Genomic DNA, 72,089 nt, shown 5'->3' with positions numbered 1-72,089 from the left:
GTGTCAGTGACATCGATGGACTACTTGAGACATAAGATTAATTCACTGTCATCCTTGGAAGTCTTGCTCATCGGTTGATAGTTCTGTTCTCTTTCAGAGAGAATGTATCGGGCGAGGCTATCGCGGAGTTGGACATCAACCAATTTATATCTGCTGAGTGCAATCTCAAGACTTGAGGTAGCTGTAAGAATGAACATTTTGTCCTGTAACTTGGAGAGGTATTCCAGCTTGTTCTCATGCAGAATCTGAGAATATGAAGCGTTGAGGCGATAGTTCACCCATTCATCAAATTCCTGAAGTCTGAACCGTACAGCCCTGAGAATGTTGAAAATAATGATGAGGACCTCCATTTTGCCTACTAATTGGGCTTTTGGAGGTGGTATGAAGATGCCTTTGCCTTTTCCTTGAAGGTCGGTCGAAGTTGTGTTGAGAGCTGAGGACGATGGTTCGTTGAAAGTGATTCCGTTTAGTGGAGAAACTTGAGTGCTGACAACCGGAGCTTGAGTCCTTAGAATTTGCTGACTGATGATGGAGACTTCATCGACTGATGAATTAGGTATTTCCACGAGATAGGTACAACTGTAACTATGGTGCTTTCAGCTGGCTCAAATGTCGGATGATGGATAGGGACTGTTTGTTTAGGAAGATTCATTGATGCGGAGACTTCAACCGTTGCTGCTGTCAGCTGAGAAGTTGGAGTGTGAACGGTGGATAATAGCTTGATCCTCTTGGGTTTCGATTGAGATGGCTTGAGAGCCATTTTCTTCCTTGGAAAAGGAGAAGAGTTGGCAAAAACCTGGACCAGAGGAGCATTTTCACTAACATCATCATCGAGATCAGAGTCCACGATTGTAGTGCGTCTGGTAGGTCGAGGACTCTTGAGTTGAAGAGTTGTAGTTCTCATAGCAGCTTGTTGTTCTGCCCCGATCTCTCATTTGATAGTCCTTAATTGATCAGTAGTCACTTGATTCTTTTGCAAGAATAGGGGGACAGTGACTGCATTGAGCCATTTTGAGACATATAAGGCTTCAAAAGCTGAGGAATCCACACCTAATGCTGCAAGAAGATGGCAAATCTGTAATGAAAAGCCTTCGGATTGTCCTTTGCCTTGAATCATCTCACAGAGAGTAGAGTAGAGAATGGATGACCATTTAAAGTTCAACTGGGAGGCAATGGAAGCCATGTACTGAAGTTTCTCGAGAGTGATCTTGTCATAAGATCCAGCCTTGGCTAAGAGCATTTTTTCTACTATTTTGGCTAGCAGTCGATATGCTGGCTTCAAGCTGTGTTTGAGATCGTTGACTTTGATAGGTGCTTCATCCAATGTGAACTGAGCTACCCAGTGATCGACATTACCATAAGGTAGGTCTACGCATTTCATCAAACCACTGGTAGGAAACCCAAAAGTTTCACCGAAGAAGTGTTGATTGAATTCTATTTTTTGTCGCTTGATGATTCAAACAATGCTTCCATGATGCAATTCGGTGGATTCGAATAATTCCTTGACTAGATCGTAGTTGACCGTAGAGCCAGAACTGAGAAATTTGCGAAGTCCTAAAGCTTCAATCATGTTGAACATTGCTGAAATTTTGGAATTCTTGATGAAGTGCACTTCATCGAAGTTGATTGCCAGACAAGTTTTATGGATGGACATCTTGTAGAGTTTTGTAATAAAAAATTATGATCAATATTTTTGGAAGAAAAGCGTAGAGGATTGATACGAGATTAGTTGCAAAAACATATAATTTTGCCTTATGTGTGTGAGTGGCCACGGGTGTTGTACACGTCACTGAAGATTTTGAATTTTGAATTTTGAAATATGAAAAACACGCGGTAAGATAAAGATAAGACAAACAATATACATATAAATATAATAAAAGGCAGTTGGTTCCAAAGTCCAATGTCTGTATGCATTTCTGATTGTCTGACATCAGGATTTGTGGCGTTTCGGATACGCCGTCAAGTCTAGAAATATGATTTGACATGTAAGCTTATCAGTGGATAGATGCAATTGATATCGGCCGACCATTCACCTTCCTTGGATTCCTATAAATAAGAGAGTAACTGTGAGACCTCGGTTCTAAACATCTAGCCAAGAATAAATCGTTCAAGAAATAACAAAAGGCCATGGCATAAATCCAAATTGTTATTTTTTTAAAAAAGAGACGACTTCACACCCGCGCTGAACAAGGCGCGCCCGCGCCCGCTCCCGAGCCTTGCTAAAAACAAGCATGCCCGCGCGCTCCGAGCGCGCGCCCGTGCCGGCCCTTCTCTTTGAAATGCCAAACCACCAAAACGAAAACAAACCAAACTTAAACACATGCATTCCAATTATCCGACAAGCCAAGAACAGTACATGAAGAGTCTAGTGATGAAATACATTTGATTCGATAGTACCTATATCGATTCTCGCTTACAATACAAAATACAAGAAGTTCGAATTCTAAACATGCTCGCAAAACATAAACTAGATTGACATGCTGATTCGACTTCTAAACCGAGTCTCACTTCTATTCCTTGCTCGATGCTAACCAAGTCTTCTATGACTCGATACTGCCCCACCTATTGCCAAGTACATATACAAAACAAAGCAACAGCCGGATAACTCCGATGAGAATGGTATTCCCAGTAAAAGCAATATAACAAGTAATAAAAGTAATATATAAACAGCATGCTTTCAAGACAACATAATCAATTTAAGACGAATGAATGCATGTCTTCAAAATTGTGATATCAACTTTGATAAACAAGGGATTTCTGCTATGCTTTTGGGATCCCGAGGATGAGATCACGTAAAGACTCACCGAATCTCCCAATCGAGGTGGTTCCACATATCCCACTCCCGAGTTTGGTGCGACTATAAGGAGTATGCTGACACTAGGTGAACTTCTACACTCAGGCCACTCGCAGTATAGCCCCCAAAACGTCTAAATAAAAAGGGCCATTATGCCCGCTGAAATCAAAGGTTTGGCTCAAGATGAATGCATAAGAAAACATAAAACATTAAGTCATATAACAAAATCTCAATCAATGTTGTGAAAATTTCCTCGCAAGCGTACGAGTGTCAAGTTTTAATATAGTGATAAAATCAAGTATCGATCCCTCAGGGAGTAAAATGAAAATAATAGTGCTTGTAATTAGAATAGTCCAAACTTTATCTAGAAAATCAATAATCAAGAATTTTGCAATTAAAATAAATAATCAGTTGATTTAAAAGCACGCACACAACTTTCAGATTAAAAATCAATCAGAGAAAATGGTCTAGAAGTATAGATTTCACCTGGTTTCAACAACAATCAATCCTAATTAATTAATCTTCATGAATTTCAAAAAATTAATAGCCAAGAACACTTACGTGTATTATTCCCTCTCCCGAGTGCCGAATAAAATATATCAACTACAATTGAATTTCAATATCCCTATTAAGAATCTACTTGCAGTGATCAATTCAAAACTATGTTCTCTTCAAAAGCTCTGTTAAAATTATAAGCTCTCCCGAGTCAGATAAACAATTAACAGTGTATTTTCCAATGGTCCTATTCAAAATCTCCTCTCCCGAGTGCCAGATTTCAAATAAATATTACAAATCAATTATTGATCAGATAATTTAAAAGACAATCAATTTTAGAAAAAACAATTAATCTAGAAGAAATTCAATCCAATAAAATCAAAAATTCATGAAAGTGTCTACACCAGGTTCCATCCGACCTCTAGACTCTAAAAATTAGTTCATACTAAAATTCTGAAAACAATAATAATCCATAAATTCAAACATGTTCAGAATTAAATAAAAGATAAAATAAACAAATCCGTCGTCGATGCCGTGTCCGGTCGATCAAACTCCATCTTCGTTCTTCACGATAAAACTCCAGAAAATCCTTCCCAAAAGTTCTCGATCAAATCTCTGATTTCTCTTCTGTACATGTGTGGCGGCTCACCCTTAATCAGATGAAAAATTGCCTTTTATATCGTCTCCCAAAGCCCACTCAAAAACCCACAAAATATAGAAGTTTCCTTCCGATAAAATATTTCCAAGTTCAGAAATTAGCGACAAGCGCCCACTCCAAAAAACGCGCCCGCGCATAGGTCTCTGATCTCCAATCTTCTCGCTTTCATTGACAAGCGCGATAGCGCTTCTCCTTCAAATCTTTAGCGCTAAGTTAGCGCTATCCTTAAGCCCAATAAAGGAAAGCCCATCACTATTCATTATTCTCTCTTGTCTGATCGTTTTTTTCTTTCTTTCTTCTTCTTTTCTTTCTCAATTCTTTTAATTCTTTTCTCTCCAATCTCATTTTTCTCATTTTTTCTCCTTTTTCACATAAATTACATAATTTCCTACAAACACAAAAACAACAACATACCCAGATAAATCTGCTCGAAACACGCAATTAACAATTAAAAGCATATATAAATTAAGTGTATAAAATACACTTATCAAATACCCCCAAACTTAGAATTTTTCTAGTCCCGAGCAAAACTATTAAATTTCAACAACTCATTCTATCAAACCCACAAGAATAGTCAAGAAATATTATGGAACAATGGCCTCAACAATGATTTCAAAAATATCAAATCCAATTTCATCCAACCTACTAACACTCGAAAGTTTCAATCATAACAAAATAACCGCATAAACTCACAATCTCCGCAACTCAAGTTCAAAACACCATTCTCCAAATTCAATTCAAACATTCATAGATCATGATGACTTTTCAAGGATAGCATAGGATCAAATATAGGATATTAATCAAAAACACTCACAATTAGGTAAATGCAAAGAATAAACGTGTAAGTGTTTAGATCAAAATTCATAATCATTAAAAGCATCAATCAACAGTCCATATGCTAGATTCTCGCAACTCTTCTCCACTAGTATATTGGGCAACTGAGACTCGATCAATAGGACTTATTCAGCTTATAATGTAAGGCCTGGCTCATGGCTACAAATGAAGGATAAGAATTCAAAATAAGGAGTAATTCATATTATCAAACTCAACTACGACTCCTTTTTCATTCACAATTTCACATTCTTTCAATTCACTTCATTTCTCAACTTTTTCACAACTCTTCTTTTCAAAACTTTTCAACTCTCTACCACATTTTTCAACTCTTTTTTTCTACTACCTTTTTTTTTTTTTTCATCTTTTCAATTCATCCACCACACCAATCCTTTTTTCACAAATAAAGCTAGGAGTATACAACATTTTAGCATTCAAATTACTTCCTTAAAGGTAGGAAATAGTGTTTAGGCTAATTAGGTAGTCAATGTAGGACCTTGAAATAATGACGAATGGGGATATAATCACACGTTTACACGCATGCCATTCGATTTTCAATAAAGCTCAAACAAGGTACTAGGGATAAAATAGATAATTAGGTAGCTTGAAAGGCTCAAACGAATTCAGAAAAATCGCCTAAATCAGTCCTAATCTCAGTTTTGCCCGTATTTCGCCTCGAAGATTGTCCGAACTAGGTCTAGACAAGTCTCAATCCACAATTAAAACATACAAATTTAATCAGTGCAGAAAAAGAATAATCATCAGCAGTTAAAGATGATTTTCAACAAATTTCAGATTTCTCGTACCTCAATGTACTAATATACAAGTGTAGCTCAAATGGGCAACTAAGGATAAATTCAATGAAAATTAGGCCCAAAAATATTTGTCAGGTAGGTAGACAATCATGGATTTCAGTTATAGCACAAAATTTTTTTATCATCCATGCATCCATATATTTCTCGACTTCTTTTCAACTCAACTCTCAACTAAAACAACAAAACTCAAGAAAAATTAATCTATGAAGCACACATAATAAAATTCAACTATCCACCAAACCAGTAAATCAAATATTGATTCACCCCCCAAACTTAATATAATCATTGTCCCTAATGATTTTAAACTATAAAAAGAACAAGGGACTCATACCTTCGACACCGAGCATCAGGACTCGACGTCATCATCATCATCTCCATGGAACGAAGGTGCAGCAGCAGCAGTATCATCAGAAGACCACTGCGGAGGAGCTGGATAAGGCACAACAGTGGGCGGATAATTCTGGGCAAGAGCGGCAGTGAAATCATGCATATATGTCATATGTGCTCGCATCATCCTCCACTGCTTATTCATCTGAGAAAGCACGGCCGTAGAATCATCACGAGTAGAATACGCAAGGGCCGGATGTGTCGGTAGTGACATAAGTCCTTCCAAATGGGAAGGAGCTGGCTCAAAGTGTGGTAGTGGCTCCGAGGGTTGCGGTGGTTCAGCTGCCTGTTCAGAAGTACTGGCTGCTTTCTTCTTCTTGTCCCGTCTCAATGCACCAGTAATTCTTATAGGACCTCAAATTGGAAGAATCTGCTCTGTATCATCCCACACAACACCAGCTAACCGGCAAAGTTGAGTAATCAAGGACGAGTGGGGTAAACTGATAGTTGAGAAACCCCTAACTGCAGCAATAATAGACTCCTGAATTACTCTCCCAGCATCAACGGATTTCCCTATCACAATGCAGTACACCAGTCCAGCTCTAACCTTAGTCACATCGGATGTATGCCCAGATGGCAACATACTGGCAGCCACAAACTCATGCCAATTATTCGCTTCTCGTCGAAGAAATATGGATGGAAATGTAACAATTTCATCTTTCGCATTCTTCTTCCATTCCGCCCCATCCTCACACAAGGTCTGAAGTACAATGTTATCTGGATAAGACTGATTTTTAAATACCTCATACTCATCATCTGCAATGTCCAAATCCGGCATTTCATAGAGACGGTTAATTGTACTCTTATCAAAAGGCACCAATTTCCCTCGAACTCGAACTTTCAGATTCACGTCTTTGACCATCAAATTTGCATAAAACTCATGAATCAATGATATAACAGCATCTGGTGGACTCCTAACAAATGTCTCCCAACCTTTTCTCTTAGCTTCAATTAACGCCGGTGCACTATACTCTCTCAAACTCATTCCTCTTTCTTTGTGCATCCCTCGCTCCATTACATCAAAACAATACTCTTCCGCTGTGGCATTACAAAATCTATGTCTATCGTATGAAGCAGCAGAGGACGACGAAGAAATTGCTCCTTTCCCTTTGGTTTTCGGTGGCATTGTAACTCAATAATTCAACTCACTTCAAATCAAATGCCTCAAACAATGCAATAAACTCCCAACAATTCCAGCAACCAACGTTCAAATATAACCCAAGCAATTCAACAAACACTTGGTAGGCACTAATACAATGATATAGAATTTCACTACCGCAAACGTACTCCAATCCACAACTCAGACAAAACTTAGACAACCCAATAGCCTCAAATCACAACATTTATCAAGAATCAAATATAAGAGATAAAATTTCAGCTTTTGTACCGTTCACGAATACATTTTCCAAATTCTTCAATTTCCCCTTTCTCGACAAGCTGAGATGGAGCAAGATCAATTTTGAGAATCTCTGCCTTGTAATTAAGATCACAATCCTTGAGCTGATGATATTTTGTTGAGTAGAAGATTTACGATGATCATGCCCTTGCGTGAGATTTAAATATGGACTGGGGATTGTGATTTAAGTCTGGGAGGAAGACTCTGGAATGGGCTTTTAAACTCCTGAACTAATTCGTGCACGATAGCGCTGTTCAGTCGCGCGTTAGCGCTTTATGTTGCGCTAGTGAAGTAGCGCGATAGCGCTTGATGATGGCGTATAGGAGCGCATTAGCGCTTGATTTGAGGGTGAAAGAGGCGCTATTAAGATAGCGCTGTTGGTGAGCGCGACTATTGATGCGCGATAGCGCTTAGGAAGCGCGGTTGAACAGCGCGATAGCGCTTAGGGATGCGCTATTGGCTTGGCTTCGGTGTGTGGAGTGCGGGCGGGCGCGCATGAGCCTCTGATTTCAACTCCCAAATCGTGAGCGGACGCCTCCAATCTTGGGCGAGCGCCCATAATGCGCTGCAAGAAGACCAAAATCCTAAAAAATAATTCAACAATTTTAAAATTAGGCCTCCAAAATTATCAACAATAATTCAAAAATCATAAAATTAACTAATGAGAAAAAAATAAAAATAAAAAAATTTAAGCAGAAATTTAAATAAATAAAAAAAAATTAAAATAAATAAAAAATAAAACAACAATTTTGGGTTGCCTCCCAAAAAGCGCTTGGTTTAGAGTCGCCAGCCCGACTCTCAAAGTATTAAGTCTTCCCTTTCTCTTTCACGCGCCAAATAAATTTTACGATCCGCCTTTTAAATTTTGCTTCTTTCGTGGCCTTCTTTGGTGGTTTTGGCGCTCTCTCATTCGATGAATCAACCGCAATGTCGGCTTTTGAATGACCCTCCAACTTCATAACCGGTTCAATTAAGCATAATTGTTCGATGGATGGATTAGGTGCTTTCGTAAATAAGTTGAAGATTACTCGTTCGCACTCCACACCCATTGACAACTCCCCTTTCATCACTTCAATTTTTGCATCCGCCGTGGCCAAGAATGGTCTCCCAAAAATGAGCGGAGCACCATGATCTGCTTCTATATCCAATACCACAAAATCTGCTGGGAAGATGAATTTATCCACCTTCACTAGAACATCTTCAACAATTCCTAGTGGATATTTAATGCTCCGATCCGCCAATTGCAATGAAATCTTAGTCGATTTCATGTCTCCCAACTCCAAGGCCCTGTAAATAGATAATGGCATTAAATTAATACTGGCTCCTAAATCACAAAGTGCATTATTAAAATGAAAACCACCAATAGAACAAGGAATAGTAAAACTCCCTGGATCCTTAAGTTTCTGTGGCATCTTCTTTTGGAGCACCGCACTGCACTCTTCCGTCAGATTGACCACCTCGTTCTCTAGCAGTCTCCTTTTCTTGGACATCATCTCCTTGATGAATTTTGCGTAGTTCGGCATTTGCTCCAAAGCATCAGCAAAGGGGATGTTGATGTGAATTTTCTTGAAAATCTCCAAGAATTTGGAGAACTGCTCGTCCAATGCTTTCTTTTTGAACCTCTGCGGGTAGGGAAGTGGAGGCTTATACATCGGTTTTGGCTCCGGTTTTGGCTCCTTCTCCTCAAATTTTTCCTCAAATCTCTTCTCTTCAACAACAGGTTCTTGAATTCCAACTTCTTTTCCACTTCTCAACTCTATGGAATTGCACTGCTCCTTGGGATTTACCTCAGTATTGCTAGGGAACTGGCCGCGGTTGTTGTCCTTCAGTGCGTTCGCCAACTGCCCTATGCTGGTTTCCATGGATTGCAACACAGCACCCATGTTGGTCATGTGCGTCTCCAAAATGTCAAGTCGAGATTCAGTTCTTGCCATCCTCTTACCTGATTCCTGAACAAAGGTACTAACCACATCCTCCAAAGACAACTTACCATCACCCTTATTAGTATTGTTAGCATACGAAAAATTTTCATGATTACGCAAGCTAGGATGATAAGTATTTGGGACAGGGTTACCTCTATAGCCTCCATATCCTCTGTAGCCATTTGGATTTATATAATTGACTTGCTCTATGGTCGGTTATCCTTCAACTCCATTTGAATCTGCAACATTAATTTTATTCAAAGAAGCTACCTGTGTAGTCAGTGCAGATAATTGAGCAGTGATGGACATGAGAGGATCCACTGCATACACTCCAGCCGGCTTCTTTACTCCTATACGCTCAGATGGCCATTGGAAACTATTGACCGTCATATCCTCCAACATATCATAAGCCTGAACATGATCCTTTGCAAATATAGTACCTCCAGCCGCTGAGTCCACATTCATTCTCGTAGGTGCATTCAGTCCGTTGTAAAACCACTCAATCTATTCCCAATCTGCAAAATTGTGGTTAGGACAACGTCTTAATAATTCTTTATACCTTTCCCACGCCTCGTATAACTGTTTAGTGTCCATCTGCCGGAAGGTGCTGATCTCAATCTTCAGTTGGGTGGTTTTGGCAGGTGGAAAATATTTCGCAAGAAATTTTTCTGCCATCCCCTCCCAAGTAGTGATGCTTCCAAGCGGCAATGATTGCAACCAACTTCTGGCTTGATCCCTGAGAGAAAACGAAAACAAGCGTAAACGTATAGTATCCTCAGACACACCATTAATTTTTACCGTATCGGTTATCTCCAAAAAAGTGCGTAGGTGTAGATAAGGATCGGCAGTGGCGCTTCCATTAAATTGGTTCTGTTGAACCATGTTGATCAATGTAGGCTTCAGCTCAAAATTGTTTGCATTGATAGTTCCTCGAGCGATTCCAGAATAGTGAGCCTGGATCGTCGGTCTGAAGTGATCTTTAATAGGCACTAGGGGAGCTTGGTTTTCTTCTTGTTCAGCCATTCTTTCAAGTTCTTCTCTTCTAGCTCGTCTTAAAGCACGCGCAGTACGCTCGATCTCCGGATCAAACAGTAGAGAATTAGAACTTTGAGATCGTCGCATAGACTGCAATTAAAAATAAGAAGAAATTAATTAGCAACTTAAAAAATAAAAGAAAAAAAACTCTAAATTAAAATCTAGACTAATTGGTAACAAGACTAAAAATTAATCAAATTTACTCCCCGGCAACGGCGCCAAAAACTTGTTGTGAAAATTTCCTCGCAAGCGTACGAGTGTCAAGTTTTAATATAGTGATAAAATCAAGTATCGATCCCTCAGGGAGTAAAATGAAAATAATAGTGCTTGTAATTAGAATAGTCCAAACTTTATCTAGAAAATCAATAATCAAGAATTTTGCAATTAAAATAAATAATCAGTTGATTTAAAAGAACGCACACAACTTTCAGATTAAAAATCAATCAGAGAAAATGGTCTAGAAGTATAAATTTCACCTGGTTTCAACAACAATCAATCCTAATTAATTAATCTTCATGAATTTCAAAGAATTAATAGCCAAGAACACTTACGTGTATTATTCCATCTCCCGAGTGCCGAATAAAATATATCAACTACAATTGAATTCCAATATCCCTATTAAGAATCTACTTGCAGTGATCAATTCAAAACTATGTTCTCTTCAAAAGCTCTGTTAAAATTATAAGCTCTCCCGAGTCAGATAAACAATTAACAGTGTATTTTCCAATGGTCCTATTCAAAATCTCCTCTTCCGAGTGCCAAATTTCAAATAAATATTACAAATCAATTATTGATCAGATAATTGAAAAGACAATCAATTCTAGAAAAAACAATTAATCTAGAAGAAATTCAATCCAATAAAATCAAAAATTCATGAAAGTGTCTACACCAGGTTCCATCCGACCTCTAGACTCTAAAAATTAGTTCATACTAAAATTCTGAAAACAATAATAATCCATAAATTCAAACATGTTCAGAATTAAATAAAAGATAAAATAAACAAATCCGTCGTCGACGCCGTGTCCGGTCGATCAAACTCCGTCTTCGTTCTTCACGATAAAACTCCAGAAAATCCTTCCCAAAAGTTCTCGATCAAATCTCTGATTTCTCTTCTGTACGTGTGTGGCGGCTCACCCTTAATCAGATGAAAAATTGCCTTTTATATCGTCTCCCAAAGCCCACTCAAAAACCCACAAAATATAGAAGTTTCCTTCCGATAAAATATTTCCAAGTTCAGAAATTGGCGACAAGCGCCCACTCCAGAAATCACGCGCCCGCGCATAGGTCTCTGATCTCCAATCTTCTCGCTTTCATTGACAAGCGCGATAGCGCTTCTCCTTCAAATATTTAGCGCTAAGTTAGCGCTATCCTTAAGCCCAATAAAGGAAAGCCCATCACTATTCTTCTCTCTTGTCTGATCGTTTTTTCTTTCTTTCTTCTTCTTTTCTTTCTCAATTCTTTAATTCTTTTCTCTCCAATCTCATTTTTCTCATTTTTTCTCCTTTTCCACATAAATTACATAATTTCCTACAAACACAAAAACAACAACATACCCAGATAAATCTGCTCGAAACACGCAATTAACAATTAAAAGCATATATAAATTAAGTGTATAAAATACACTTATCAATCAACAAAATACAAGTCCCACATTCTAGAACAAGTATTGATGCAAGTATGTGATTTAATGGAAAACTCAAGAACCAACTGTCTCGAGTGTGCTATCCCGCTAAAACGATGACTGCTTGTACCTTTCGATTCAATAGCTCCAACTCTGGATAAGCTAAAAAGAAGGTTATATCAAAATCTATACAACCTAAACATCAACATCGCTCAAGGTAAACTCTTTACCGCTCTTCGTCCAACTCTTCGACGATCGACTGCTACTAACTCTGGGCTGACAAACTTCAAACAAATCTGTACAGAGGCAAAAGATGATCAACAATGACGTACAACCCAATTTCCCAAGTCCTACAATTCAACGGTTCAAAAATCTCAAATCTCAAACCGGCTATAAACTGAACAAACCAAAAATGCAGACAACAGTACAGCATTGCAAACAACTCAAATCAATGCTAAAAAAACAACAACAAAACAAATCCAACACATCTAAAAAATCCTCATTTTCGAATTTGGCTTCCAAAAATCATAACAATTCCGAACGATGCTCTATTTCAAAATCGACTTAGAATAAATGATAAGAACTCGTTTAAGAACAACATAACCGAAACTCAATCGATTCTAACAACATCCGAAAACAAAAGTGCAAATGATCGGAGAAATACTTACCATAGAATGAAGCTCTCACTGCCGTGATCGCTAATTTGCCTTCAAAAATAAATTCCAACGGACGGATCGACCGGAAACTGAAATCTGAAAGCTCGAAGGAGCTTTGGGGCGTTAACAATGGAGGGAGGCATGCTTGGGGACGAGAAGGAGTGAATGAATATTAGTCAACAAGTCAAGATAATATATAAAACTCCATATTCGCATTTTAGTCCCTGAAATTTCCAAAATTTGCAAAATAGATCCTGATCAAAATCAAGTCGGCTCTTGAACTCTGTAATCTCCGATTATCTCAAATAGACTCAATTAAGATAATTTCGGGGCGTTACAATTCTCCCCCTCTAAGAAAAGATTTCGTTCTCAAAATCAATATGAATCAATCACATAAGATAGAATAAAGAACAAAAGATAGTAAGAAAAACTCACGTCATCCGAATTAATCAGGAAAACGCTGTCTCATGTCAGATTCTGTCTCCCAAGTTGCTTCCTCGACTCCGTGATGGCTCCATTGCACTTTCACCAAAGGAATAAACTTGGTTCTTAGCTGTTTCTCCTTTTGATCAAGGATCGGAATCGGTCGCTCAAATTAGCTTAGAGTCTCGTCAAGCTCGGCCTCGTCAGGCTGAAGAATATGAGAAGGATCTGGATGATACTTCCGCAACATAGAGACGTGAAAAATGTCGTGAATACCAGATAAAGATGTGTAAGTTCAAGTTTGTAGGCAAGATTGCCTAACTTCTTGATAATCTCATACGGTCCGATGAATCTCGGAGATAACTTCCCTCTCTTTCCAAATCTAACAGTGCCTCTGAAAGGAGAAATCTTCAATAATACTCGGTCTCCCTTATTGAAACTCAGAGGTCTGCGTCTGATATTCGCATACTTCGCCTGTCTATCCTGAGCTGACTTCATTCTCAACTGAATGATCTTTACTTATTTTGCAATATCTCGAAGCATATCCGGTCCCAAATCAGGTGACTCGGACACATCAACCCAAAACAAAGGAGATCGACACTTCTTGGCGTACAAAGCCTCAAAAGGTGTCATACCGATACTCGTTTGAAAACTGTTGTTGTAAGAAAACTCGACAATAGGCAAAGAATCTTGCCAACTAGTGCCAAAATCTAGCACTACTGTTCGAAGAATATCCTCTAACGTTTGGATAGTCGGCTCTAACTGTTTGCCGGTCTGAGGATGATACGTTGCACTCAGATGCAATCGAGTACCAAGTGCCACTTGAAGACTATGCCAAAAGTGCGAAGTGAATCTAGGATCTCGGTCTGAAACGATCAACTTCAGCACACCATGCAATCTCACAACGTTACATCATTCTGTACGGAATAAAGCAAGCAGACTTCGTCAATCTGTCGATCACTACCTAAATAGCATCGCATCCTCGAACAGATCGCGGTAGCTTTGTGACGAAATCCATCGAAATGTGATCCCACTTCCATTCAAGAACATATAGACTGTGCAAGAGACCGCCCGGTCGCTTCCTCTCTGCTTTCACTTGCTGATAGTTCAAACATCGAGATACAAACCTCGCAACATCGCTCTTCATCTTCTTCCACCAAAACTGATTCTTCAGATCATTGTACATCATACGGCCTCCAGGATGAACACTGAACCGACTGCAATGAGCCTCTTGGATAATACACTGCCTCAACTCTGGAATATCAGGCACAACAATATGTTTATTCACAAACAAAACTTCATCTCTAACCTGGAATTCAGAATGATGCCCACGGATTAGAATTCTTTGCTTCTTTGATCAAAATATACAATTCTGGCTCGGCTTGAATAACAAATACTCTTATAGTCTTCCTATCAGTTTCAAACTCCAAACCAGAAGTGCAATAATCATCGATCAACTGAGAAACACCAATAGTAGAAAGAGATAAATAACAAAGCTTTCGGCTCAAGGCATCTGCAACTGCATTCGACTTTCTCGGGTAATACTTGATTTCACAATCGAAATCCTTCAACAGATCTAACCATCTTCTATAGCTCATATTCAGCTCTGCCTGTAAAAACAAATACTTAAGGCTCTTATTGTCAGAAAAAATTTTGAAAGACTCATCATAAAGATAGTGACGCCAGATCTTCAAAGCAAAAATGATTGCAGCGAGTTCAAGATCATGAACCGGATAACGAGTCTCGTGCGGCTTTAGCTACCTCTATGCATAAACTATCACATGCTTATGCTGCATAAGAACACATACCAAGCCTCGGTTAGAGGCATCACAATAAATGGTAAAACCTCCAGTACCTGATGGAATAGAAAGAATCGTAGCACTGGTCAGTCTCCTCTTCAGATCAACGAAACTAGCCTCACAATCTGCAGTCCACATAAAAGACGCATTTTTCTGAGTCAGCTGGGTAATCGGCTTGGCAATAGACAAGAATCCCTCGATGAATCGGCGATAATAACAAGATAAACCCATAAAGCTTTGGATCTCAGGCACTGATGTCGATCTAGGCCAATTCATAACCGCTTCAATCTTGCTGGGATCGACAGAAATCCCATCTCCTGAAATGATATGACCAAGGAAGACAACTCGGTCCAACCAAAATTCACACTTAGCTTGGCAAACAACTGCTCAACCCGCAAAATATGCAATACGATCCTCAAATGCTCTGCATGGTCAGTACGGTTCTTCGAATAGATAAGAATATCTTCGATGAAGATAATAACAAACTCATCCAAATAGCGCTGAAAGATACGGTTCATCAAACCCATAAAAACCGCTGGAGCATTAGTCAAACCGAACGACATGACTATAAACTTGAAATGACCATAACTCGTTCTGAATGCAGTCTTAGGAACATCTTTCTCTCTCACTCTTAGCTGATGATAACCCAACGTTAGATCAATCTTCAAATAGACAGAAGAACCCTGCAGTTGATCAAAAAGGTCATCTTTTCGGGGTAAAGGATACGGGTTCTTTACCGTCACTTGATTCAATTGACGGTAATCATTACAGAGCCGCATAGAACCATCCTTCTTCCAATCAAACAAAACAGAAGCACCCCAAGGCCACACACTAGGTCGGATGTATCCCTTGGCAATAAAATCCTCAAGCTGTTCTTTCAATTCTCTCAATTCGACCAATGCCATGCGATAAGGAGCTTTGGAAATAGTTTGAGTACCTGCCAATAAATCAATGCTGAATTCGATCTCTCGAATAGGGGGAAATCTAGGAATCTCTACCGAAAACACATTAGGAAATTTTCTAACCACTGGTAATTCAACCAATTCAGGGCTAGATTTCAGTACGTCAACTTCATAAACCAAAAATCCATCTGCACCTCTCTGTAACAAATGAGTCATCGATTCAAAGGAATTCTAGATCGAAAACCCTTACCAAAGAATTTCCACTCATCTGCCATTTCAGGAATGAATAGGACACCCTTCTGAAAACAATCGACGGTTGCCTTGTACTTGGTTAAAGCATCTATACCAAAAATACAGTCAAAATCTTACAGCCCAAGTACAATACAGTCGAATAATAACAAATTCTCCTCAAAAATAAGTTCACAGTTCCTGAGGAAGCTGACAAAAACAATTCCTCCACCCAGAGGTGAAGTAACAGCTACTACAGTAGGCAAAAGCTCAGTAGGCAAAGCATGCATCAACACAAAATTTTCAGAGGTAAAGGAATGAGAAGCACCTGTATCCATCAATACTTGATCAGAATAACCTAAAATCGAACAGTTATCTGCTATAACATCGTCAGGTACTGCTTGAGCCTGATCCTTTGTCAGAGCAAAGACTCGTGCCTGCGGCCTCGGAGGCTGGTTCGCATTCGGGTTACCTCCTTGTCTGTTCTGCTGCTGAGGCTGGATGGAGTGAACCGCAGAAATCTGCCTCTCAGGCTGAGCTGCAGGTCTAGAAGAACTCCCACTCTGAGCTCAATCTTTACCTTGCATAGGGCACACCTTAGCAAAGTGTCCCGGTTGCTGACAGATATTGCAGTTCCCATAGACTCCTACACACTGATCCGGGGAGTGTCTACCTCCACACTTGTTGCAGAACAAAGATGAAATCACGTAACAACTCAACGACTCTCCCAATCGAGGTGGTGCCACGTATCCCAATCCCCTAGACTTTGGTGCGACTACAAGGAGTATGCTGACACTAGGTGAACTTCTACAACCCAGGCCACTCGTAGTATAGCCCCCAAAATGTCTAAATAAAAAGGGCTGTTCTACCCGTTGAAATAAAAGGTTTGGCACAAGATGAATGCATAAGAAAAACATAAAATATTAAGCCATATAACAAAAGCTCAATCAACAACAAAATACAAGTTCCACATGCTAGAACAAGTATTGATGCAAGTATGTGATTTTAAGGGAAAACTCAAGAACCAACTATCTTGATTATGCTATCCCGCTGAACGATGACTTCTTGTACCTTTCGATACGAATAGCTCCAACTCTGGATAAGCTACAATAAAAGGTTATATCAGAAACTATACAACCTAACAACAACACTGCTCAAGGTAATCTCTTTACCGCTCTTCGTCCAACTCTTCGACGATCGACTGCTGCTAACACTGGGCTCGACAAACTCCAAATGAATCTGTACGGAGGCAAGGAAGAACAACAACGACGATCAAAACTCAATAGCCAAGTTCAACAACTCAAACAGTTCAAAATCCCTAAAACTCAAACCGGCGGCATAACGGCTATAAACTGATCAAACCGAAAACACTGACAACATTATAATATCGATATCAACTCTTATCAATGCTAATACAACAATAAAGGCTCAAACCCAACAAATCTCAAAACTCAATTTTCGAAATAGGCTTCCAAAAATCATAACAAATCCGAACGACGCTCTAATTCAAAACCGACTGAGAATAAACGATCAAAACCCTGTCAAGAACAACATAACCGAAACTCAATCGATTCTAACAACATCCAAAAATAGAAGTGTATCTGATCGAAAAAAAACTTACGATAGAATGAAGCTCTCGCTGCGTTGATCGCTAACCTGCCTTCAGAAATAAATTCCAACGGACGGATCAAGCTTGGACTGAAATCTGAAAGCTTGAAAACTCAAAAGGGTCGCTACAATGGTGCAACACGGCTAGGGGGAGGAGATGAAGTGATTATAAAGTCAATCCAAGTGCAAATAATATATAAAATCCATTATTTGTGTTTTAGTCCCTGAAAATTCAAAAAATTGCAAAATAGATCCTGATCAAAATCAAGTCGGCTCTTGACTTCTGCAAACTCTGATTATCTCAAATAAGCTCAATTAAGATAATTTTGGGGCGTTACAATTCTCCCCCCTCTAAGAAGAGATTTCGTCCTCAAAATCAATAACAATCACAACTCATAAGATAGAATAAAGAACTAAAGAAAGTAAAAAGAACTCACGTCATCCGAATAACTTTGGAAATAGCTGTCTCATGTCAGATTCTGTCTCCCAAGTCGCTTCCTCAATTCCGTGACGGCTCCACTGCACTTTCACCAAAGGAATCAACTTGGTTTTGAGCTGCTTCTCTTTCCGATCAAGGATCTGAATCGGTCGCTCAAAATAGCTTAGAGTCTCGTCCAACTCGGACTCGTCAGGTTGAAAAATATGAAAAGGATCTGGATGATACTTCCGCAACATTGAGACGTGAAAAACGTCGTGAATACCAGATAAGGATGGAGGAAGTGCAAGTCTGTAGGCAATATCGCCTAACTTCTCGAGAATCTCTTACGGTCCGATGAATCTCGGAGATAACTTCCCTCTCTTTCCAAATCTTACAGTGCCTCTGAAAGGAGAAATCTTAAGGAAAACTCGGTATCCCTGCTCGAAACTCAGAGGTCTACGCATGATATTCGCATACTTTGCTTGTCTATCCTGAGCTGACTTCATTCTCGTCTGAATGATCTTTACTTGCTCTGCCATATCTTGAAGAATATCCGGTCCCAAATCAGGTGACTCAAACAAATCATCCCAAAACAACGGAGATCGGCACTTCTTACCGTATAAAGCCTCAAAAGGCGCCATACCGATACTCGCTTGGAAATTGTTGTTGTAAGAAAACTCGACAAGAGGCAAATAATCCTGCCAACTAGTGCCAAAGTCTAGCACTACTGCTCGAAACATATCCTCTAATGACTGGATAGTTCCCTCTGACTGTCCATTGGTCTGAGGATGATAAGCTGTACTCAGATGCAATCGAGTAACAAGTGCCTCCTAAAGACCGTGCCAAAAGTGCGAAGTGAATCTAGGGTCTCGGTCTGAAACGATCGACTTCGGCACACCATACAATCTCACAACGTTGCTAACATACAACTCAGCCATCTGATCGTGATGATACGTCATCCTGTACGGAATAAAGCAAGCAGACTTCGTCAATCTGTCGATCACTACCCAAATAGCATTGCATCCTCGAACAGATCGTGGTAGCTTCGTGACAAAATCCATAGAAATGTGATCCCACTTCCATTCAAGAACAGATAGACTGTGCAACAGACCACCCGGTCGCTTTCTTTCTTCTTTCACCTGCTGACAGTTCAAACATCGCGATACAAACCTCGCAACATCGCTCTTCATTCTCTTCCACCAAAACTGATTCTTCAGATCGTTGTACATCTTACGACCTCCAGGATGAATACTGAACCGACTGCAATGTGCCTCTCGAAGAATACACTGCCTCAACTCCGAAATATCAGGCACAACAATACGGTTATTAACAAACAAAACATCATCTCTAACCTGGAATTCAGACTGATGCCCAGATCTGACTTTCTCTACTGAAATCTGAATGCTCGGATCAAACTTCTGTTCTTCTTTGATCGCAATAAACAACTCCGACTCGGCTTGAATAGCAAACACTCTGATAGTCCTCCTATCTGTTTCAAACTCCAAACCAGAAGTGCAACAATCATCAGTCAACTGAGAAACACCGATAGTAGAAAGAGATAAAAAACAAAGTTTTTGGCTCAAGGCATCTGCAACTACATTCGACTTTCCTGGATAATACTTGATTTCACAGTCGAAATCCTTCAACAGATCTAACCATCTTCTCTGTCTCATATTCAGCTTTGCCTGTGAGAACAAATACTTAAGGCTTTTATGATCAGAAAATATCTCGAAAGACTCACCATACAGATAGTGACGCCAGATCTTCAAAGAAAAAACGATCGCAGCGAGTACAAGATCATGAACCGGATAACGAGTCTCGTGCGGCTTCAGCTGCCTCGATGCGTACGCTATCACATGCTTATGCTGCATAAGAACGACAAGAAAAACGGCTAAAGACAACGATTTTTCCGCGTTGTTAATGTCCCCAAAAAAGCATTGTCATAGCCAATGTTGTAAAAGACCATTCTCAAAGACAACGCTTAAAAAGCGTTGTCGTATCTGAAAAAGACAACGCTTTTTAAGCGTAGTCTTTTGTAAAAAGCGTTGTCTTTTCTGAAAAAAACAACGTTTTTTAAGCGTCGTTGTATCTGAAAAAGACAACTCTTTAAAAAGCATTGTCTTTTCTGGCAAAGACAACGCTTTTTTTAAAGCGTTGTCTTTGTTCAAATAAAAAACAAAAAAAAATTAATTCACAAATTTTCAATATTATAAATCACTCAAAATTCAAAAATTTGTAAAATAAAATTTAACATAGAGTGTTCCAATATTATAAATCATTCAAATATAAAAATAATCGAATTCTAAATTAAAGAACACTAGGAAAAAAATATGCATTAATCTCGTAAAACTTTGATTCCTTCCTTCAGCACATGTTAGCGTCCCAAGCTTTCATAAAAGCCGCAACAACCTCTTTTCCTTTAATTTGTATCTCCGTACTGTAAAATATTAAAAATAAAAAAAAACATAAAACAAATATGAATAGATTAAAATGAAAAGTAAAAGCAAACACATATTTATCAGTAAAAGAACATGAACTACGATTAACAAAACACTAGCTAATGAAAACCAGAGCTCAAAACACCGAAACCAACAACAGCCCAAGCTCTACGACTACTTAAAGAATCAAGATTTATCTATACACTTCTTATTGCATGAAAAACCCAAGTACAAGAACTGTATAAATCACAAAAAGTTGGATTCCATCTTCTCCGCAAGAAACAACAAAAGGGATCAATGAAGATATAAAAGGATTCTAGCATGTTCATCATTAGGAAAGAAACATTTACAGCTGCCAAGTAATCAGAAAAAATTTAAAATCCCATGTCTCAATGCATGCCAAGCATCTGTAAGCCATTTTGAATTTTATTTTTCCATTTTGAATAAAAAATAAGTTTAGGAAGAAAAAAAACACCTGACCTCAATACATAATTTTATTTTGCCATTTTTTTAGGGGTGGGGGAATCCACTGTAAGCCAGATGCTGTCTTGATTTAGTAACCAGGAAACAACTCAAAATCTATTAATATATTCCAACCTAAAAAATAGTCTTCCCCCACGGTATAGAAATCATTTTGAAGCTGAAGATAGCAAACCTCAGTTCCAGTATGCATCCCATCAATAACCTACATGTGAAACATCAAAGAGATAAAAAAACGGCATCACAGAAAACAGAGATGCATAAATGGAAAATCATTTTCTTTTGTAGTTTTCATCATAACAAATACCACCTGCTGCCAAGTGGTTAGGTTAGCAGTGTCACATTGATACATTAAATTAAGGGTTACATTTCACTATCAAAGAACAATAAAGATTATTTTTTGGTATTTTTGACACGCAAGAAAATGATTCAATGTTTGTGGACATCCTAAACATAATGAATCACCAATTTGAAAGGATCTCACCCAACCATAAAAAAAGGATAAACAACCAATTATGACGTACTTCTCCACGGATAATATTTGCCACTTTGCTAGTAATTGCAGTATTCGATTGAGCTGCAAACAACAAAAAAATTATAAGAAATTTCAAGTAAGATAATAGCACCACTATTGATAGACAGCCATGCATGGATCAGATCAGATTCACTGGCTATAATCAATAAAATAAGAGCGGATAGCATACTCGTCAGTGGCAATCAGTAAATAGCAGTGTTTTCTTTTGATTTTTGAAACAAGATGCATCTGGGAATATTATATCATGCAGACAAATAAAAATAGAGACATCACAGAATATACTCAAATAAAAACTTGAATCCAAAGGACCAGTGAGAAAAGACTACCATCTCTTTTATGATAATAGGTTCCCATACGCTGACTATCTAACTACACATTAAGGATTACAAGGTGGATGTAACCCTGAAGGCTGCTAATTAAGCATCACCAAGGATCAGGATCTGTTCCCTGATGAATTCCTATTGGCAGCTATTTTTCCCTCACCTCACCATGCGTGTATTTTATTAGTCAGAAAAGCTAACACGCTGAAGATATGATATATACCAAAATTGGGGGAAACATCTTTCATGCACATGGTATTGTGCAGAATCTTTTCATCGAATCGCAAGACACTATCCATTGAAACATGCCCACCTTGGGGTTCTAAAAGAAGGAACTCAACTTCAGTACTTATCCCATCTTCAACTCCCAGAGTCGGAGATATATTCTCCATAGCCTGACAAATATTATGACACAAATTTTAGTTTCATCCCAATAAAACAAAATATTATATTTAAAGCATAAGAAAAACTACATATAAATTCCAGTCACATGCAACAGAAAACTTTCGAACGACTGTGCCTTCAGAAACAAGAATAACTCAGCAGACTTGTAATAAGAATCGATGTCCTTCGGGACTTCCATATTTCCAAAATTTCAGCAATTACCTTACCAAAAACGCTACTCAGCTCATAAGCTAGTAAACCTCGAATAGGCAAAATAAGTTGATAGGCTCAAAAACAAATGGTAATGCACCCCACCCCAATGATATGCCCGACAAGTGTATCGACACACTTTATTCTTTGAAGTATATAGAACGGTATAACATGCAACAATTAACAATGCCGTATTCAACGTAAAGAGAAGGAAAAGAACAAGAACAAGAAAACATTCCCATTTCCATTTGAATGCAATAGTGAGCCATAAGGTTTGTCCTCTCACCCTTGCTTCTCGAGTTCATTCAGAAAATCTGCATTGTCAACCAGAACCTACTAGCAGCAAAAAAAATCCCGGAAACCTGAGATTTGAGTCAAGATGATGTTAAAAAGAATGGTACAATAGGGCTGCTCGACAAGGCAAATGATGCTCAGTATATTAGTGTTGCAAGCTACTAAGAACTACAAGTAATATCACTTTCGATATATTTAAGTAAATATCCAAAATATCAAACTTACAGTTTTCCAACCATCTGGATCTAGGAAAGAAATGATCTTAGTGTTGATTCCAGGAATTGGTCCTGGTTGTCGAGTTATCTTTCCTCCAAGCTCCTGGGTATAAAATCGTATCCGTACAAAAAGATTCTATATTAAACAACCACACGCAATGGCTAAATACATATAAATCAAGAGGAAGTTAATCGAAGTTTAATAAACATGTGCACAAAATGTATTCCAAACATAAAATCCAAGACACTCAGCATTTTCCATTTGATGGATTACATCATATGTCATGAATTTGACTCAAGCCTATGTCCTAAGTCTAAAATTTAGTAGAATGTTATACACTGGATTCTTTTATTTTTCTTTTCGTGACAGAGAATTTATTTCATTTCGCACTCATTACATGATTAGTTTATCCATGTATATTAACAAGTCATACCTTTGCATTCTCTTCACAGTACTTGATAACATGTGAGATGTTTGGGCAATGGCCATGCAAAATTGAGTAAGCCCATAACAGAAAAGAAAAGAAAAGGGCATCAAGTCATGCTTTGCAATAGATTGTTTAATAATTAAAGCTATAAATTTTATGAAAGTGTCTCTGACATACACAAACAACATGAAAATTTAAAGCCAAAACTCTTACAACCAAGCAATTCACTAGTACTTCATTAATGTTTCAGGACTTCAGGTACGTCATCCAGATTTCATGAGAAAAAATAATCATCTAATTACAGAATTTCATCACATTAGTCAACGAAGTTTCCAAAATAGTACTTAAATACGAGCAACAAAATTAAAAGTTCAAAGCTAGATACAAGAATAAAATGGTCCCTATCAAAATTTACGCAACATGTCGAACACAATCTGCATACATTGAAGTTTCTCAAACAGCTTCGAAGCCAAGAGACATACCGTGATTACGAGAAGACATTTCCTACCCAAACATTGTAGATTCTGGAATGCAGAAGAAATCCGTCCAACATCAAAGAAGAATTCTAGGGAGAGCTACAAGAATTTGGCATAATATTACGGGAATTATATCCATCACCTAATCAGTCACGTTCAAGTAACGTGACAGGAAACTACAAGAGCTACAAGAAGTCAATATTTTCACGGTATTCACCTGTAGTGTCGTTCAATGAAGTGAAGATGTTCGATGAGAGCGTAGCAGCAGATACGAGGTGCCCAACGGCCCGAGCGAGAACAACAGTTGCGAGGTGGGCTTGGGGCTTGTCTGAGTCACTTCAAAAATCGTCCGAAGAATCGAGCAAGAACAGAAAAAATAAACATGGGATTTTGAATTGAAAGAGAGAAAAAGGAGAAAGGGATCGGATCGGAGAAGTAATCGAGAAGGGGTAGAAGTAATCGAGAAGGGCTCTGAATTCTGATTTGGGGATCTTGGGTAATATTATTTATTTTATGTTTTATTTTAAATAAAAATAATATTTTTTCTACAACACTTTTTAAAAAGTGTCGTGATACATGGGAAAAAACGCTAATAGACAACACTTTTAAAAGCGTTGTCTTTGACCCAAAAATAAATGCTTATTGACAACGCGTTTTAAAAAAAGCGTTGTCTTTGATGAATAAGAAAGATATAACCACAACTCTTTTCACTAAAAGCGTTGTCTTTTAAAAAACGACAACACTTTTCACTAAAAGTGTTGTCTTTTAAATGTTGTGTTTGTGCATTTTTCTTGTAGTGTCTGACGAACTAATTGAATTACATGATTATGTTTTTTAATTTATAAATCATGAACTACTTGAGATATGAATGATTTGTTTCCGACTTTCATACGAGTACTTTTGAGGTGGAACGAGTTTGTCGAACAGAGATTTTGGGCACCGAATTGTTATGAATGAGATAGTGGTGTCTTAACCCCCTTGATTATTAGATATGGCACCTCGAAGAGTTTTGAACAGGGAACGACCGGTAGTGAATCCTCCTAACGAACAGGCTAGCACCGAAACCAATCAGATGGATGCAACAGCTACTCCGATGGAAACTTTACTGAAGAGGTTTCAGGCATTCAATCCGCCGACTTTGAAGGGCACTGAAAATCCGGTTGACTGCGAGACTTGGTTGGAAGACATAGAACAGCTGTTTGATTCTCTCGATTACTCTGACGACCGCCGAACCAGGTTAGTCATTCATCAGTTGATCGGTGTTGCCAAAAACTGGTGGACCACGACGAAGAGAGCCGTGTAGAATCGAGGTACAATTATCACTAGGAACCTTTTCAAAACTGAGTTCTATAAGAGTTTTTTACCAATTTCGTACCGTAAGGACAAAGGTGCCGAGTTTGGTGCTCTTAGTCAAGGGAATTTGAACATCGAGGATTACGTTGCCAAATTCAATAGCCTGTTGCGTTTTGCACCGCATATTGCCGACAATGAAGAAGAGAAAGCTGACCAATTTATCAATGGCTTGAATCCCGAGATCTTTACGTTGGTCAATACTGGAAGGCCCGATAATTTTGCAGATGCAATGGATCAGGCCAAGGGTGCTGAGGCAAGACTGATGAGGCAGAGAGGGAATCAATTTGTACCTCAGCAACAACAGAGACAGTTTCAGGCACAAACATTTCAGTTCCAGAATCAACATTCTCAGTACCAGAACCAACCTCAGAGGTTTGAGGGAGGCAACAGTAGCAACAACCAAAGGGAACAGTATAGAGAGAAGGGAAAGCAGTTTAAGAAGCCAGGGAGCAGTTCTTTGAGTTCCAGTGGCTCGAGGCAGTTTGGCTATGGCAAAAGTGCGAGTTATTCAGGCATGTCATGCAGCAGGTGCAGAGGTCGTCACCCTAGTGATCAGTGCCGAGGTATAATGGTAGCTGCAATATCTATCATCAGAATGGACACTATGCCAGAGTGTGTCCTTAGAAGGATTCTTACCAGGCTCAGAGTGGAAATTCTTCTAGACCGATAGCTCAGCCTGAGAGGCAAACTTCTGCAGTTCACTCTTTCCAACCTCAACTGCAGAATAGACAGGGAGGTAATCAGAGTTCGAATCAGCCTCCGAGGCCTCAGGTACGAGTTTTTGCTTTAACCGAGGATAAGGCTCAAGCTGCACCCAACGATGTTATCGTAGGTAACTACTTCATTTTTGGTTTTTCTGCTCATGTATTAATAGATACAGGTGCTTCTCATTTCTTTATCTCAGAAAAATTTGTGTCGATGCATGATTTGCCTACTGAACTTTTGCCTACTGTAGTAGCTATTCGTTCACCATTGGGTGGAGGAATTGTTTCTGTCAGATTAGTCAGAAACTGTGAACTTCGATTTGAGGATAATTTGATAAAATTCGATTGTATTGTACTTGGATTGTCAGATTTTAACTATATTGTTGGTATAGATTCTTTAACCAAGTACAGGGAAACCGTCGATTGTTTTCAGAAAGTGGTCAGATTTAGACGTGAAATGGCAGACGAGTGGAAATTATTCGGTAAGGGTTCTCGATCTAGAATTCCTTCGATATATGTGTTATCGATGACTCGTTTGTTACAGAAAGGTGCAGAGGGATTCTTGGTTTATGCATTTGACGTACTGAAATCTAGCCCCGAATTGGTTGATATACTAGTGGTTAGAGAATTTGCTGACATCTTTCAATATGAGATTCCTAGATTACCGCCTATTCGTGAGATTGAATTCAGCATCGAGTTAGTATCAGGTACTCAACCCATATCAAAAGATCCTTATCGAATGACATCGATTGAACTGGAAGAACTGAAAGAACAGCTGGAAGAATTGATTTCCAAGGGTTACATTCGACCTAGTGTTTTTCCTTGGGGTGCTCCTGTTCTTTTTGTGAAGAAGAAAGATGGATCGATGCGAATCTGTATTGACTACCGCCAATTGAACCAAGAGACGGTAAAGAACAAGCACCCTTTGCCTCGCATAGATGACCTCTTTGATCAATTGCAGGGTTCTTGTGTTTATTCGAAGATAGATATGAGGTTTGGTTATCATTAGCTGAGAGTTCGTGAAAAGGATGTTCCTAAGACTGCGTTTAGAACGAGGTATGACCATTTTGAGTTAATTGTCATGCCGTTCGGTTTTACAAATTCTCCAGCAGTCTTTATGAGTTTGATGAACCGAATCTTGCAACGTTATCTGGATGAATTTTTTATTATTTTCATTGATGATATACTTATATTCTCGAAGATTCGTACCGAGCATGCAGAGCATCCGAGGATCTTTTTGCAGATTCTACGAGCCGAACAGTTGTTTGTTAGGCTGTCTAAATGTGAGTTCTGGTTGGACCGAGTTATCTTTCTCGATCATATTATTTTTGGAGATGGGATTTCTCTCGATCCTAGCAAGATTGAAGCGGTTATGAGCTAGCGTAGACTGACGTCTGTACCTGTGATTCAAAGTTTTATGGGTTTAGCTGGTTATTATCGTCGATTCATCGAGGGGTTCTCTTCTATCGCCAAGCCGATTACCCAGCTGACTCAGAAGAACGCGCCTTTTATCTGGACCAAAGCTTGTGATTCGAGCTTTATTGACTTCAAGAAGAGATTGACCAGTGCTCCGATTCTTTCTATTCCTTCAGGTACTGGTGTTTTCACGGTTTATTGTGATGATTCTCTTCAGGGTCTAGGATGTGTTCTTATTCAGAGGAAGCATGAGATAGCTTATGCGTCGAGACAACTTAAGCCGCACGAGACTCGTTATCCGGTACATGATCTTGAACTTGCTGCTATTGTGTTTGCGTTGAAGATATGACATCACTATCTTTACGGTGAGTCCTTCGAGATCTTTTCTGATCATAAGAGCTTGAAGTATTTGTTTTCACAGTCCAAACTGAACATGAGACAGAGGAGATGGTTGGACTTACTGAAGGACTTTGACTGCGAGATCAAATATTATCCGAGGAAGTCGAATGCAGCTGCCGATGCTTTGAGCCGAAAGGTCTGTTCTTTATCTTTATCTACTGTTGGGGTTTCTCAGTTGATCGAGAATTTTTGTACTTCTGGTTTGGAGTTTGAGACAGATAGGAGGTCTATCCGAGTTTTTGCTATTTAGGCTGAACCAGAGTTGTTTGTACAGATCAAGGAGACACAGAGATCTGATCCGAGTATTCAGAGTTAGATTGAGAAAGTCAGAAAGATGTATAACGATCTGAGGACTCAGTTCTGGTGGAAGAATTCTATGAGAGGCATATTGCAGTTAATTCTATGTGAATATTCGTTTTGTTGTACCCGATGTTTCTTAGTTGAGACAGCAAATTCTATGAGAGGCATATTGCAGTCAATTTAGCATTCATCCTGGTGGTCGAAAGATGTATAACGATCTGAGGACTCAGTTTTGGTGGAAGAAGATGAAGAGTGACGTTACGAAGTTTGTATCTCGTTTTCTGAATTGTCAACAGGTGAAAGCCGAGAGGGAAAGACCGGGTGCTCTACTGCACTGTTTATCCGTTCCTGAGTGGAAATGAGATCACATCTCAATGGATTTTGTCACGAAGCTACCGCGATCAGCTCGAGGATGCGATGCTATATGGGTACTGATTGACCGTCTGACGAAATATGCTTGTTTCATGCCGTACCGAATGACGTATCGTCATGATCAGATGGCTGAGTCGTATGTCACTAATGTTGTGAGATTGCACGAGGTGCCGAAGTAGATTGTTTCTGATTGAGATGCTCGATTTACTACTCACTTCAGGCACAATCTTCAAGAGGCTCATGGAACTCGATTGCATCTGAGTACAGCATATCATCCTCAAACTGATGGACAGTCCGAGCGAACGATTCAGACCTTAGACGATATGCTGAGGGCCGTAATGCTTGATTTTGACACTAGTTGGCAGGATTCCTTACCTCTTGTCGAGTTTTCTTACAACAACAGTTTCCAAGCAAGTATCGGTAAGACACCTTTCGAAGTCTTGTACGACAAGAAGTGCCAATCTCATTTGTATTGGGACGATGTGTCTGAGTCACCTGATTTGGGACCGGATATGAATCGAGATATGTCTGCGCTAGTGAAGATTATTCAGTCGAGAATGAAGTCAGCTCAGGATCAACAAGGGAATTATGCGAATGTCTGACGTAGACCTTTGAGTTTTGATTAGGAAGACCGAGTATTTTTTAAGATTTCTCCTTTCAGAGGCACTCTCATATTTGGAAAGAGAGTGAAGTTATCTCCGAGATTCATCGGACCGTATGAAATTCTAGAGAAGATAGGAAATCTTGCCTACAGACTTGCACTTCCTCCGTCTCTTTCTAGTATTCACGACGTCTTCCATGTCTCTATGGTGTGGAAGAATCACCCAGATCCTTCTCATGTTCTTCAACTAGATGAGGCAGAGCTTGATGAGACGTTGAGCTAGTTAGAACGAGATTCAGATTCTTGACCGAAAAGAAAAGCAGCTCAGAACCAAGTCGATTTTGTTGGTGAAGGTTCAGTGGAGTCGTCACGGAGTCAAGGAAGCGACTTGGGAGACAGAATCTGTAATGCGACAGAGATTTCCGGAATTATTCATCTGACTTGAGTTCTTAACTTTATTTATGATTCTTTATTCTATCTTATGTGATTGAATTGATTCGATTTCGAGGACGAAATCTATTCTTAGAGAGGGAGAATTGTAACTTCCCAAAATTATCTTAATTGAGTTTATTTGAGATAATCAGAGATTACAGAGTTCAAGGCCGATTTGATTTTGATCAGGGTCTATTTTGCAATTTTTGAATTTTTCAGGGACTAAATGCTAATTTGGGATTTGTTAGATATTTAAGCTTCCTTTGACTTGTCTTCTCCTTCACTTCTCCTCTCCTCTCCATCATGCCTCCCACCATTGAAGAAGCTTCAAACATGATCCAAACTTTCTGATCATTCTTTTGCACGATCCGTCCGTTGGAATTTATTTCTGAAGGCAGTTTAGCGATCACAGCAGCGAGAGCTTCATTATATTGTAAGTTTTTCTTCGATCAGCTAGACTTTGATTTTTGGATGTTGTTAGAATCAATTGAGATTCGGTTATATTGTTCTTGAGATAGCTGTGACGGTATATCTAAGACGGTTTGAAGAAATATTGACGATTGGAGTTGTTATGAAATTTCTTATGATTTTCGAAAATGAGGCTTAGAGATTTGATGGGTTTGAGTTGTTTTGATGATATTGAAGTTGTTATGAGTCGAAAGAGTTATTGAAATGCTGTCTGTGTTTTAGTATTTGTCAGTTTATAGCCGTTATGCCGTCGGTTTGAATTTTGGTTATCGAATAGTTTGAATTGATCGAATCGTGTTTGTTGAAGTTCGAGTGTCGTTATTGATCAACTTGGCTTCATTTCAGATTCATGTGAAGGCCGTCGAGTCCGGAGTTAGCAGGATTTGAATAAACAAAAAAGTGATCGAGTGATAATGAGTTTTACCTATTTTTGGTTGAATGAGTTTGATTTGGATATTGATTATATCCTTGTTATTTGAATTACAAATTGGAGTACCTTCAAAGCGAATAAAGTATAAGCGAACATCGATCGAATGGGAATGATAACTCGAGAATGATTTCGAAGCTCGATTTTCCCCTAAAATCACATATTGCATGTTATTTGATCTTGAATGAGTTTTGTTTGACTATGTGCTCATATGTGACTTCAAAAATGTAGTTGCATGCATATCGAACTGTATTGCATTCATATTGAGCCTTTACCTTTATTTTGAAAGGGCAGAACCGCCCGAATCGAATTAGACGTTTTGGGGACCATAACTGAGCGGCCTGGGTCATGGATTTCGCCCAGAGCACAAAAGAATATTTATATGTCACTCAAAGTCTAGAGGTTAGAGATTAGTGACCCCACCCCGATAGGTGAGTTGGTGGTCAGTCATGAGATCCTTGCCTCGGGATCCCAACCGAACGAATGAATTTCCTTTTGATTATCTGATTTTGATAATCCCAAACTTTTGAAGACATGCATCTCATCTTTATCGTTATTTAATCCTATGTATGTCATGTCATGATATTTATATGCTAATTGATATTGAATGTCTTGTTTCTTTTACTGGGATTTATTCTCACCGGAGTTATCTGGATGTTTCTTTGTTTTGTATGTGTACTTGGCGACAGGTGGGGCAGGATCGAGTCAGAGACGTCAGGGATAGATCGAGGTTGAGGATTAGAAGTGGGACTTCGATGATAGAAGTCGAAAGCATGCTAATCTAGTTTATGTTTTGAAAGCATGTTTAGAACTCGAACCTCGTTGTTTCGATTGTAACGAATGTTCGAATATTGAGGTTGTATGCTGTTGTTGCATGTATTTTGTACCTCGTTATGTATTAAAAGAATATTGCACTTGAACTTGGTGTATTTTTTGCTATATTCTAGCCATGTACTGTCATCGCTCGATCGGTAGGATTTGACCAATCGAGCAATGGAGAATATGCTAAGTTTTTGTATTTGAATTAGGGAGCCCGCTCGATCGGTTGAATACTACCGATCGAGCGGAGCTGGAATTCCCTCGGGCAAAAAGTTTGAAACTTTTTGCTCGGTCGATCGGTTGAATTCTACCAATCGAGCAAGGCACTATTAATTTTTTTTATTACTTCTTTTTATTTTGGATATTTTGTTGAATACCGATAGGATTAATTACTTATTATACGATTAGAATCGAGGTCTCACAATTATATTTTAATGTTTGTAGATGTTTGAAGACTGACATTGTTGACCGAGAGCTGATGATTGAGCAAGGGAAAGAGTTGGTGGAGGATAGAAAGTTAATTACAAAAAAAGATACACGCATTGAAGAACTAGATACACGCATTGAAAAACAAGATTCACGCATTAAAAAACTGGAGGCAATCATCTACAAAAATGGTGCTTGGGAGAATGACGTTGATGACAAAGGAAGTTGCTCAGTACACTTGCAACAACTGAATGATAATGAAGTGAAAATCAACAAGACTTTCCCCAGTTTTTAGGTGTTCAAAGATGCTGAAATGCGAGTTGTGGACAAAGAAATTTCTTTAAAGGTATATTAGTCGTCGTATATATTAATTAATGTTATTTACGTAAAGAGTTGGTACAATTCAATGACACAACTATTTTTCTTTTAGGGTGAATCAGTTATTCTGACCTTGGATTCTAGCACAAAAATCGTTGCATACGTAACAGTTGTTGAGGTTAGTGGAGCTGGTAAGTTTCTCCATGGTCTTCCAATGCCCAAGAATTGCATGCGTGTATTCATCGATGAAGCAATGCAGAAATCAGCACGTTTGCCATTTCCAATTCCCAATGAATGTGAAATTCTTTGTGATGCTATTGGAACACATGTTGTTTGGCAGAACATTTGGTAATGCTACGACACGAGGTAAATGGAATTAATTTAATTTCTAATTACATATGCATTTAATTTTTGGTATTGATATGAAGTTTTGAACCAAGTTTACATTTTCAATTATTAGAAACATCAAAGGAAGATAACTGGACATGCAAAAAAAAAAATCAGACTTTGTCGTCAAGTGTGACAAGATCGGTGCGATCGTTGTATTGTTATTGTAAGCAAGTTTTTGATAACGAAAAGAAATTGTCAATTCATTTGGATGAAGAGGTATTTGGAGATAACTATGAACTAAACTTGCACCTTGAGGACATCAGTCCTTTATATCTGTTGTAGCCAATTTCAGCAAATTGTATGGTTGCTTACATATGGTTAGTCTTCAAATTGCCTTACACTTTGTTTGTTGTTTTATTAAATATAATAATTTAATGCTTTATTAGTAAGCTATGTATTATTTAATGTAATTCTAATTTTATTCTCTTCAAAATTGTAGGCATCTTTATAAGAAGTTGGTCAAGAAAAACAATATTGGTAAATTCAAATTTGTAAATCCACACAACATCCCAAACTTTCTAAGAACCACAAATGACAAAATAGGTAAAACTGAACGGTTGAACCAGAGGACAAGCTTTTTATCAGACCAACTGAGCGGTGCATTAGTTAATCAATTGGTTTTGGTGCCAAGTAGTAGCAGGTAACTTACATCCATAGTATCATTTTCAATTTATTTTCTTAGACATTTGTATGTTTCAATTTCATGTTTGTGTGTAATTATGATTTTGTGTTTGTGTAGTTTCCATTGAAATCTCACTGTCATTGAACCTCACAAAGAAATGGTTTACCTGTTGGATTCTGCAAGTCGGCAAATTCGCGATGAGGAATGGAAATATGTCGTGGAAATGTGAGTTCATAATTAATTTTAAGTATTCATTTATTTTATTACGAAAACTCATAAATCATATATTTTTAATGTATATATGAAGGGCATTAAAATTGTTCAATTCAAACAAAGGAAAGAAATGAAGAAAGAATGTCCAATGGGAAGTAATCAATGTATGTGTATTTCTATTTCAATCTAAAATATTGTGAATACTAGCCATTAAAATTTTGACATTTTTATAGGCTCCTAGACAACCAAATATGAAGCAATGCGGTTATTATGTGATGAGATATATGAGGCAAATTACTGAAAAAGTTGCAACTGCCGAGGGAGATGCACTACGATCGATTGTAATATCATCTTCGTCAATATCTCAAATATTTGGAAGTTATATACTTATATTTTTAACATTATTTTTGTTTTGTTTTCAATCTCATATACATTTTTGTTTGTGTTCATAGTTCACAAAAGCAGAGTACTCTCAAGACGAAATTGATGAAGTGCGCTTTAAGGTAGCCGAATACATACAAGATGATATTTATGAATAGGTATGCACATGAGTTCGTCATATTGAGTTTGAATAGAGCTGTTTTGAGCTGCATTTTGGGAATGTGTTTGGAGTCTACTTTGGGTTGTATTGGTGGTTATTTTGTGGCTATTTTGGAGGCTGTTTTGGGGGTGCTTTTAGAGCTTATTTGGAGCGGCTTTAGAGGTGATGGGGCTGTTTTGTATTTCTTTTGGAGGGTGTTTGGAGTCTATTTTGGGGCTATTTGGAGGTTGTTCTGGGGCTGTTAGGAGGTTATTTTGGAGTCTACTTTGGGTTGTATTGGTGGTGGCTATTTTGGAGGTTGTTTTGGGTTGGTTTTAGAGCTTGTTTGGAGTGGCTTTGAGAGGTGATGGAGTTGTTTTGAACTACTTTTGGAAGGTGTTTGGAGTCTATTTTGGGGCTGTTTGGAGCGGTTTTGGAAAGTGCTGAGGGCTTTTTTGAGTTGCTTCTTTGAGGAGAATGTTTGTGGAGCCTTTCTCGAGAATATCATGTTCCTTATCAAATTTTCATGCATATATTTATTAAACTCATTGCAAACTTGGTATTTTGTGAGTTTGGAGATTTTTTTGGGATGTTCTGGGACTATTGTGACTTCATTAACTTTATTTATTCTTCTCTACTTTCAATGCGCCGTACTTTATGATTCATTATTGCTTGTTGAATTGGATTCAAATCAATTTTTTTTTTTTACAAAAATGCATGGAATGATATCTTAGAAGATGTACAAGTGAAAAAGTTTATCAACAAAGCAAGATAGTTTGGGTTTGATATGCACTATTATCTATATTTTTGGAGGGTTTTTTTCGTTTTGTAAACTTAATTGGTTCAAAATTTTTTGGCATATTTTATGTCTCGTTTAGTTACTGATAGATTGTGAATCTTTTGATAAATCGTCTATTTTAATTCAAACATGGATATTTTCTTAATTAATGATATTTTCGTGATGTTTGATTTTATTTTATATAAGCTGGTTTAATTACTTCAAAGTTTTGTTTGTTAATTATAAAATAATCTAAGTATTAAGTATAAATCAAAAGTATGTATAATTCCATTATTATTCAAAATAGAAAATATTTTAATTGAAAAGACAACGGTTTTTTCAAGTTGCCAAAGCGTTGTCAATCTCAAGAAATAACAACGGTTTTTATTTGTTGTAAACTGTTGTTTATTGCATCCAAAGACAACGGTTTAAAAATGTTGTAAAACTGTTGTCTATATTACTCAAAGACAACACATTAAAAATGTTGTCAAACTGTTGTCAAATAAACAAAACCACAACAGTGAAAACCCGTTGCAGAACTGTTGTAGTATATCCAAAGACAACAGTTTTTAACCATTGTCTATGAGCGCCCCTTTTAACAATAGTGCACTTAACAACAGTTCCTAGGGGCCTACGAAAACAGTTATTAACCGTTGTTAATGAACGTTTTTCTTGTAGTGAGTAGCTTGGTCTGAGAGAATGAGTTGGAAATGCAATGAGCTTTCTCGTCTCATTCTCTATAGGCATGTTTAGTTTGACATTTGAATGAGAATGTACATTCACATTGGAATGATTATTGCCATATTCATGGGATTAACAATTCCATCCATTTAGGGAAAATTCGATGCTACCCGAATTTTTCCCAAGATGGGTCGAAGGGTGCATCTAAGGCCCAAAATCAATTGCATTGAGCAGTACCCGTCTGCCAGCATCGACCTTTCCCCATTTAGGAAGGAAATGGCCATTCTCATCTCCTATATATTTCTATATTTACAAAAAATTCTTTCCATATTTAATTTATTTAACTATTATTAACCTAAGTAATAATATTTCAGGATTGAGGCGCTACTGGAAATGAATAAGTAGTGAGTTTCTACTGTTTTAGAACTGTTTTGCTGAAGCTTTCGTCCACTACTTCAGTAGTGAGTTCAGTAGTGTGAGCCACTGAACTCTACTTTCTCTGAATTTCCAAAATAGTTAACCAACGAATAGATGATTGTGAGGAAAAAGGTCAACTGAGATATTGAACTTGTATCAAATGACTCTACTGGATGTGCATGATTGTTCAACAGAAAATAACTAACACATGAATTTGTTTCTGGATGTTCGAAGACTCAACTGCTCCTACATCATCCATTATTCTGTTTGCAAAAGGTATCACTAGAAGTCTTTGACTAAACAGTCCACCGCAGCCAGGACTTACCCCACTGCTTACTGTTAAGACTCCTAGTTACTCTACTGATTTCAGCCTTCGACTGAAAACAGGTTACAGAGTGTATGAATAATAATATTAAACATAGACACTTAACACAATGTGATCCTAAAAGATCAGATCTTCTTGAAGCATGTGCCTAGTGTTCTTTGGCTCTGATATGTTTCGCAATGTAAGCTTTAAACTCTTCTACTGGTTGTATGTGAACAACTGAAAGTGTTTAGTTTTTCTAAGACATGATATGAGTGATTGTGAGTTCTAGCAAGCCGGAAGGTTCTTCTACTAGCTGTGGTCTCTATTTATATCTACAAGATAACAGTCATATTAATTCAAATACATCCATTGGTTTGTAGCCGTTTTCTTGTCTTTTAGTTTGCAAAAGTTGGAACCAGTTCTGCCAAGATTACAGCCTACGTAGCTTGATAAAAACGATGAACTTGATGATTTGTAAAGGATTTTTCGCCATGCATAGCCAAACAAACCATCTCTCTTTCACCATAAACTGGTAGCTCTAGCTAGAGTAACTTTGAGTTCATTATTTTTGGAAGCTAAGGTTCGAAAACAAATAACATTTATGTGATTAATTTCTATTCAATTATATAACTTCATATCTTTTTGTGCAATATCAATTATAGAACAAAGTAATACACATCAAGTGCGAAATGACAATTTTTTTTTTTTTTGTGTGTGTCAAGGACTAAAATTACCAAAAAAAAAACAAATTAAAACTGAAATTTTATAATATTGAAGACAAAAATTACAAATTAACCAAACTAGAGGATATGAATGACTTGTTAAATACATACAAATCTTGATCCTATTCTAAACTAATCTAATCCTTTATATTGATTTTGATTTAGATGATAATCAAATCAGTCATATTTAATCCATTAAAATCTTTAGATTGATCGTATAGATTTCCTTTGGACAAATACTTTCAAAGGGTTAAATAAAAGTTTGGCCATCATTATAGCTAGGTTCCGTTGAGGGAAAGCCAATAAAAAATTATTACATTATATAATGTTATAAATAAAAATATAACTATATATATATAATACAAATATATATATATATATATAGGATTTTTCAAGCTGCCCAACCATGTTTCCCCACTTGGTCCGCGACCACTAAAACCCGGTAGTGGTCGCAGACAAAGTGAGAAAACATGGTTGGACAGATGAAAATTCCTATATATATATATATATATATATATTTGTATCATATAAAGCTTCAAACGGAGCCATTTCAATACTCGATTGATAGCTGTTGTTGTACGAGAATTCACAAAGTGGTAGTGAATCTTGCCAACTCGTGCCAAAATCAAGCACTACAGCTCTCAACATATCCTCCAAAGTTTGAATGGTACGCTCAGACTGTCCGTCTATCTGTGGATGATAAGCTGTGCTTAAGTGTAGCTGAGTACCTAAAACATTCTGTAAGCTGTGCCAGAAGTGTGATGTAAATCGAGGATCATGATCTGATACAATAGACTTCGGCACTTCATGCAATCTGACAACCTCTCGGACATAAATCTCTGCCATCTGGTCGTGTCTATATGTCATGCGATAAGGAATAAAACACGCTGACTTCGTCAATCTTTCAATAATCACCCAGATAGCATCTCAACCTCTAGAAGATCGAGGTAACTTTGTCAGAAAGTCCATGGAAATATGATCTCATTTCCATTCAGGCACTGATAAACTCTGTAACAAACCAGGCGGTTTCTTCCTTTCAGCCTTCACCTGTTGGCAATTAAGACACCGAGACACAAAATCAGTGATATCTGATTTCATTTGTTTCCACCAATATTGAGTCTTTAGATCATTGTACATCTTCCTACCACCAGGATGAATACTATAACGGCTACAATGCGCCTCTTTCAGTAGTTACTGTCGCACATCAGAAATATCAGGCACTACAAGGCGATTGTTAACATATAAAAGATCATCTCGAACCTGGTATTCAGATACATGCCCTGATCGGACTTTCTCAATTGAATTCTGCACATTCTAATCAAGTTTCTGAGCATCTTTAATTCGCAACAATAACACTGGTTCAATTTGAATGTGATAAAGTCGAAGAAGTTTACAATTTGTGTCAAATACTAATCCAGAAAAACAACAGTCTTCAATCAAATTTGATACACCAATCGTCTATAAAGACAAGGAACATACCTTTCGACTCAGTGCATCAGCAGCTGCATTAGATTTTCCCGGATAGTATTTAATCTCACAATCAAAATCTTTAAGTAAACCCAGTCATCTCCGCTGTCTCATATTCAGTTCTGACTGTGAAAACAAATATTTCAGACTCTTGTGAATAAATCTCAAACTGTTCCCCATACAAATAGTGTCGCCAAATCTTCAAAGCAAATACAGTGGCGGCCAATTCAATATCATGAATCGGATATCTAGTCTCATGAGGCTTCAACTGTCTCGAGGCATAAGCAATCACATGCCCTTGCTGCATCAATACACATCCCAAACCTCGATGAGATGCATCACAATACACAGTGAAACCACCAGTACCTGAAGGAATCGTCAATACTGGTGCACTGGTTAGTCGTTTCTTCAATTCAAGAAAACTGGATTCACAAGCTTCAGACCAGATAAATGGAGCATTCTTCTGAGTTAACTGAGTAATCGGTTTCGCAATGCAAGAAAAATCTTTAATAAAATGGCGATAATACCTAGCCAAACCCATAAAACTTTATATCTTAGGAACAGATGTTGGTCTCAACCAATTGATCATTGCCTTGAATTTACTTGGATCAACAGATATACCATCTTCGGATATGATATGTCCAAGAAAAACAACCTGTTTCAGCCAAAACTCACATTTCGACAGTTTAGCATACAATTTCTCGGCTCTCAAAGTCTTTAACACAGTTCTCAAATGCTCTGAATGATCAATCAGATTCTTCGAATATATCAGAATATCATCAATAAATATTATCACGAAGTCATCAAGATATTTCTGAAAAACACGGTTCATCAAAGCCATAAACACAGCTGGAGCATTCGTCAGACCAAACGGCATAACTATAAACTCATAGTGGCCATACCTGGTTCTGAAAGCAGTTTTCGGAATATCAGAATCTCTAACTCTTAGCTGATGGTACCCATATCTCAGATCGATCTTGGAATAAATAGAATAACCCTGCAACTGATCAAATAAATCATCAATACGAGGCAAAGGGTATTTGTTCTTTACCGTTGCCTTGTTCAGTTGCCGGTAGTCGATACAAAGCCTCATGGAACCGTCTTTCTTTCTAACAAATAATACTAGAGCTCCCCAAGGAGAAACACTGGGTCGAATGTATCCCTTGGCCAGTAAATCTTCCAATTGTTCTTTCAATTCTTTCAATTCCACTGGTGTCATTCGATAAGGTGCTTTAGAAATCGTTACAGTACCTGGCATCAGTTCAATGCTGAAATCTATCTCACGATACGGAGGTAATCCCGGAATTTCATTAGGAAAAACGTCCGCAAATTCACTAACCACTGGAAAATCAGCCAGGTTCGGGCTAGTTTTCAGAACATCAACTGTATAGAAAATAAATCCCTTTGCTACTTTTTGCAAAAGTCGAGTCATAGATAATACTGAAATCAGAGGAATCTTAGCACGAGAACCCTTACCATAGAATTTCCATTCTCCAGCCATCTCGGGTCTGAACCTCACCACTTTCTGAAAATAGTCTACGGTAGCTCTGTACTTGGTTAGCATATCAATCCCGATAATGCAATCAAAATCAGACAAACCAAGCACAATACAGTCTATCTCTATCCCATTACCATCAAACTGTAGCAAACAATTCTTAACTATCTGCATGGATATAAGACCTCTCCCCAAAGGTGAAGAGACAGATACTACAACAGGTAATGATTCAACAGGCAAAGCATGTAATAATTCAAATCGTTCAGAGATAAACGTATGAGATACACCAGTATCTATCAATACATAGGCAGGATAACCATAAAGAGAACAGTTACCTGCAATCACATCATCTGGTGCTCCCTGTGCCTGTTCTTCTGTCAGTGCAAAGACATGAGCTTGTTGTCTCGAAGGCTGACTACCTGTCTGACTCCCTCCCGGCCTTGTCTATTGCTGTGGTTATGATTTTTGGAAGGAATGGACAGAGGAGGCTTGTCTCGTAGGTTGAGCCACTGATCGTGATGACTCTATACCTCGTGACTGTCCAGAACCTCTTTGAGGACACACCCTCGCAAAATGGCCAGTCTGATGGCATATATGGAACCTCCCAGATACACCTCGGCATTGATCGGTCGGATGACCTCCACCACAACTGTTACAAAACACTCCTGACTTCGGTTTTGAGCCACTGGAACTCGAAGAACTGCTCCCTGACTTTTTAAATTGTTTCCCTCGAGCTTGCAAATATCTTTTCTTACCATTGCTACTACCACTTTCAAATCCAGGAGTTTGTTGCGGAACCTGAACCGGAGGTTGTGGCTGTCTCGGGGGCTGAGCGGCATACGAAGCTCCTCGCTGTTGTATCAAACCAGCTTCCGCTCCTTTAGCATTATTCAAAGCCTCAGCAAAAGTATTCGGTCTCTTTGTGTTCACCAAGGTAAAGATGTCTGGATTCAGTCCATTAATGAACTGATCGGCCATTGTCTCGTCGCTATCAGCAACATGTGGAGCAAAACGTAGCAAGGTAGAAAATTTTGCAACATACTCTTCAACGTTTAAATTTCCCTGCTTCAAATTAGCAAATTCAGCACCCTTGTCTTTGCGGTAAGACACCGGAAAGAAGCGTTGGTAGAATTCAGTTTTGAAGATGTTCCAGGTAATTACAGTTCCTCTACGCTCCAAAGCTCTCTTGGTTGTCACCCACCAACTATTTGCAACCTCATGCAACTGGTGCCCTATCAGTCTGACTCGTCGTTCATCACCATAATCAAGTGAATCAAATAGCATCTATATATCATCAAGCCAACCTTCACACTCAACCGCATTCTCAGTACCTTTTAGTGTTGGCGGCTTATAGGATTGAAACCGTTTCAGCAATTTTTCCATTGGAGTAGCAGTCATATCTGTCATATCTCGAGAGGTACTTCCTTGTTCATTGCTAGGAATTTCTGTAGTTGGTGGCACTGTCGGTGCTACAACTATCTGTTCTGGCAGAGGAGTAGGAACTGTTGGTCTAAGAGGTGGTCGTCCAGGTCGTCGAGACATATCTGATTATCAAAATGGTTAGAATACCTTAATCATCAAATCGATCTCAGTCCTCCTCTGATCAAGACTCGGTTCTGATTCAATCTTAAATAAATAATCATGGTACTCATATAAAACATGCTTCCAATAAATTCAGATAATCAGGTATAGGGGTGTTCACGGTTCAGATAACCGCCCGATCCGAACCGAAACCGAAAATTCGGTTCGGTTTTTGGTTTTCGGATTTCTGAATTTTCGGTTTTTCGGTTCGATTCGGTTTTTTTCGCGGTTAACCGAACCGAATCGAAAAACTATTTTTTTTTTTGTTTTTGAATTTGAATTTTTTTACCAATCAATTAATATGTACATCAATATTGTGTGCCCATAAAATTAATTTTATTGAAAAACTGAAATAACAAAAGTCATCCTTCGTTTTTTTTTTTAAAAAAAAACATAACTGGTTTAATTAGTTATCTAATTATTCAAACATACTTGAATTATGGATTCAACTTGAAAAATGTATTGATTTAGTGATTTTAAAAAATATTGATTTTTGAAATATAAATAATTAAAAATTAATGAAGTTATTTTATTATATTATATATACACATATTTGCATTATATATTACATTATTTTTATAAATTCAAAAATTATTATTATTGAAATTAAAAACGTTAGCAATTTTTTTGTTTTAAGTGCAGTTATTTTCAAATATATTTTTCGAAGTATTAAATCACAAATATTTGATTTAACCATTAATTTTTTCCAAAAAATTATTCGAATAACTAAAAATATTTAGTTTTTTTTAAAAAAAAATTATTTTAATTTTTTTTTTCAAAAAACCGATTTTTAGAAAAAAAAAAGTTCAAAATTTTTTTTTATTTAAAAAACCAAAATAATTTCGGTTAAAAACCAAACCGCCCAGTTCGGTTCGGTTTTTGGTTTGGCTTTTCGAAGAACCGAAATTTCGGTTTAACCAAAATTTCGGTTCGGTTCGGTCTAAACCGCCCGAATGAACACCCCTAATCAGGTAGCATGTCATAAAACAACATAACACATGCTTCTAATCGTTACTTTTAAATAAAATAAATACAACATCATGTAATCAAATACTTGAAAGTAAAACATGCTAGCATTTACAACATGTAATTCAATCATGTAATAAATCATAGCATGATCAAATAAGTAAGCAAGGAAGAAGACTCGATCTACCCCACTTACTATCTATCTTAGTCCAGAATTTTCTCGCTCTGATACCACCTGTTGTGACGACCCGGTTCTTAATCTCTCAAATAAAATAATAATCTAAGGTTCATGAATTAAGGCCAAACATCAAAGCTAAAACCAAAAGAAATATATATATATTTTTTTTTAATCAATGTGGCTCGCTCAAGCGAGCCTCACCCTTCGCTCGAGCGAGAGCTTCTCGGGTCCAAGACCCCCCCTTGGCTCACTCGAGCGAGCCTCGGGTTCCGCTCGAGCGAGCTGCACTCTGTCAGCTACTAAAAACTCTGATTTTCTGCTGTACAATGAAGATTTATACTATATAACCTCTTCCAACAAAACTAAATGTACAAGAGAAGGTGATAACATCAAAAACTCAAACCCAACAAGATCATGTGTTATACATCTCAAAGTATTAGAATCTCTAGACTAAAAGTTCAAGTCTAACAACTACAAGATCAATGTTCTTGTACCAAAAAAGTTTGACAGCAACTAACAACTACACCGGATCATCACTTTAATCTCTCAAGTTTCGACTCGTCAAGACCGTCTTTGCCCTGTTCCTGAACCACATATTGCCATGCACACATACAAACACGACAACAGCCAGATAACTCTGGTGAGAAACATATTTTCCCAGTAAAAGCAACTAACATGCATAGCAATTATAATTATGAAACTCATGATAAGAAATAAAATACAATGCATGATTTAAAACAGGCTTCTCTCAAGAAATATCTCATTTCGTCGGTTGGGATCCTGAGAAGAAGATATCATAACTAAACCACCGACTCTCCCGATCGAAGTGGGGCTACTTATCTTGCTTCTCTAGACTTTGAAGCCACCATACATATAATTCAGACGCTAGGCTAATACAACCACCCAGGCCATACATATATAGTTCCTCAAATCATCTAATTGAACGACTCCGTTCATTTCAAAAATCAAAGGATAGGTCTCACAAGATGAATGCAATATATAACATCATATATTCATTCAACAATATCATAGACACATTCAATAATTCACATAAGAGCAAATAATCAATTAAGTATGTGATTTAGGGAACTCGATACAAACCATCTCGAGTTTTAATCTCATTCAAAAAGTAGTCCACTTTTACCTTTCGATTGTGAGGTTTCAAGGTGTCTTCTAGCTGCCCAATCTGTACAAGTAACATAACCATAAGCCTTGTCTCAAAATCTGCACTTAAAACCATTCAAACTCCATTGTAGAATAACTTCAAACCTTGCTTCAATCTCTATCGGTTCGAAGGCGATGTTCTCGAGCTCGATGGTCTTTAAACACAATCTGAAATGAAGTTATATAAGCTAATATCTTCAGCCAAGAATTCATGGAAACATAGCTCACTACAAACTAGCAAAACAGTCCCGAATCCTAAGTTCGGCGGCGTAACGGTTAAAGTCGGCAATCCGAAACTCAACTACAACAAGTCTAACAATCAAATACATCTCATATCCATCAAAACCAGCAATAATTCCTCGACATATCAGCAGGTATACTATCAAATAATAAGCTGGAATCATAAGAACATAATCGATATCCATTCTTCAGCCCGACTTCAACATAACAAAGAATACAAGCTCATCAACCATAATTAAAAAACAAATCTGATCTCTGCCATTTTTGAATTCTCAAATCATGATGAACTAAAATAAAACTTACATCAATTCGAAGGTCTCGTTGCAAGGAGTCCAGAACACTTTTCGGAATCAAAATCTGATAACCGGAATTCAAGATATTGGCATTTAAAGATGAAGAAGAAACTTGAGGTTCTTTGTTCTTCTCTCTGGGTTCTCCTCTGAATTTCTGATGAAATTTGATGTCCTACACGTGATTGCTTATCAGAATCACAAGTGTCCAAACAATTTTCCAATATTTGCACTTTGGCCCCTCAAGTCTTCAATAATTTCAATTTGGTCCTCAATTTTTCATTTCATTCAATTTCAATCCTAAATAATTTAAGAATATTAGAATTTAAATAAAAACTCCCAATATTCCTAAATTAAATATTCTCGGATCAAAATTAAATAATTCCGGGCGTTACATATTACGTGGACACAGATGGATAACCAAAGATCAAAGATCACAAATATATATTATATATGCATACACACATAAAAAAATTTAAATATAGTACTCTAATAATGTAAATAATATTATTAGATTTCAAATTTAACTTACAATATACTTCTACAACTTGAAATTTTTTGAAAATTATTAATAACTTCAATCGAAAAACTACAGAATATATATTTTTCAGTATAAGTAATTTATAATATTCGCCTTAATTTTCACAGCAAATTTTTTTTTTTTTTCATTGCGGTTGTTACGATTGTTAAAATCAAATTCAAACTCACAAGCTTGTAATCTAACAATTTTTGCTTCAACAATTTTTTTTTAGGTTTAAAAAAACTTAAACTCATTTGTGTTTAGGTTTAAAAACATAGTTTTTGGGTTTCAATTTTTTAAAAATTATGAGCCACAAATTTTCGGATCACTTTGCACACATTAAATAATAAAAAATAGCAAAGGTTTTTTTCCCCTCTCTTGTATTTTCGTATTTGGTTCATAATCTATACTCATAAATTATAAATTTATTTACATGTAAAAGTATTAATAAAGAAAATCAACCTTGCCCTTTAATGGAGCCGCCCCTGCGTGGACATCATAGAAATTTCGTCTCTAAAGAATATATAAGCCAAGAAATCACGACATCATAATTCATATATAAGTCCATAGTGATAACTGATAAATGGGACATGAACTATTTGTTCTTTTATTCTTAAAGACATACGCTACTCTAATTTCTTGACTAAAATTTTCTTGCTATATTCTGTAGACAGAAAAGGTGGATATGGAGAACACCGTTGTTAATTAGAGCCAATGACACACAAAGGAAGTTAGAGCATCCTCGAGATCAAGTTACTTGAAGACTTGGTGGTTATCCTAGATGAAATATATATAAATGTAGTAACCCAATATCCTTTTTACGTGATTAAGTTGGTTAATCATATTTGGTTTAGTAAAACATGATTTAGAGATTTTAATATGATCAATCGAATTCCAAGAAATCGACTCCAAGATGTCCGAAAATGGTCCAAGACACAAAATTGACTCGGGCAGTTCAGAAGGTCCAAACATGGACCAAAGGAAGATCGGAAGGTCTTAAGAGTTCGGATAAACCGATGCAGTTCAGAAGTTGAGGGTGAAGATCGGAACTACCGAACAGTAGATCGGAGATTTCAAAGGTTAGGTCATGCGCACTAGTGACGTGTCGCCAACGTTTTGACATGAAATCGCATGCATCATGAGATCGGAATGTACAAAGGTGGGATCGGAGCTTCCGATCTGGACGGTTCAGAATGTGGCATGCATGGATAGATCGGAGCTTCCGAACTGAGGATCGGAGCTTCTGATCGAGGTCTATAAATATGGGCCAAAATACTCACAAGTAGTGTGTGTTTGGATGTGCTTGAGTGTGCATCAAATCATATATTCTTATGGTTTTAGCCTTTTACTCGAGGGCCGGGCGATAACAGGTGCTACGTACGGGGCTTATAGAGGAGCGCTGTGGCAAAGTCTGGACCTTCGACATCATTGAGCTGAAGACGGATGCAGGATAGTCCAGATCCCTATTAGTATTAGATAGTATCTATTATTAGCTTAGTTATGACTTGTAGACCAGTATTAGTGATATAGTGCGTGAATGTTTATATGTATAAGTTTTCGGGTCTATTGCTTATGGGTTTTGTGTTTTCTGCAGAAACACATGGTAGAAGTTTATCTGCTAACGATCGATGGAGGATTCGGTTTGTGCTGGGCCGTTCCTATTTGGATGCCGAAGAGTCGTCCAACTCGGGCCAATTTTTTTTCGTGGCCCATAATTTTTTTAAAAAAATTTATTATATAAAGTGTAAATTGATCTAATATAAATTAATTATTCTTGGGTTTTTTTCATTTATATCTCAGGAAATTATTTTTTCTTTGCCTACTGCCTAATATAAACTTTTTTTATTATTATTTCTGGGCTTTTTGATAAATTTATTTATGAAGTTTATTATTCCTATGTCTCTTGATAATTTTTTTCAAATATAAATTATTTTTCTCGTGCCCAATATAAACAAAAAAAATTTTATTCCCTAAATTTATTATATATTAGTGTAATTGGACCAATATAAAAACATATTTTCTGACTCATAAGGGTTGTTTTGATATTAATGAGCACGATTTATTTTTGGAGTTGACATTCTTGAAGTTCTCATTACCAAGAGAAACAAAATCGACAATGGATGTAGTGAATTACTTGAAAAAAAAATTGATGTATATTTCTCAAATACTCATATTGCTTATAAAATCTTGTTGACTATACTTTTTATAGTTGTAAGTGAAAAACAAAATTTCTAAAATTTAAAGCTTTTCAAAACATTTCCTCAATAAACCATGTTATATGAAAAGATTGAATGAATTGGTTATGCTATTAATTGATAAAAAAATTCCTAAACAATTTGATCGATATTGTTAGCTCTAAACTGTTAGACGAGTTGTTTTATAGTAATCATTTTGTACATGTTTGATCTTATTACTCAATTAAAATAGAAATATTTTGACTATTGCACATTTCTTAAATCAAAAAATTTGTTATTATTGTAAAAGAATATGAACACACATTATGATTTAGGGGTCTCTTTTAAAAGTTAGACTCAGACCCAAAAATTATTAGGATCGGCCCTGAGTTTGTGTTGGGGGTGAGGTTATTGAATTATATGATGAATTTATCGACGAGGCTACAAATTTGATGGCATGTGCATGCGAAAATAACTGGGATACAAGAGTTGGTAGGGCTGTGCAGCATGCCTATTCTAAAGCAGTGGAGGCTGATGTTGCATGCCGAGGTGGACCATGAAAGAAGGTGCTTATTTGAAAGAAGGTGCTTCACATGAACATGTTGGCATAATTAGCACTTCGCCTGTTTGACCATGAACTGAGAAAGAACTGTTCTTAGAACAATTGCTAAATGTCCGGAATCTACTTTTATTTTTTGAAAAATATTACTTTTATTCTCATATGAATATACAGGCTGTATTTCAGTTTTTTTTTTAATTTTATTTTTATATAATCTCATTTCTACGGTTAGTAGTTTTTTTATTTTTATTTTTTTTACTAATTTAAATCTTATTAGGTCAATTTATTTGTAAAATAACATAGGCAGAAGAATAGCACATAAAAAGAAATAAATTTGACGAACTCATGCGCATACCTAATGAGGTGGAAGAACAACTTAAACACGTACGGCTGAATCCTCATGAGGAAATGAAGGAATTAATACATAAGGTGGACCAAAAAAAATACAACGGCCTCAAGAGCAGAAGTTGGAACCAAGATTACACCCTACGTAGCTTGATGAAAACGGTGACCTTGATGATTTGGAAAAGGATTTTTCGCCATAACCAAACAAACCATCTCTGTTTCTCCTTGAATTGGTAGCTCTAGCTAGAGTACCTTTGAGTTCATTATTTTTGGAAACTAAGGTTCGAAAACAAATAGCTAGCATTTATGTGATTAATTTCTATTCAATTATAGAACTTCGTATCTTTTTGTGCAATATCAATTATAGAACAAAGTAATACACATCAAGTGCGAAATGACAATGTTTTTTTTTTTTTTTTTGTGCTTATCAATGACTAAAATTATCAAAAAAAAAAAAAAATTAACGAACTAAAATTGAAATTTGATTGTATAGAAGACCAAAATTACAAACATAAATGACTTGTTAAATACATACAAATCTTGATCCTATTCTAAACTAACTAATATCTAATCCTTGATATTGATATTGATTTAGATGATAATCAAATCAGTCATATTTAATCCATTAAAATTTTTAGATTGATCGTATATATATATTTCGTTTGGACAAATACTTTCCAACGGTTTTATAAAAGTTTGGCCATATTATAGCCAGGTTTCATTAAGGGAGAGCGCCATTAAAAACTTATTACATTATATAATGTTATAAATAAAAATAAAACTATATGCATCCTATATATACAAATATATATTGGAGAAACATATAGGTCTGACTGAAATAATAATGTTAAAAATGGGAAAGAATAGGATAATATTAATCGATGAACAACGAAAAGAATGAATATATATGACGTAACAACAACAATTGTGAATTAGTTTTATGTACTGAAATACAATATTGCCTAAAGAGCAAAAGTAGTACTAAAGAATGCTAAACAAAACTTGTCCAAATTAAGAGCAAATCTTCAGCAGTGCACTTTCGATCGGCCTCATCGTGTTCCATTAATTGCTCCAAGTTATAGCGAAACAAAGTCCGTTTGTTCGCGTATGCCGAAACATCCAAATCGTTGCCGGATGATGGATGAAAGATTCCAGATCATAATCGTTGCAGAAGTGGATCCACGTTGTGCCTTGAAGCACGTAGTACTTTTCACACCAGAATTTCAAGGTCATGTCATAACCTCTCCCGCCTGGCCCGAATACGGTCACGGGTATCCCGTCTTTGATTATTTCGACATTCGTGTGGAGCATAGGTTTCAAATGAGCTTCAAAGAATGGACTGTTAAGCATATACCTGGAGAGATGTTTCTTCACATCGCTCCTGGTTATTTGCTTTTGAAAAGGCCTGCTGCACGAGCCTACGAAATCTTGCAGCTCGGGGAACGGCGGCCGAGCCGGTAACACTAGGCCAGGAGTCTCGTTCGATTTCAGGGATTTGGATCTTTTCTGTTTTGAAACATGATCACCATTGATCACTCTCGGGCTGGATTTCGATCTTTTGTGTTTTGCAACAACGTTGATCGTTCTGGCCGTTTGGTTCGGAGATTCTGTTATGATTCTGGTTGGCTGTCGGGATTCATCTCTGGCTTTTTGAGACACCATTCTTTTCATCTCTTCCAACTTTGCCGCTGTTTCTTGATCCAACTTTGAGTGTTGCATCGACATCAGAGTCCAAGCTGCGGCGACTGCAGCCGCATCCGATTCAGTGCCACGGTGTTTGCAGTGATCCATTCCTCTGCGCAACAAATTAAACAAGAGAGATTTTTATCGAAAGTCTCAAAACCCCATCACATACTATATATGCGAGTCCACCACCCCTTGAAAACCCAATTCGAACCTCTCCAATATAAATTATATAAAAAAAAACAAGTTTTCCAATCACAATTGTTCTCCAAACCCGTCTCATCATGTGTAAGAATGAAAACAAAGAGATTCATATGAAAAAGACAGCAGAAAAAGTACATTTCAAAATCCCGCAGAGAAAACACAAAACCCTAATAAGTATTATCGAATATTATAATAGTCAAAAGATAGGTACCATACCTTTGATTTCTTTTCTTCAGAGATTTTGGAGAAGTTTTCTTCGATAGATTGATTGTTGCGATGTATGAAAAGAAGAGGGCCGGGACTGATGATGTTGAAATCCGTGAATGGAAAGGAACGAGGGTTTAGGGTTTGTGTAGTAGAATTAATTACGTACACTTCCACGCCTTAGTTTGTTTTACTAATTAATAGGTAATTATTTTGTATATGGAAAGTTTTTATTTAGACTCCTACTTGAAGAGTACTTTTGGTGGGTCATCCTATAGATTTTATATAGCTCTAAATCAAAACAAAATTATATTTTGTTGTAGGAAAAACTGAAAAAATTTCGTGAAAAGATCTAATGGATCAATTTAGGGAGACATAACGGATCTCCTATTTGGGTCACCTATTTAAAATTATTATTTTTATGTCAAAAGTATATTTTTAATTGTAATTAAAAATAATTTGTTTTTTTTCAAATTAAATAAATATCTAAATTATTTTTAAAATATATATAAAATTATCAACATGTCATTTTAATTATTTGTATTTTTTTACTCATGTGTAATTTTAATTAAGTGTATTTTTAAAATTGTGTGTGTTTTTAATTCAATTGTTTTATGTTTTTAAAAATTATGTGTTTTAATATTTAATTATGTGTAATTGTATTTTTTTCACAATTATGTGCAATAAAAAAATTTAATTTAAAAATAAAGTTATTTAATTGCATAAAATTAAAAATATTTCAACATCATCACTACAACGTCACCACAGCACTGTAGGAAAATACAAAGTTATCAACGCTGACATCATTTTGCGATCAAGGGTCTTGTCTATGCTAGCACATGGGCAATGCCCATGTGTTGCATCCAAAGGCCCAAATTTTTTGCATTTGAAATGTTCACGTGAGCATCTCAATTGCCAAAAAAATTGGGCTCTTGGATCCCTATTCGGGCACTACCCGAATAGGGTAGCATAGACAAGACTGCGATCAAGTTACCATCTTTATCACACCAACTTCGTCATATCCTTGAACATGCTGTTATACTATCTTTTTTTTATAATTTAATGTTGCATTAGATCATCCAATTCAATTAAAAGCTCGAGTGCTTTAGTTTAGAACTTATACTCGATCAATTATGGATCAGTCGCTGTTGGCTTAAGGGCATTGCCCTAAGGCAACACGAAATGCGAAACTATTTTTTAAAAAAAGAAAACCCTAGGGCAACATTCACTGAACCGCAACTCCAATCTCTTCCTTTTTCGGTGATTTTTCTCTATCACTTGCGTGGATTCATCTCGTTTCTGGCCATCTGCTCCACCGTACTTTCAACACTTTGCCGTGACAAGAAGCCCTAAATCCAAAATTGTAAGTTTTCATAAGTCACCCAAATCGGTTCGTGAAATTTCAAGATCTTGAGCTTTCCGTGAATCTTGATGAATGTAATCATTTTTACATAACCTCTATGTCATTGTTGTTTTGCTCGTAGGTTTGAAGCAAAATCCCCTGGACCCAGTAAAACAGCGAGCAATAGGTGTTTGAGGAAAAGTGTAAGAGGATACATATTGAAGGCTTGAATTGATGAGACACGCTGAACCCGAGGGAACTTTTGCATTGGAAGCTATCAAGAGGGGAACCGATTATTTCATAAGGCACACACTCATCCTCGTGTCTTGTGGGCTCAGGTATATTTATAGCTACATATTATTAGATGAATAATTATGTTAGATTTTCGAATTGGGATTTTGATCGATTCGGGTCCAAAATTTTCAATTACTCTGAAGAAACAGTTGTGAACGGCACCAGAAGTATCGAGCATAGATTCTGTGCTCCTTCATCTAAACATTCAAAATACAAATAATGGAGTTATAATAATGTATAGCAAACTCTTATCTAGCTGTAGCCCATCTTCCAACTTTAACAATCTTAAATAGAACGTAAAACTATATACAAAGGCCCATGCACTCACATGATGTTTATTAAATACCTCTTTCATCATTTAAGGGAAGATTTCACAGTATAGATTAAAACCATTATCTATCTCACTTACCAATCCACCAATTCCAGGTTTGGCATGGCTGCCGGCTGAATTTTTGGCCTGAATTTTACCCTTGATTCTCGTTCCCTGTAAAAATTTCTAAGTGGTGTATATTGATTCGAGAAAAGAACATTAATTATATACATATACGTATGTATGCTTACCCGTTCTTTAATGATGAGCCCATCTTTTTTTTTTCTGTTATTGCAGATACATATACGCTTGTGGCTCTTCGATTGGCGACTAACTCGCTGTCTGGAGAGATTTCTCCCAGCATAGTTGCTTCACAGAATCTGTCATTTGTCTCCCTGTCTAACAACACCCTAACCAATATATGGTACATGTTGTATATTATATATTTGCTGGTTTGAGTTATGTCCAACTATATGGTAAATGTTGTATATGGTACCAATATATTGTTACTAAGCCTTTTGCTTTCATTCATAAGCCAAGGAGGAAGGCTTGCGTGCACGTCGGATTGCATCTTTCCAGTTTCTTCTTCGAATTTTGTTGTGTAATCTGTGCTGCAACTCATGTTTTCTTCTCCATTTATGAGCAGAAGTTTACAGGATCCATTTTTACCTCTGCCATGTCCAACTTCAAGTTGTTCATCCCTAATTGAAATATTCAGTATTTAACTCTCAAAAATGCCAAAAAGAGAGAAGTATGGTTATAGTTCTTTAAATCACTACAAGAAATTTGGTAATAGACTACACCAGATGGACTATGGTTTTTAATAAAACCGTATTATTTTTACAATTAACTACGGTTTTTATAGAAACCTTAGTTAATGGGCTTTTTTTAAAATATATGTCTACAATTTTATAAAAACTGTTGTTGTTTGTGTTTTACAACGTCGGTTTTTAAAAACCGTAGTCTATGAGCATTTTTTTTTATAAATAGACTACGGTTATTTTGTACCATAGTCTATGAGCGTGTTTTTTATAAATAGACTACGGTTATTTTGTACCGTAGTCTATGAGCGTTTTTTTTTCAATAAATAGACTACGGTTTTTTTTTGTACTGTAGTCTATGAACATTTTTTTAATAAATAGACTACATATATTTATAACCGTAGTCTATCAAATATACAATAGATAGATAGATACAACGTAAAGAATCGTCTCTCTCCTTCCCAAACCCCTTTCCCACAATCGATCCATTTTTCCCCTAGCCCTAGCTGCCGCTCCAAGATGTCGATTCGCCGCCCTAGACTCCAGAAATCTGTCGATTGAAACTAGAAAAAGGTAAGATATCTTTCTTTTCTTTGCTCTTTATCGCAGATTTAGGAACACATTCATAGGTGTGTCTCGAGCGGACGATGACTACGACTATTTGTTCAAGATATACCACGATTGGTGACTCGTCGTATATGAAGATCCGATGGCATATTTTCCCCTTCTTTTAAGCTTCACGATCCCTAAAATTTTTTTCAGATCTTGAGGGTGTGAAGAGGAAGAGGGGAAGGCCGAGGAAGTAGGGCACTCCAGAGCAAGAAGCCGCCTCTAAGCGACCCTGCTTCCTCATTATCCTCGAGGACTAGAGAGTCGGGATTGGTTATCGGAAGATAATTGTATCGAAAGGTAATGAGTTGAAACACTTGTGTCATAAAACTATGTTTGATGCTTTAACCAAATTTTGTCCACTCTGTTTCGGTTTCTAATGAAATTGCCTTGGTTGAATTGTTGAGGTGGCAATGTATAGTTCAAGTTTGAAAATAAGATTTTCTTATAAATTGATGTGTGTTAAGAGGGTGTAAAATTATATGGGGTGAAACTATGAAGTTTTTTACACTGGAAATCAGATGTTAGGTGCATCAAGGCGCATTGGCTTTTTACCATTGAAGTGGGAATGATCTAATAGCCTAGGCATGCACCTAATCTAACTAAATCTTTAAATATGTGCCAATAGCATATTACAGTTCTTATAAATACTGACAAATTTATAATGTTGATGAGCAGAAAATCAAGACGATGGATTGAATCACTTGCTTGAATTTTTCATTCATACCTACAATCTTTGACTTATCTCCAGTTTCTTCTGTGGAATAATGGCATCTTTGGGTTTGCAATCTCTATTAGGAATTCAAACTTCACGGTGGGGTTATGTCTTTGCCCACTAGGTATATTATCTCTTCTTAGGTGACAATATTTTCACACACTTACCTGTTCTTTATCTATTTTTTTTGCAGCTAGTTTTCTGTCCACTCTACAGCAATGACAGGTGTTACCATGTCTATGAAAGATGGCACATTGAATCTTTCGAACACCTGGACCCGTCAACTTTCAGAGACAACAAATGGAAATGTTAGAATTTCTGTGATACTTTGTTATTTATGGATTGAAGTGATTAATACGCGTGAACTTTTATGCTTGTAGTTTTTCAGGAATCTGTGAGAATTTTTGGGAATGAAAGAGATTTAGTTGAATATTACCAAGTATTTTGACCTTAAGATTTATTATTCTCCCAATTTACTAGTGACTCATTGCATTTCTTTTTTGCCTTACAGATCCACTTGCTTTAGGTTTTGAGTCTTCCATAGGTGTTGGATGGTGAAGGAAAGCAGAAAAAATGTCTGCTTTGGGAGAGGTTAATTAAGGTAGCATTGCTTTTAAATTTCAATTGTTTGTGTTTTACTTCACTTTATTTATTTCTAAGTAGGTAATACATATTTATTAACCAATTAAAATTCAGTACTATCCAGTTTTTCCTTGTCGATATAGAAGAACCATTTTCCTGATCCCTTTATTTTATATGTGATTTCATTGTATACAGTATACATACACAATATTACTATCATTTACAATTGATGAGTGCTTTTTCATTCTTATTTTAATACTAATCTCATTGTCCGATGTTGTAGCTTGGCACAAGCTCATTTGGTGCAACTGCTCAATTCAATCAACTCTTTTCCTCAAAGTCACATGGACGCATTGCAGCTGGCACAGTGGGAAGGTGTCTCTTTCTTTGAAGTCATTCTGTTGCAACTAGTAACTGGTCGGAATCTTATTGGAGATAACTTGACAGGGTTGAGGCCACGTATCATGATCATAACGAGGAAAGAAATCTTGAACAATCATGAGGAAGTCTCTCCAACAGCAAGGGAGCTAGGCTTCGAGTTAGTTTTGGCAGAGCCAGAAATATTAGGAATTTAGGACCATTTTTTACTCTATTTTTTAGTGTGTATAAAATTAGGATTCAAATTTTCAATTTTGAGTAATTTACAATACTAAAAAATTGTATATTAAAATTTATTTTCAAATTTCAAATTTTGATGAATTTATAATACTGGAAATTGTATTTTTTTTGTTTTATACATAAAAAAAGACAAGGGTGAAAACCGTTGTGAAAGGGGTCTTTAAAACCGTTGTTAAAGGCTATGTAGTTAAAAATGCAATAGAAAACACTACGGTTAAAAACCGTAGTCCTTAACAACAATCGTAGTCTTTAACGACAAAAGACTACGGTAAAAAATCGTAGTCTATGACCGCACTTTTAACAACATGGCTATTAACTACGGTTTTAAACCTCCAATTAACTACATTTTTTAACCGTAGTCTTTCAACATTTTTGTTGTAGTGAATTCTCAAGCAACCCTTTATTTGATTTTGATTGTAAAAATGATGAATCTGGCAAGAAAACATGCAAATCAAGAAAATATTATTTTTTTTTATATCTGTCAGAAAGTAGACTCAAGCCTAAACTGTTGGCAGGAATTGTGACTGGATGTAAACCCCAAATGGTTTCTAGTGAATTCGAGCCATTTTTACACTTCATATAAGTTTGAAATGAAGCAATTCCCATTAACCAAAACCTTCCATTTATCTCTCCAGTTCCGCAAACTAATCTCCCGATCTCCATTATCATGTGCTCCAAAGAGCAGTAATAGTTTCTTTGTTGCTCCAAATTGCCCCTATAATCACTGATCCACTTGAGGTCTCCTAGGTGTGGCAACCCATGTTGTAGCCTGATTCTTCAAAAGACAAGTTAATTCTCCCATTTTTCTGCTCAACTTCTTTTCTTTGAAGATTACAGAAAGAGTAAAATGGCGGGAGAGTTTCAAAAGACAAGTTAATTTCCCTGTCATTTGTTATCTATCATTTATGATATGAATCTAAAAAGCTATAAAAGATTCATATTGCTCAAATATTTCTCTCATAATTTGCTATCGAGATTAAAAGGAATTGGGATCCATGACAATCAAGTTTGAGAGCAAGGGAGCCAAGTTGGAATGCATGGAGTTTGTGGTGGAGTACTGAAATTTTGTGAAGCTTCTAAAAAGATTAAAATCCAATCTTCACCGTCCAAAATGTATTTTAGGATGTTATGAAGCTACGGTTAAAATTTCGGCTCGATCCGACGGCTAGATTTCGAGTTATGATTTTTGCAAGAATAATGCGCAGAAATGTCAAATGCAAGCATGTGCGTCCGTACACACACTTCGGCATGTAGTGTGTGTGCGTGGGATTTTAATTAATTTTTATGTTTTTTCCTATTTTTGGTATTATAAGCCTACTAGGAAAGTTTTAGATAATATCTTTTTATATCTTTTGTATTATTTTGCGTTATCTTTTATTATTTTGTAGTTGTATTATAAATACAACATATACATTTATTATTGAATACAATACAACAATGAAGATTATTGAATATTGATTTTATCAATTATAATTCTTTCTAGAATTATGACAAAGCTTTGCTTTGTGTATCCAAAAATCAAACTTATCAAAGTTTCATAAACTTTGTGGCGTTTGTCAATTGATTATCTTCGTGAATTGTCAGAGACAGGTTCCTCTGAAGGTTCCGTTGTGATTAATTGTTTGTCGATTGTTCTTCTTCGTGGCTTGTCAGAAACAAGTTTTCTGAAGGTTTCGTTGAGATCGATTGTTTATCTCGTGATTATCTATTGCTATTTTCGTTGTAAACTAGAGGTGGATATCCAAAAACTGTGATTATCTGTTGCTAGTTTCATTATAAATTAGAGGTGGATATCCGAAAACTTACTTGTTTCAAAAGATCGGGACAAAATTATTGAGTCATTTTGTTATTGAACTGAGGGTGCGATTCTCTATAATCGTGTTTGCTTTTCATGACATCCAAGATTCTTATCAATTTATCTTTTTCCTCGGTATTCTCAAAGAAAACAATATCTTTGCTGGTTTGAGTTATGTCGTCAAGTGGATAACTAATGGAGTTGTTATCAACTACAACAATCTTATCACTGAGAATGGTATCATTCTCACATTTCTCACTACGATTGGAAGGCAGGGCCCTTTTTTTCATTTCTCTAGGTTGTGTCCTGCTCAGTTCTTGCCTACAATAACATTTATATTTGTATTTCAATTTTTTTAATTTACAACTATTTTTAAAATAGAGTACCGTTTTGGTAATTTAAGTTCTTACCTGCGATAACTATTATGGGAAAATTTTATTGCACTATCATTCGTTCAATTTCATTACGATTACATACAAATATTGATAATATTGTTAATTTGAAGGAGAAATATCTTGGTTGCAGCAACTTCGAAGGACTGCGCCGATCTCAAACCTTGTATTCTTTAAAGGTAATAATGGGAAACTGTAGTGGGTTTTTTAAATCAAATCATGGGGCCATTTTGTGTTTGAGTGGGAACAATACATAAGATAAATTTTAAAGGCTTTCTTATGGTTTATTAAATTATAGTTTTTGTTATTCGATTTCATGAACTTAAGTTGAAGGATTCAAGCATATATATAATAATTAATTTTATTTCATGTTATATTTTTTAAAAATATGAATTATATTTTCTTATAAGTACTGGTTTTTTTGTCACAAAATTTTATGATTATTTGGTTACTATTTGCAATTGGGGTTATGTTAAGATCTTGCTGTATGACCTACAAACTATTTTGAAGGTAGGTTCTAGCTAATTTTTGGGTGATTAGCTACATCAACAATGGACAAAGAATGAATGTGTAAGGATAGGCTGTCACTTGAATATGAAATCGGAGTATAGTATTTCTTGAAATTTGCAATGAGAAATGATAATGATCCTAATGCAATTCCTTGCCCATGTGCAAGATGTGGTAATTTGAAGAAGAAAAATGTTCAAACTATAAGGGCACATTTGATCTATAATAGTATAGATTTGACATATCATACATGGATATGGCATGGGAAAATATCTATGACAGTGAACACAATGAACAGTACTGATGGAGTTGGACAAAACGAACACGCATCTTTTGCTGAAGAACCTATAGATATGGTACATGATGTTTATGATTTGTATGCTGAGAATCCAAGTCAATTCAATAAGCTACTCAAAGATGCCAAGAAAAGTTTATATCCTGGATGTACTAAATTCACGAAGTTATCTGCCATTGTGAAATTATTTAACTTGAAGGTAAAATATAGTTGGAGTGATAATAGTTTCACCGATCTACTTAGTTTGTTTCGAGAATGTTTCCAGATGACAATGAATTGCCTTCATGATTGTATGATGCCAAGAAAATATTACGTGCACTAGGTATGGAATACATGAAAATACATGTTTGTCCCAATGATTGTACCTTATACCGGAAGGAGTACGAAGATCTTGCCAATTGCCCTACTTGTAGGACATCAAGCTGGAAGTTGAGAAACAAATCTAAGGTAAAAGAAGGAGTTCCTGCAAGGGTCTTGTGGTATTTTCCACCTATTCCAATATTTCAAAGAATTTTTCGGGATAAGACGGTATCCAAAGAGTTAACTTGGCATTCTGGCAAAGGAATTCATGATGGATACTTACGTCATCCAGCTGATGCAACATCTTGGAAATTAGTTGATCGCATGTGGCCAGATTTTGCTTTCGAGACAAGAAATCTGAGATTGGCTATATCAGCAGACGAGATCAATTCCCATAGTTTGATGAGTTCTTCGTATAGTTTTTGGACAATTTTAATGATCACATACAATCTTCCACCATGGTTGTGTATGAAGAGAAAATTTGTGATGCTCACTTTGTTGATTTCTGGTCGTAGACAATCGGGAAATGATATTGTTGTTTACTTAGCACCTTTGGTTGACGACTTAAAATGCTTATGGGATAACGATGTTGAAGAATACAATGCATATCGATAAGAAAGTTTCTCCCTTAGAGCTGTGCTATTGTAGACAATCAATGATTTTCCTGCATTGGGAACATTTCAGGTTATGTTGTGAAAGGATATCATGCATGTCCTATTTGTGCAGAAAAAACTTGTTGGACAAGGTTGAAGCATTGTAGAAAAATGTCATACATGGGCCATCAAAGGTTTTTACCTTCAAATCATCCGTATCGAAGATAAAAGAAGGCATTTAATGGTAACCAAGAGTTTAACATTGCACCACGTCCATTGAGCGGCCATGAAGTTTTGGAAAGAGTTGAAAGAATTAATTATCATATGGGAAAATTCAGCGGAAAGCTTCAGTCGAAGATGGATGATGGAGAGCAATGCTGGAAAAAAAATCAATTTTTTTGAACTTGAGTATTGGAAACCTTTACATGTTCGACATGTTCTTGATGTGATACATGTTGAAAAAAATGTATGCAAAAGTGTCATCGGTACGTTACTTGACATTCCAGGAAAAATAAAGGATGGAGTAGCAGCAAGACTTGACCTTATGGAAATGAATGTGAGGTCTGAATTGGCACCAAGAATTGGGGATAAGAAAACGTTTTTTCCACCAGCCTAGTACACTCTAAGTAAAGATGAAAACAGAAGTATTTTCAATTCATTACCAGGAATGAAGGTCCTTGAAGGTTACTCTTCTAATGTTAAAAACCTTGTGTCGATGAAGGATTTGAAACTTGTTGGCCTTAAGTCACATGACTATCACACTCTAATGCAACAATTGCTTCATGTGGCCATTCGCGGTGTCCTTCCAAAACATGTCAGTGATACAATCACTCGGTTGTGTTTCTACTTCAATGAATTATATAGTAAAGTGATGGGTGTCTCAAAGTTGGATGACTTGCAAAGAGAAATTGTGATGATATTTTGTTTGCTTGAAAAGTATTTCCCCCCCCCCCCCCCCCCCCCCCCCCCCCCCCCCCCCCCCCCCCCCCACCCCCCCCCCCGCCCCCCCCCCTTTCATTTTTTGATATATTGATTAATTTAACATTTCATCTCGTTCAGGAGGTGAAATTGTGTGGAACGGTTTGGTGCAGACACATGTACCCATTTGAAAGATACATGAAAATTTTGATAGGTTATGTGAGCAATCACAATCGGCCTAAAGGGTGTATAGCTGAATGTTATATTGCTGAAGAGGCAGTTGAATTTTGCTCAGACTAACTTTCTAATGTCTACACAATTGGGATACCATCAAGGGACTGCAAAGTACAATACACCAAGCCTTTATCAAGAGCAATAGTGCACTCCGCTAGTCATGATGAGTTCCAGCAAGCACATCTTTACGTATTGACAAATGATATTAAGATTGATCCTTATATTGAGTAAGATTCTCAACTTATCAATACTTTCTTGTGCATTAAACACATTCGATTGATTTATGAATTGTAATAATTCCATTAGGGAACACATGGTGGATTTGAGGACAAGATTTCCTCATAAAGAAAAGTCCAAAAAGTGGTTACAAGATGAGCATAACCGAACGTTTATTACATGGTTGTATGATTTTGTAAGTTCCAAAAGAACTAAGTATAAGTGTGAGACCCCGTTTCTAATCCTCTAATATCGAATAATTAAACATAATCGAACACAATAAGCCACGGAAAATGAATCAAAATATATATATATATATTTTTTAAAGAAGCCTCGCGCCCGTGCGAGGTCGTCACCTCGTGCGCGCGCAGGCTACGCGAGCAGAGACTCGCGGAGATGCTCGCGCCCGCGCGAGAAGGGAGCTCGCGCCCGCGCGAGAAGGGAGCTCGCGCGTGCGTTTGCAAAATCTCCCGTTCCTCTTCAAACTCCTCGCGCGCGTGCGAGGTGATGCCTCGTCCGCGCGCAGGAAAAATGGGCAGAGGGGTCGAGGAGCCTGCAAAAACAACCAACAAGGCAATTCTAAACATTCCAAGTTCAAACATAATACAAATCAATATTTAGAACATGCCAAATCTAGGTTCTGCCCAAAATACAACAACCAGTCGAGTTTTATAAATGAGTTTCACCGACTCAACAAAACTAATACAATTTCAAATAGACTCGACCCTACGACACGGAGTCTCACTTCTATCAATCTCACCCCAAGCTAACCGGGACGACTCGGTCCAGCTCCTGATCCTCCTGTTGCCAAGTTACACATACAAACAAAGACAACAGCCGGAATAATCCGGTTAGAAATATAATTTTTAAGTAAAAGAGACATGCACTCAACATCAAATAAACACTTCAATCAAAATGTGTCAACATAAATCATAACATCAAAATGATATTGAATGAATGCATGAATTTAAAAGTCAAGATTATCAAGTCAGATAATCATAAATCGATCGGTACTCGGTTGGGATCCCGGGGTCAAGTCTTCACGACAACTCACCGACGCACCCTTTTGGGGTGGAAGTCGATCAACTCGATCCCCTAGACTTCAGAGCAACTATAAGAAGTATTCTAGCAATTGGAAAAACTCGAAATCCAAAGACACTTCAATATAGCTCCCTAAAACGTCTAATTTCAAAACGAATCAAAAGTCGGCTCAATATGAATGCAAGTGCAACAATAACTAAATCAAGTTTACGCAAGCAAATAAACAAGCGGTATGTGATTTTCGGGAACTCGAGAATAAGTCGATCTCGAGTATTCGTTCCCATTCATTTCAATGTCGACTTTTACCTTTTCTCGAAACTTCAAGTGATTCCTGTCAACAAGAGGTAACTCGATATCATAGTCTATTCGGATAACAACTCAAAGTCGATACAACAATCAACATTATACCGTCTTCAATTCTTCAATCGATAAACAAGTCTCCAAGTTCGATCAACTCCCGAATCCTCAATCAACTGTCAAAACATCGAATACGGACTCAATATTAACTCGGAATTCAAACTCAATCAAATTCGATATACAAATCAAACCGAACCAAAACCGATAACTCAAACTCGATTTTAACGGCATAACGGCTATAAACTGACTATTCGGAAATACAAACCATCAAACAACGAACACAATACCTCAATAATCACCACAATCCATCAAAACAACTCAAATCCAACCTCAATCAAAATCATCATTTTCGAATTTCACCTCTAAAATCATATAAAATCCAAACTTAGTTCTTTTTCCAAACCTACTTCGAATACACGATCTATACTAGCTCAAGAACGACATACTCCAATATTATCAAATTCTGACAACTCAACAAAATCGAAATTCAAGAGATCGTAGCAAAACTTACGTCTAAATGAAGCCCTCGTTGCGGTGATCGTGAATCTCAACTCGAAATGAAAATCTAACGGTCGGATCGAGCGAATCGAACGGAAAGAAAAGCTTGGAAATCGCCTCTCATGGCTTCCAGGGAGAGAGAAATCGAGAGAGTGAGTAGGGGAGGAAGGCGATGACTAATGATTGGCCACTTGCATCTTAATATATATAAAAATCCAACTTTTGCATTTCAGTCCTTTATTTCTCCAAGTTTTCAAAATGACCCCCCCTGCAAATATCAATACGATTCTTAATTACTGAAAGCCCTGATTATCTCGATTAAACTCAATTACTATAAAATCGGGGCATTACAATTCTCCCCCTCTAAGATTCGATTTCGTCCTCGAAATCTAACGGATCACAGACTGAACAGAAAGAATCAAACTGAAGACTAACTCACCTCAATCGAACAACTTTGGAAATCGCTGCCTCATATCAGATTCGGTCTCCCAAGTCGCTTCTTTAACTCCGTGACGACTCCACTGAATCTTCACCAACGGAATCGACTTGTTTCTGAGCTGCTTCTCTTTTCTGTCAAGAATCTGAATCGGTTGCTCGAAGTAACTCAGAGTCTCATCAAGTTCGGCCTCGTCCGGATAAAGAACGTGAGATGGATCCGGATGATATTTCCGTAGCATCGAAATGTGAAACACATCGTGGATGCCTGAAAGAGATGGAGGAAGAGCAATCCTATAGGCAAGATAGCCTATCTTCTCCAGAATCTCATACGGACCAATGAACCTCGGAGACAATTTTCCTCTCTTCCCAAATCTGACAGTGCCTCGAAAAGGAGAAATCTTCAAAATCACACGGTCTCCCTGATCAAAAGACAGTGGTTTGCGTCTGACATTCGCATACTTGGCCTATCTATCTTGGGCTGTCTTCATTCTGACTCTAATCAGCTTCACCTGCTCTGTCATATCACGAATCATATCTGGACCCAACTCAGGTGATTCTAAAATCTCATCCCAAAATAACGGAGATCTGCACTTCTTCCCGTACAAAGCTTCGAAAGGTGCCATTCCAATACTCGCCTGGAAGCTATTATTGTACGAAAATTCTACTAGAGGCAAAGAATTCTGCCAACCTGAGCCAAAATCAAGTACCACTACTCGAAGCATATCCTTCAAAGTCTGGATCGTACGCTCTGACTGACCATCTGTCTGAGGGTGATACGTTGTGCTCAAGTGCAACCTCGTGCCTAAGGTCTCTTGTAGACTGTGCCAAAAATGAGAAGTGAACCTCGGATCTCTGTCTGATACGATCGACTTCGGCACACCATGAAATCTCACAACCTCTCTAACATACACCTCGGTCATACGGTATGGAATGAAACAAGCAGATTTTGTCAACCGGCCAATCACTAACCAAATCGAATCACAACATCTGACTGAACGCGGTAGTTTCGTGACAAAATCCATAGAGATATGATCCCACTTCCATTCCAGGACAGGCAAGCTGTGCAATAAACCTCCGGGCTTCTTCCTCTCGGCTTTCAACTGTTGACAATTCAGACAACGGGATACAAACCTCGTGATGTCTCCCTTCAACTGTTTTCACCAGAACTGAGTCTTCAAGTCATTATAAATCTTTCGGCCTCCAGGATGAACACTGAACCGACTACAATGCACCTCTCGAAGAATACGTTGTCTCAACTCAGAAACATTGGGCACAACTATACGACTGTTCACAAACAAAACATCATCCTTGACCTAAAATTCTGATTGATGACCTGATCGGACCTTCTCTATCGAACTCTGAATGCTCGGATCGGATCTCTGTGCCTCTCTGATCAACTGAAACAACTCTGGCTCGGCCTGAATCGCAAAAACTCTGATGGATCTCCTATCGGTCTCAAACTCCAAACCAGAATTACAACAGTCTTCAATCAATTGAGAGACACCAATCATAGCAAGAGACAAAGAACAAAGCTTCCGACTAAGAGCGTCTGCAGCTGCATTCAAATTTCCAGGATAATACTTGATCTCGCAGTCGAAGTCCTTAAGCAAATCCATCCATCTCCTCTGCCTCATATTCAGCTTGGACTGAGAAAACAAGTATTTCAGGCTCTTGTGGTCAGAAAATATCTCAAACGACTCTCCATACAGGTAATGGCGCCAAGTCTTCAAAGCAAAAACGATTGCAACTAGCTCGAGATCATGGATCGGATAACGAGTCTTGTGAGGCTTCAGCTGCCTCGAAGCATAAGCTATGGCGTGCTTCCTCTGCATGAGAATGCATCCAAGACCACGGTTAGAAGCATCGCAGTACATAGAGAAACCTCCAGTACCTGATGGAATAGACAAGATCGGAGTGCTGGTCAATGTCTTCTTCAGCTCAATGAAACTAGCCTCACACTGTTCTAACCAAACAAACGGTGCATTCTTTTGGGTCAACTGAGTAATCGGCTTTGCAATGGAAGAGAATCCCTCAATAAATCGGCGATAATACCCCGCTAAACCCATGAAGCTTCGGATTTCTGGCACTGATGTCGGTCTCTGCCAATTCATAACTTCTTCGATCTTACTGGGGTCCATAGATATTCCATCTTCCGATACAATGTGGCCTAAGAAAACCACTCGGTCCAACCAAAACTCGCACTTCGATAGCTTAGCATACAACTGTTCGGATCGCAAAGTCTGCAATACGATTCTCAAATGCTCGGCATGATCAGAACGGTTCTTTGAATAGATCAGAATGTCATCGATGAAGATGATGACGAACTCATCTAGATACCGCTGAAAGTTACGATTCATCAGATCCATAAAAACTGCTGGAGCATTGGTCAAATCAAATGGCATGACTATGAATTCGAAATGCCCATATCTGTTTCTGAAAGCTGTCTTCGGCACATCCTCATCGCGAACTCTCAGCTGATGATACCCTGATCGCCGATCTATCTTCGAATACACTGAAGAACCTTGCAGTTGATCAAAAAGATCGTTGATTCTTGGTAGAGGATACTTGTTCTTGACCGCCGCTTGATTCAACTGACGGTAGTCAATGCAAAGTTGCATAGAACCGTCTTTCTTCCTCACAAAAAGCACTGGTGCACCCCAAGGCGATACGCTAGGTCGGATGTATCCCTTGGCAATCAAATCTTCTAACTGTTCCTTCAATTCTTTCAACTCTAACAGAGCCATACGATAAGGTGCTTTCGAAATAGGCTGAGTAGCTGTTGTTAGTTCAATGCTAAATTCGATGTCTCGAATAGGCGGTAAACCAGGAATCTCGTCTGGAAAAACATCTGGAAACTCGCTAACAACCGATATCTCAGACAACTCAGGACTAGACCTCTGAACATCCATTGCATAAATCAAGAATCCCTCTGCTCCTTTCTGTAGCAAACGAGACATGGATAACACAGAAATTAACGAAATTTTGGATCGAGAACCCTTACCGAAAAACTTCCAATCGTCTGTAGTCTCAGGTTTGAATCGAACCACTTTCTGAAAGCAATCTACTGTCGCCCTATACTTGGTCAGAGCATTAATCCTGACAATACAGTCAAAATCAGATAATCCAAGTACGATGCAGTCAATCTCAATTGAATTCCCTTCGGATTCTATTACACAATTTTGGACCATTCTCACCGAAACAATTCCTCCACCCAAAGGTGAAGTAATAGAACAACATCAGATAATGGCTCAACAAATAAATCATGCGTCATGACAAACTTTTCAAAAATAAAATAGTGAGAAGCACCCGTATCAATCAACACAAGCGCAAGATAACCAAAAATCGAACAGTTACCTGCTATCACGTCGTTCGGGGCTGCATTGGCTTGATCCTCTGTCAAGGCAAACTTCCTCGCCTGCTGTCGAGGAGGTTGGTTCTGATTCTGATTACCTCCCTGACGAGTCTGCTGTTGAGGTTGAAAGGAATGAACTGCAGAAGCTGATCTCTCTGGCTGAGCTGGCGGTCGAGAAGAACTGCCGCTCTGAGCTCTATCGGATCCTCGTTGAGGACAAACTCTAGCAAAGTGACCCGGCTGCTGGCAGATATTGAAACTACCAAACACGCCTTGACACTGATCACTGGGATGACGTCCTCCACACTTGCTTCACGAAGCTCCAAAAAACCCAGAATTCTGTCCAGAACTGAACTGTCTAGAGCCACTGGAACTCGATGAATTGCTCCCAAACTTCTTAAATTGCTTTCCCTTCGGTCTATACTGATCTCTCCTGTTTCTGCCACTGTTGCCTCCCTCAACCCTCTGAGACTGATTAGACTGCTGAGAAGGTTGGTACTGATACTGAGACTGCTGAGGCTGAAACTGAACAGGCTGATTCGGAAAAGATCTCTGCTGCTGCTGAGGAGCTACCTGATTAACTCGTTGCATCAAGAATCCGGCTTCGGCTCCCTTTGCTTGATCCATAGCAACTGCGAAGTTGTTGGGTCTTCCGGTATTGACCAAGGTAAATATCTCAGGGTTCAAGACATTGATGAAATGGTCGGCCTTGGCTTCCTCGTTATCTGCAACGTGAGCTGCAAACCTCAAGAGACTGTCAAATTTGCTCACATAGTCCTCAATGCTCAAGTTACCTTGTTTCAGATTCGCAAATTTGGCACCCTTTTCCTTTCGATACGAGACAGGAAAGAAAGGCTTGTAGAACTCGGTCTTAAACAAACTCCAAGTTATAATGGTGCCTCGATTCTCATTGGCCCTCTTGGTCGTGGTCTACCAATTCTTGGCAACACCCTGCAACTGATGACTGACTAACCTGATTCTGCGGTCATCGGTATAGTCGAGGGAATCGAAGAGATCATCCATTTCATCTAGCCAACTTTCACAAGCAACGGAGTTCTGGGGACCCGATAAAGTAGGCGGTCGGAAAGATCGAAACCTCTTCAGTAGAGTCTCCATCGGGGTTGCAGTTGCATCAAACTGATCCATTCCAATTGAAAGAGTGGGTGCCCAGTGAGCCAACTTGTGGCTAAGGGCTTTGACGACTCTTTGTATAAAAAATCTTTTGTTTAATATAATTTACACTTTTATCTATGGCAATGACTTTATCTTTCTTCATATTGTTATATTGTGATATACTATTGTTGTTTTGATAAAGACCTTGAATATACTATAGTGTATGTAAGATGTGGTAGCACATGGGGATGGCTATCATGAAACACATCTTATAGTCACTGTATATTCTAAACTGTTCCTAGTCGATTGAGCCGTCCGATAATAAGGATAAGGATCGCTCGAGATTGAGACTAGCATTTGCGATGCCGAGTACCACGTTTCATTGGTAAGGAACATAGAGATGTTCAAAGAATGCAAATGGATATTCATATGATGAATGATCGAACTACCCTATCCGGACTTTCTAAGTGGTTATCACTTATCGAGTGGATGAAGTTCGCGGTTTTGGTTGTACACCATTAGTCCTTACTACTTGAAACATCATTGAGACTCTATATGCTAGTACTGTGCTTTGACTCATTTACCGAATCTATTGGGGTCATCAGGTGTTGGGATTGGGTACAGTTACAACACATATAGGAGTCGATGCTTTGTTGTCAAGGATTCACCACAAACTTGCGAGTGTGGATATCCTATGCGATCTGAGGAGATATTAGTGTGATGAATCTCTGGCCAGAGTACATGATGTGTTTTAAAAAATGGTTTCTTAGTAGCACATGCGATGTCACTATTTGATCTTCAGGATATATTGCATAGTTATCGAATCTCGAACGACTCTCGATTTACCAATGGTTGTTGATTCAATCGGGATATTTGGATGAAGGGACCATACTGTACGCTAACCAAAATCTATTGGTTCTTGCAGGCACTATCAGTGATACCTAGGGAATCATGGGGCGATGTTGCTAGGCGCTCTTACCATGATTCAATGGGCAAGTCGGAAATTGTTGTTCCGATTCACAAGGAGTTGTGAGCCCACGGCTAGCTGTATCCCTGAACCATTGAGGGTCACACAGAGTAATGGAGTTTTAATCCCCGTTGAGATAGTTAAATTTAAAGAGTTAAATTTAATGAACAAAGAAGTTGGACTTCTTATTTAAGAGTAGAGGAGTATGATTTTCTAAAATGACATAGGAATGAGTATTTTTAGAAATCACTGAATTCGGATTCAGAAAATTTATCTTGACTTTAGAAGATGCAGAAATGGTTTCTGTGAACATTGGTAAAATCGGTTTATCAATCAGAGTCACGATGAATTTTATATTAATTTCTGAACATGCGGGCTTTGCTTGTCAGGCTTGAACTTATGACTAATGGGCCCTAAGCTGTTAGCGGCCTACATTATAAATAAGTTATTGCAGTACAGAAATTACACAACACAGGTCACAATTTTCGAAAAACCCTAGTTTTCTCTCAAAGTGTGGCCGCCGCCCCCTCCCCTCTGCTCGGGAAAAATCCAGTCTGTGAATTTTGAATTACAGTCTGGTTTAACGGATCAAATTCGTTAATTCTCTTCGTAGAAACTTCTGATAGATTTTCTAGTGCAATCTATCAGAGGGATTAAATCTCTGTTCGTGGACCTGATTGAAGAACAGTTCGTCCATCAGTTACAGGGATATACAACAAGAGCAGAGCAATCTGTTGGTGTCCATAATCTCGATTCGAGATTGGAGGTTAAAATTTATAATTGTTATTTAATTTTTACACACACAATTTAATCGTAAAGTTTTGATACCCATTATGGAATCATTCCATATAAAATTTTTAAACTTCCGCTGCATCGGGTATCAATTCTGATTGATCTGATCGTCGTTCTCCAACAGTGGTATCAAAGCCAGGTTGCTCAGATCAAGCGATTAAATTAATCGATTGTACGAAAATTTTTAAGCCTCGGTTTTTGAAACAAAATAATTTTTTTTTTAAAAATAAAATGTTTTTTTTTTCCGGGCAAAACCCGGGCAGCGATTGGATCGCTGCCCGGGGGGGGCAGTGATGGTCGCTGCCCTAGGGGCAGCCGGGCTGCCCGGCCCGAGCCCCTTTGGGGCGCGGGCAGCTCGGGAGCGTCCCGGGCGGCCCGCGAAAAAATTAATTTTTAATTTTTAAATTAAAATTTTAATATGTTAAAATTCTATTTTTGGTCCAATCGAAAATTGTTTTTGATTGGTCCACGAGGCGTCGGATCGAATTGTTCGAGTCCGAAAATTTTAAAATTGATTTTTGGATAAATTTGAATTTTTGGAAAATTTATAGATTTTATCCATTAAATCAGATTTTATGAAATTAATTAATTTTGGTACAATTGATGATAAGATATGATCTTATGGAAATATTAAGTAAAATATGATTTTATGTATAAAATTGGATTTTATATGTAAAATATGATTTTATTTGATAAAAAGATAAAATATGATTTTGTATGTAAAATAAGATTTTATATATGGAATATGATTTTATCTTTTTAATTTAAATTGCCATTGCATGTTATCCAATAAATTAATTTTGAATTAAATATTATTGGATAAGGATGATCGATTGTCATGACCAATTTTGTAGGTGTATTTTAGGAATTTACATTTGTTTTTATTGTTGTTGGATTTATTAATGGGCCTGGTTTATGGCCCAATATGAATTGTCATATGTAATAAAAGTGGGCCTGGTTTATGGCCCGTTCCCACCCCTTGAAATGTATCCCCTACTTGTCATGGTTATTTATTGTAAATACATTAGACTTAGTGGGAGATGAAGATTTGAAGATGGAGGTGGGCCCAGCAGACAATAAAGACAGAAGAAATGTAAATTGGAAGCTCAATGTAATAGGATTGCATTGCATACTGCATATTACCTAGGATTGGACTAAGACTCGTGATTGGCAACCACGGGTCGATTAGAAATGGAATCGATCATCCTATATAATATGTGATATTATTGTTGTATGCATGTTTTAGACTAAATTGTGTGAATCCGGCAAGCATACAAAATTTTAAAATGATGAGACAAATTTTCAAAATTAAAAATCCCTCATTTTAAATATGATTTAAAATTGATATCAAGATAAATAAAGGAAATTTAAAATTGTTTAAATGTTCCTACCTTCCATCAACGATCAATGTATGAGATGCTACCCACGGATACGGTCCGGCTCATATTATTGGGGGGGCCCGTTCGTCGGAAAGTTGTACATTGGATCGACACATGTTGTAAGTTGGGTGGAACTCCCATGGGATCGGCTCATATTATTGGGGGATCCACATGGCGACCGTCCATCACAACTTAATATTGATGGGTCATCTTGACATGTCACAATAAACGGCGTCATATTATTGGGCCCTTATTGGACATGAGATAAAAACGTGGATGTTGCTTTGGAAGCAATTGGGCTCTACCTTTTGAAAATTATGGTTGGCTGATATTATTCGGGACCATAGTTTGTCAATTGGACTCCATGTTCTCACTAAGGAAAACAGTTTCCCGTTTTCACTAGAGGGTAGTGAAATCGTTAAAATAGTGGGAGTTAGATTCATAAAATAAATTTCTCCTATTTTATGTCTTAGTAAATTAATTAAACAATCACTGATATTTGTCTGTTTCTTTTCAGTATTTCATAAAGATGAATTCGCGTAATCCACTTTTCTCTATCCTCGAACAAAATAAACTGACTGGCGCAAACTATACGGAATGGTTCCGTAAGTTGAAGATTGTCTTGACTTCGGAGAAGATGCTCTACGTGTTAGAAAAATCTCCTCCGAAGGAAGCACCAGCTGATGTAAGTCCAGAAGAGTTGGCCAAACTTGATACATGGTGGGACCATGATATCAAGGCCAAATGCTATATGCAAGCCTCGATGTCTGATGAACTCCAGAGGCGATTTGAGGACACCGTGAATGCTGCTGACATTCACGTACAACTCAAGGAACTTTTTGGGGCTCAATCGAGAGCTGAAAGGTTCGCTACTGTAAAAGAGCTAATGACGTGTCGCATGCGTGAAGGGACTTCGGTCCGTGATCATGGGGTACGAGTGATTTGGCTCATACAGAAGTTGGTAACGCTTGATTTGGTGTTGGAGCATGAACTCAACGTAGACTTACTACTTCTATCTCTTCCTTCTTCGTTTGATGGATTTTTGGTGAATTTCAATATGAACAAGATAGAGGCCTCCCTTGAAGAGATGGTCAATATGCTTGTAACATATGAATCCACTTTAAATAAGGATAAACCGGCTTTATTGGTGGGCTCATCTTCTTCTGCTAAGAAGGGGCCAAGTACAAAGGGTAAGAAACGTTCTGCCCCACCCAAGAAAATCGAACCCGAGAAGAAGTACAAGACAAAGGCTTCAAACATGGAAAACTCCAAGGATGTTTGTCATTACTGCAAGAAGCCCGGTCATTGGAAGCGTAACTGCAAGGAATATCTAGAGCAGTTGCAAACTGCGAAGGGTATGTTCTATATTGAAATAAATGTTTCACTTAATACTACTTCTTGGGTATTGGATACCGGATGTGGATCTCACATTTGCAATGATTTGCAGGTGATGACAAGAAGTCGCAAGCTTAGAATGGGTGAGACCCAGCTGAGGCTCGGAAATGGTTCCAGAGTTGAAGCTAAAGCTGTGGGAGATGTTTATTTAATTTTGCAGAACGATTTTAAGTTACTTTTGAGAGATGTTTTATTTGTTCCAGATTTGATTAAAAACATTATTTCTGTTTCTATGCTTGATAGAGATGGTTTTTCTTGCAATTTTGTAAATGGGATTTGCAATATTTACAAGAATGAATGTTTGATTGGAAATGGACAACTTGAAAACGATCTATATAACTTAAAATTGAAAGACGTTCCAATAAATTATGTTGATAAACCGGCAACAACAAACAAAAGGAAAATCGATAGTCAAAACCGGCAAACCTTTGGCATGCTAGGCTAGGTCATATTTCCTCAAGGAGGATGAACAAGCTAGTGGGAGAGGGCATGTTTGATATGTCTGATATTAACTCTCTACCTACTTGTGAATCCTGCCTGAAAGGAAAAATGACTAAATCTCCTTTTAAGGGGAAACCTGAGCGTAGTCAAAATCTGTTGGATTTGATCCATACAGACGTTTGTGGTCCATTTAGAATTGGTACTCAATTCGGCCACACCTACTTCATTACCTTTACTGATGATTATTCTAGGTATGGGTATTTATATTTAATGAAATATAAGTCTGAAGCATTTGAAAAGTTCAAAGAATTC

This window comes from Henckelia pumila, chromosome 3, assembly GCF_033568475.1.
Source record: "Henckelia pumila isolate YLH828 chromosome 3, ASM3356847v2, whole genome shotgun sequence".
In the NCBI taxonomy this organism is placed as follows: Eukaryota; Viridiplantae; Streptophyta; class Magnoliopsida; order Lamiales; family Gesneriaceae; genus Henckelia; species Henckelia pumila.
This window is presented reverse-complemented; position numbering follows the sequence as displayed.